Source organism: Lactuca virosa, chromosome 9, assembly GCF_052849685.1.
Source record: "Lactuca virosa cultivar CGN04683 chromosome 9, Lactuca_virosa_CGN04683_v6, whole genome shotgun sequence".
Classification (NCBI taxonomy): Eukaryota; Viridiplantae; Streptophyta; class Magnoliopsida; order Asterales; family Asteraceae; genus Lactuca; species Lactuca virosa.
This window is the reverse complement of record NC_136434.1, coordinates 55,442,420-55,514,508: the sequence shown is the minus strand read 5'-3', so window position 1 is coordinate 55,514,508 and position 72,089 is coordinate 55,442,420.

Sequence of the window (72,089 nt, the reverse complement as noted above, 5' to 3'; positions counted from 1 at the left end):
ATAAATAGATATTTATAAAAACGTTTTACCGGTTACCGGTTAAAACTCAATCTTTTGTTGAAAATAGTTTTATTGTAAAACTTATAAATACCTAACTTTAAAATATTTGAAATGTTTAAAAGATGTTTAAACTTTATATGAACTCCATGTCTTTATAATAAATAAGAAGTTTTTATTAAAAAGACTAAAATCAGTTTATATCGTTATAACGGCAAATAATAAAAGTGGTGATTATTTTTTGCGTCGAAACTTAATATATGATATTGGTGTTTTAAACATAACGCAACATGTTGATATTATGTTTTATGCATGCTAAATTAGATTTAAAACATAAGTATCATCACCCAAGTTTTGGTTTATCAAAATATGACTTTTATCATAAGATGCATAAAATTGAGTTTATAAAATAAAATGAGTTTATTCTATAAATTCATGGAGTCATAAATTTTTGATTGTTAAAAGGAGATTTAAAATAGTGATTTTATAACTCATCCAAAACTCCAAGTCTTAAGTATAAAATATAGTTTTATTAAGACTGTTACCGGTTCTTAAAACCGATCTACGACTAAACTTTAAAATACTGGATTTTAGTTTATAATTGATCGCGGTTAATGGCAAATAAAATAAAGTTTTATTTGGCACCTTAAGAACCTCATAACAAGTGATATGAATTTTACAAAAGGATACATGAATTGTTGGATGCATGCAATATTCATGAGACCATGTTTTTATAAACTATAATTGTAAAACATATATAAACCCTTATTTACAAAACTTCAAATCTATGCAATCCATTTAAAATTCACTTGGGATTTTTGTGTAGTTCATATGGATTTTTGGGTCACCATATTCATATGAGTTGTCAAAAATAGCCAATGTGTTTTTGTATTTTCTTATGGGAAAAAGGTCACCTAACCATTTGTGGAATAGCACTCACATGTTTTTTAAATGGATGATTTGATCAATTTCTTATGTGATAAAGGTCGCCTAAGCATAAGAGTTTTGAGGCATATATGGGATAAATATGCCAAGCTAAACAATAGTTGTTTAGGATCCCATAATCTAGGAGTTACATATCGTATGCAATTGGTAATCGCTACCTACCGAGTTTGATTAAGTTTATGGGATAAATGTCGCCTAACCATTTACTTGTTTCGTTACTTGGATCCTAGACTTTAATAAACTAATGTTTTAAGAAACACTATAAGGTATTAATTTTTAAAGACTAAATATTGAAAATACTAAATGAAACTTTGTTAATTTCTGTTGATAACTGTTAATAATTTTTACGCCCTGCAAAACCTCTCTCTTGTTGAGTTTCAAGAGACAGTAACATTTGATGGTTATAATTTCTATAACCGGTATAATATCTTGAGGTTCTACCTTTAAGATAAATAGAAATTATATATACTGAAAGATCTCATACCTGAGTAACCTCTGCAACTAGTTAGTCCGTGACATCCCCATTTTCACGGCCAGAAAAGACCGATTTTGTTTATGCTTTGTTTAAAAATCAGAGTAACATTTTAAATAAAAGTGTTGCAGAATTTGTTCCCAAAATAAAATATGATAAAGATTTATCAAAGCATTTCCGTAGAAATGTATTTTATTAAAAACCTCGGGATGTCATGTTCGATACAGATCAAAAGCATAAACAGTACAATATAAGCCTTACTACATTTATTCATATCTACAGGCCTATATCCGTAATCTCTCATCCCAAACATCATATCTATGCTCGTGCACCACTACCTGTAATACAAGAAACTGAGTGGGTCAGGCTTGGGAGCCTGGTGAGCACATAGAGTTTTCAACCCACAATAAATAATTTTATTAATTTCATCAACCAACAATAACTCGATTACCTGTTCCCGTTATCCTCACTTTACGTCCCTAAACACCTATCATAAGGGACCTAGCCTAAGGATCATCATCGGGATGGACACTACTGCTAAGGGGGTTCCTCAGCAATAAATGTCCTAAAGGCAACCATGAGGGGGATGGAGTACACCGGTGAACACATCGTTCACAAACACCTACAGGTTGCGAACCTGCTAGCGTTCCACTGGACTGTCTAGAAGAGTCCGTGGTCGTCATCTATACTCCGCTAGATGACTGGATCACCAACAACATCGAGACCTCTCATCATTTATCACACATCGTCTATTACATCTACCCATGTTTTACCCCAACATTTTTGTAGATATAAAATACATATACAGTTTAAATCATTTAAAACATGTATAAAAATCTTTCATCATCATAGACAACAAGTATTCAGACAATATGCACACATAGCACGTAATTTATAATAAATACTTCATATTTATGTGTAAGCTGAAAGTAACTATGCACTCACCTGTTAAGGTGGTGACTCGGAGCTCGGACAACGCTTCGTTATCTCAAAATAAGTTTTCCATTGACAAAACCTAGTATCAATACCACTAGGGTTTAGTCTAACGTTAACCGCGACTAATTAATAGTCTAGCTATTATTATTATTATATAAGTGTTAAACAACACTCTATATAACTCATAATAATAGCCCAAATAACTATTTTAAGGACCTAATAACATTACTATAATTATTTAAAAGCTATATTAAAATTTCATAGGTGTAGCTCACTTACAGCGGATTTTAGAAAATCGGGCTTCGCTTGGAGTAGCGTTTCCGAACCGAAAGACCCTTTTTCTCGGGACTTTGGGAGCCTCGGGGCTTCCTTCGGGTGCTAGGGGGTTCCCTAGGGTTTAGGGGGTTTAAGATAGGCTAGAGAGAGAAGTGAGAAAGGTGTGAAAAACTCGGAACTCTCGTCCCCCTTTTATAGCCTGCGAGGCCTCGGATTACGCTGGGCATAATCCTTGGCTACGCTGGGCGTAGTGCTCGGATAAGGATGCCAGCTCGCATCCAGCTGTCTCGCACATGCCAGTCTCGGAAGTGGATAAGAGCCGAAGTACGCTGGGCGTACTTGGCCTCGGACGTGGGGCGTACCGAGGGGTGGCGTGTCACTCATCCGAAGCGAGACCGTGGGGAGCAAGGGAAGGCTGGGATCGTGCCACGTCATCGTATCTTGCATCAGATTTCGCAAATTGCACACTCGACTTTAAAAATTCGTAACTTTCACATACGAGCTCCGTTTTCGACGTTCTTTATATCCACGCGTAGGCAGGAACGTACTCTACAACTTTCGTTTAGACTTTGTCGGCTAATTTTGACTTTATTTTGAAAGTTATATTTTTAACAGGCCGGGACAGGATTGGTCTGTTAAAAATTCATAACTTCTTCATCCGACGTCCGTTTTCGTCTGTCTTTTTATCGTCATATTACTATTAACGAGATCTTCGATTCTCATTTAGGTTGTGTCGGCTAAAAACCGCTCGATCTAATATTCGAACTTCGGGCTGTACACTGTTAAGATGAAGCTTCGAAAAATCATAACTTCCTCATACAAAGTCAGATTTGGGCGTTCTTTTTATGGACGCTCTCGGTTTAACGTATTCTACGACTTTCGTTTAGATCGCTAAGGCTAAAACTCGCTCTATCGTAAATTCACTATTTACGCTTCCCGGTATCGTGCCGGTTCCATCGTAAAACTTCGACGGGTCATAACTTCTTCGTTATAACTCGGATTTCGGCGTTCTTTATATCCCCGTAATCCTTGTTTCGACCACTACAACTTTATGTAAAGATAGCGGGCTTACCTCATACTTTAATTTTGACGCTTATTTTTATTCTTTATTTATTATACATTTATAAATAAGTAATAAGCACACAAATACACATAATTCACATAATACTCAAATATTTCATCTTTATTACTTCAAAAAGAGTTACAATAGTTGACCTAGACTATTACATCATCTAAAATGCTTAGCCCCGAAACCCGGGCGTTACAATTCTCTCCCCCGTAGGATGATTCCGTCCCGGAATCATGCATCAGCAAACAAATGTGGGTAGCGACTCATCATGTCACTTTCTGTTTCCCAAGTGAGATTCGGCCCATTCGAATGTTTCCATCGGACTAGCAGTAGGTCGACCATCTTGCGTCGTAACTTCTTAGTCTTACGGTCAACAATTGCCTCGGGCTCTTCGATCAGCATCTTATTCTCATCCATCCTTAACTCTGAGATTGGAATTATGTCGGAAATTTCTCCCGTGAATTTCCTCAGATAACACACATGGAAGGTGTTATGAATACCATCTAGTTCTTCGGGCAATTCCAGCTTGTAAGCTTGGTTCCCAATCTTCTGAAGAACTTTGAACGGTCCAATAAATCTTGGACTCAACTTTCCTCATTTTCTGAATCTTATAAGTCACTTCCATGGTGAGACTTTAAGCAAGAACGAATCCCTAACTTCGAAGGTCATTGGTCGTCTTTTCTTGTCAGCATAGCTTTTCTGACGATCCTGAGCTGCTAACATTCTTTCCCTAATCACCTTCAGCTTCTCAGCAGTTTCATGGACTATCTCGGGGCCCATAAACTGCTTTTCTCCAGCCTCAAGCCAACAAGATGGCGTACGACACTTCTGTCCGTACAAAGCTTGATAAGGTGCCATCTTGATGCTCGAGTGGAAATTGTTGTTGTAGGAAAATTCTACTAGAGGTAAGTGCTCGTCCCAGTTCCCTTGGAACTCGAGGGTACATGCTCTCAGCATATCTTCCAGTGTCTGAATCGTTCTTTCGCTCTGACCATCGGTCTGCGGATGGTAAGCCGTACTCAGACACAACTTCGTACCCAGTTCCTCTTGTAGACTCCTCCAAAACCTCGACGTGAAACGACTATCACGATCGGATACAATCGTTAGAGGAACACCGTGAAGTCTCACAATTTCCTTCACGTAAGCATTTGCAAGCTTATCCATAGACCACCTCTCGTTGGCTGCTATGAAGTGTGCACTCTTAGTGAAACGATCCACGACCACCTAAATCATGTCATGTCCGTTCTTCGTCCTGGGCAGGTTAGTCACAAAATCCATGGTGATGTCTTCCCATTTACCCATGGGTACAGGTAAAGGTTCTAAACTCCCATACAGTTTCTGATGTTGTGCCTTAACTCTTGCACAAGTTACGCACTCGGCCACATATTTTGCAACATCAAGCTTCATCGTCGGCCACCAGTAGTAGGGTTTTAGGTCCCTATACATTTTAGTGCTACCGGGATGAATTGAGTACATGGTCTTGTGCGCTTCTTCCATCAGAAGATCTCTTATTCCTACCGTCTTAGGTACCCAAATCCGATCATGGAATACCTTCAGTCCTTGACGGTTTGTACCGAACACCAACGTCTTTCCCAAACGTTCTTCCTTTCGGTCATTCTTCTCTGAAGCTTCTTCTTGAGCTTTCCTGATACTTTCCACAATCGTCGAGACAACTTCAATTTTCAACGCTCTTGGCCTTTTTCTCTCAAGGTTGACTTTTCGACTGAGAGCATCAGTGACAACATTTGCTTTACCAGGGTGGTAAAGTATATCACAGTCATAGTCCTTGAGTAATTCCAGCCAGCGTCGTTGTCTCATGTTCGATTCTTTCTGATTAAAGAGATACTGGAGACTCTTATGATCAGTGAAAAGCTTGCACTTCGTGCCATAGAGGTAATGCCTCCATATCTTTAAGGCGAATACTACCGCTGCCAACTCCAGATCATGAGTGGGGTAGTTCTTTTCGTGCTCTTTCAATTGTCGAGAGGCATATGCTATCACTTTTTCTCTTTGGGTCAGAACACAACCCAACCCGACTCCAGATGCGTCACTATATATTGCGAAGTCTTCAACTCCATCGGGTAGAGAAAGAATTGGTGCTTCACATAATTTCTTCTTTAGCTTCTCGAACGCTTCTTCGTGCTTCTCGCTCCATGTATGAGTAGCTCCTTTATGGGTCAAAGCTGTTAATGGAGCAGCTATCGAAGAAAAGCCTTGGATAAATCGTCGGTAATATCCAGCTAATCCAAGGAAGCTTCGAATTTCCGTGGGACTTTTTGGTAGTTCCCACTTCATCACAGCTTCGATCTTTGCTGGGTTAACCATTATCCCCTCCTGGTTAACCACATGACCCAAGAATTGGACTTCTCGGATCCAAAAATCACACTTGGAGAAATTTGCATACAACTTCTCCTTCTTCAAGACTTCCAACACTTCTCGTAGATGCTTGCCATGCTCCTATTGGCTTTTCGAGTAGATCAGAATGTCGTCGATGAACACTATCACAGATTTATCGAGGAATGGTTTACAAACCCTGTTCATCAAATCCATGAATGCTGCTGGAGCATTGGTTAGTCCAAACGACATAACCAAGAACTCGTAGTGTCCATATCTCGTTCTGAATGCAGTCTTCTCAATATCCTGATCTATCACTTTCAGCTGATGATACCCTGACCTAAGATCGATCTTTGATAAGTAGCTCAAACCTTGTAGCTGATCGAATAGGTCATCAATCCTTGGAAATGGGTACTTGTTCTTTACCGTTGCCTTGTTCAGCTCTCTGTAGTCTATGCACATTCGCATGCTTCCGTCTTTTTTCTTTACGAATAGCACCGGAGCTCCCCAGGGTGATGAACTAGGCCGAATGAAACCGTTGTCCAATTGCTCCTGAAGTTGCGCCATGAGCTCCTTCATCTCCGTCGGTGCCAATCGGTAATGTGCCTTTGCTATCGGTGTTGTACCTGGTAACAAGTCTATCCGAAACTCCACTTGTCTATCAGGTGGTAATCCGGGAAGATCTTCAGGAAAGACTTCCGGATAATCACACACAACCGGTATATTCTGTACCTCTTTCTTTTCCTTCTTAGCATCGATTACGAATGCCAAGTATGATGCACATCCCTTGGACAAACATTTTTTGGCTTTCATCAGGGAGATGATTCCATAATTTACTCGGCGTTTGTCCCCGTACACCATAAAGGACTCTTTTCCGGGTGGGTTTACCCTTACTATCTTCTTTCGGCATTGAATCTCAGCATCGTTGGCGCTAAGCCAATCCATACCCAAAACGATATCGAAACCGTTCAACTCTATGGGTAATAGCTCTTCATGGAATTCGTTTCTGTTTAGGTCGATGACGATGTTCCTAATACGGTTACTAACAGGTACGGACTTGCCACTGGCAACTTCCACAATTAGGGCATTATTAAGTTTTTCTACAGGCAATGCTAGTTTCCCACCAAACTTATGTGACACAAAGGAGTAGTTTGCTCCGGAATCAAACAGTATATTGGCAGGCAAACCATTTACAAGAAAGGTACCTGAAGCGACATCTGATGCCTCCTTCGCAGCCTCAAGCTTCATCTGGAAGGCTCTTGCCTTCGGCTTCGGTGGAATGTTGGGTCTTTCTGCCTCCTTCTTCTTCGGGCAGTCCCTCGATATGTGCCCTTCCTCGTTGCACTCATAACAGACCTTTTTAGTGAAAATTCACTCGTTGGCATAGTGTCCGGGCTTTCCACACTTGAAACAGGTGATTCCTCCGTCACATTTCCCCTGGTGCTTCTTCTTGAACTTGTCGCACCATTTGGCTTCACCTCCTCCAGACTTCTGTGTACCTGACCTTGAGAACTTGTTTTTCTTGCTGAATTTCGACGACCCATCAAATTTACTTTTCTCTCCCACCTCCGCTCTCTCCAGACCCTTCTCTCGTATCTGGGTCTCCACATTCTTAGCAGCCCAGATGGCGGCTTTCAGAGTGGTTGTTTTCTTGACCATTGGACCGAAGTCCGCTGGTAATCCGAGGGCAAACTTGTTAACCTTGGAGAGTTCAGTTGGGACGAGGTGAGGAACAAGTTTCATTTTCTCTGTAAAGCTTGCAGCGTATTCAGTAACGCTTATTCTTCCCTTCTTCAGATTTTGGAACTCATTGTTGATCTCCAGAAGATCCTGCTCAGAGCAGTATTGCATCTTCAGCTGCACCAGAAAATCATCCCAAGACATCTTACTAGCTTCCCCCCTAGGCATCGAATCAGCTAGTAGCTTCCACCAACTTAGTACTCCAGATTTCAACAGAGGAACCGCAAGAGCGGTCTTCTGCCTGTTGCTGCACTCGCAACTCTCAAACATTGTCTCCATCTTGGAGATCTAGTTCATGACTTCCACCGGTGTCGGGTTTCTAGATAGACACAGTGGTTTGGATGCCATGAAATCCTTGTACTTGCATCTACGTCCGTCATTTCCTCCATCCTGGTTGTTTCGTCTAACTATCGGTGGGTTGGCTTGACCAACAGTCCCACTATAGTTCCCTCCTTCTAACGACCCATCATTCAGCTCGGGCTGTTCGACCAGTATTGTAGCTTCCTCTCGATTCTGTTGAAGTAAACGTATGGTCTCCTCCATCTGACGATCCAACATCATCTGGATCATCGCTTGTACTCCGGCCATCGTGATTGGCTCAGGAGCGGCTGCTACAACAGGTATTTGCTCAATCACTGGGGGTTGATTCCTATCCCCATTCGCATTCCTAGCTCCACTGCGGGTTCTTTCCATTTTGATCTATACACCGAATAGGGTGAATTTAGATCTTTATTTAGGATAGACGTTTAAATCATCCTTATCTCTCCGAAACGTTTACATGCTAGTTCTAATATCATAATCGTACGTTTAGAATCCTGAACACATAAGGTTTCCAGATCCGATCGGCAACAGACCATAGATCCGAACAAATAAAGCATATAAGGCATAAATCTTTTAGCACATAAAGCATATTAGGCATACTTTCCTAAATAAGCTAGTGCTCACATCTCACAATCATCTCTTAGCATTCTAAGTTTAAGTCTAGAAATCCTACAAATTCCTAGTTCGCTTAAACTAATGCTCTGATACCAACTGTGACATCCCCATTTTCACGGCCAGAAAAGACCGATTTTGTTTATGGTTTGTTCAAAAATCAGAGTAACATTTTAAATAAAAGTGTTGCGGAATTTGTTCCCAAAATAAAATATGATAAAGATTTATCAAAGCATTTCCGTAGAAATGTATTTCATTAAAAACCTCGGGATGTCATGTTCGATACAGATCAAAAGCATAAACTGTACAATATAAGCCTTACTCCATTTATTCATATCTACAGGCCTATATCCGTAATCTCTCATCCCAAACATCATATCTATGCTCGTGCACCACTACCTATAATACAAGAAACTGAGTGGGTCAGGCTTGGGAGCCTGGTGAGCACATAGGGTTTTCAACCCACAATAAATAAGTTTATTAATTTCATCAACCAACAATAACCTGATTACCTGTTCCCGTTATCCTCACTTTACGTCCCTAAACACCTATCATAAGGGACCTAGTCTAAGGATCATCATCGGGATGGACACTACTGCTAAGGGGGTTCCTCAGCAATAAATGTACTAAAGGCAACCATGAGGGGATGGAGTACACCGGTGAACACATCGTTCACAAACACCTACAGGTTGCGAACCTGCTAGCGTTCCACTGGACTGTCTAGAAGAGTCCGTGGTCGTCATCTATACTCCGCTAGATGACTGGATCACCAACAACATCGAGGCCTCTCATCATTTATCACACATCGTCTATTACATCTACCCATGTTTTACCCCAACATTTTTGTAGATATAAAATACATATACAGTTTAAATCATTTAAAACATGTATAAAAATCTTTCATCATCATAGACAGCAAGTATTCAGACAATATGCACACATAGCACGTAATTTATAATAAATACTTCATATCTATGTGTAAGCTGAAAGTAACTATGCACTCACCTGTTAAGGTGGTGACTCGGAACTCGGACAACGCTTCGTTATCTCAAAATAAGTTTTCCATTGACAAAACCTAGTATCAATACCACTAGGGTTTAGTCTAACGTTAACCGCGACTAATTAATAGTCTAGCTATTATTATTATTATATAAGTGTTAAACAACACTCTATATAACTCATAATAATAGCCCAAATAATTATTTTAAGGACCTAATAACATTACTATAATTATTTAAAATCTATATTAAAATTTCGTAGGCGTAGCTCACTTACAGCGGATTTTAAGGAAAATCGGGCTTCGCTTGGAGTAGCGTTTCCGAACCGAAAGACCCTTTTTCTCGGGACTCTGGGAGCCTCGGGGCTTCCTTCGGGTGCTAGGGGGTTCCCTAGGGTTTAGGGGGTTTAAGATAGGCTAGAGAGAGAAAGAAACTAGAGAGAGAAGTGAGAAAGGTGTGAAAAACTCGGAACTCTCGTCCCCCTTTTATAGCCTGCGAGGCCGCGGATTACGCTGGGCATAATCCTTGGCTACGCTGGGCGTAGTGCTCGGATAAGGATGCCAGCTCGCATCCAGCTGTCTCGCACATGCCAGTCTCGGAAGTGGATAAGAGCCGAAGTACGCTGGGCGTACTTGGCCTCGGACGTGGGGCGTACCGAGGGGTGGCGTGTCACTCATCCGAAGCGAGACCGTGGGGAGCAAGGGAAGGCTGGGATCGTGCCACGTCATCGTATCTTGCATCAGATTTCGCAAATTGCACACTCGACTTTAAAAATTCGTAACTTTCACATACGAGCTCCGTTTTCGACGTTCTTTATATCCACGCGTAGGCGGGAACGTACTCTACAACGTTCGTTTAGACTTTGTCGGCTAATTTTGACTTTATTTGGAAAGTTATATTTTTAACAGGCCGGGACAGGATTGGTCTGTTAAAAATTCATAACTTCTTCATCCGACGTCCGTTTTTGTCTGTCTTTTTATCGTCATATTACTATTAACGAGATCTTCGATTCTCATTTAGGTTGTGTCGGCTAAAAATCGCTCGATCTAATATTCGAACTTCGGGCTGTACACTGCTAAGCTGAAACTTCGAAAAATCATAACTTCCTCATACGAAGTCAGATTTGGGCGTTCTTTTTATGGACGCTCTCGGTTTAACGTATTCTACGACTTTCGTTTAGATCGCTAAGGCTAAAACTTGCTCTATCGTAAATTCACTATTTACGCTTCCCGGTATCGTGCCGGTTCCGTCGCAAAACTTCGACGAGTCATAACTTCTTCGTTATAACTCGGATTTCGGCGTTCTTTATATCCCCGTAATCCTTGTTTCGACCACTACAACTTTATGTAAAGATAGCGGGCTTACCTCATACTTTAATTTTGACGCTTATTTTTATTCTTTATTTATTATACATTTATAAATAAGTAATAAGCACACAAATACACATAATTCACATAATACTCAAATATTTCATCTTTATTACTTCAAAAAGAGTTAAAATAGTTGACCTAGACTATTACATCATCTAAAATGCTTAGCCCCGAAACCCGGGCGTTACATAGTCTGATCATGATACTTTGATGGAAGTATTATTGTGATGATATTGATGTGTCTCACATCATACTGAAGAAATTAACCATGACTTGCCGAAAGTCTTGGATAATTATGAAACATATCAGATGTCTCATCAAGTAAAACAGATATTCAATCAGAACACCAGAAATAGTTTCAAGTCTGTTCAAGCATTGAATAAAAGGAAGTCTAAGAGATTGTGAGCTCATATAGACTTATAGTTCAGTTAAGGGAAATACAACATAAACCAGAAATCAAGAAAGGACCGAATGATTGGTGTTGTTTCTATTATGGAAGAAACTAGAAACTAAAGGAGGAATTGCTCCTCTCATCTCATCAAGCTGAAGAAGTTTGACTTGGACAAAACTTCATACATCTATATGATAGAACTATTTATTTTTCCATCATTCACTTGAGTATGTTATACTTTAGGTGACACTAATAATTGATATTATGTGCTGATGATTGGAAGAAATAATCAACTGATTACAAACGAAGGATATTTCGTGTGGAGGATATAACAAGTGTTGTTATAGTCTTTTATTTAAACAATATATGTTTTGGACCTATTCTTATAGGGACATGTAACAGTTGTAACTTTATGAATAAATCTAGATTTACTTATCGTTTAGTGGATGTTCACATTCATGTTCTGAAACGATGTATTCTGTGTTAAAGAATATTTTCTCATAATGTTATTTATGAAGTAAATCTATAATCTTTCATTAAATTAATAGTTCTGATCATAACACCTATATAATCAAATGATATTTGATTGAAACTTATCTATGTCATAATCATCATGACAATATAAATAAGAAATACATATACCAACTTCAAAATGATGGAATTTTTGAAGGTAAATGAGCTTGATTCATTTGATATATGTGAATCCTATTTATATGGGAAGATGATTCACAAGTATCTTTATCTATTAGTAGTTAAAGAACAAAAGGCTTGACAAAGAGTTATACATAAGTGATATATGTAATATTTTTTAATCCATGGATAGATTTGGTGATAGATACTTAATCAATTTCACTGACGACTTTTATTCGTCGTTGATGAAACCTTTGATTTTCTCAAATTGTTTCATAGTGAAGATTGAAATACAACTTAATGAGATCATCATTAACCTTTCGTTGTGATAAAGAAAATGCGTTTTGTAAACCGAGTCCTCTTGGAACATCTTAGGAGTTGTGCAATTGATTCACAACTCATTCCGACAAAGACACTCACTTGTCGTTAGTATGTTTCTTGTGGCACAGGATCACCTGGTCACTTGAATCTATCTTTTGATATTTAAGGTAGCCTTCGTATTCTCTAGTGGGATAGGGTCACTTAGCCACTAGCTGAATGTCGATAGTACAAGTTTTTAAAGAGGATAAAACATAGACCTTACAGTCTATTGTATGATGTTTTAAAAGAACTATTTACTTTATCTAATTTTTGGAATTATGCTCACTGCAACAAATATATATTAAATATATATTTCCAACCAAACAAGTGGATTAGATACTTATATTAGACTAAGGATGGAATGGTTTATCCTTATCTAAAAGATATGGAGTCATTGAGTTCATGTTAGGCAATAAACTCAACCACTCTGGTATCTACTAATTGCATCTATGTAGAATATCCTAAATGATTGTTTAGGATGAAGTTTCTACTAATCCCACTAATTGTCATTCCATAAGACAAGTGATTAGAAAGTTCTTTTTCTAAGTGGGAGCTATATGGAACTTTAAGAGCTTAAGAACCATAAAATAAATGCATCATAGTTTGGAACTAGCAAATTTCAATTGTTGTTGAATCTGCTCAATGGTTGACCAGAAACTAATAAACACATAGAGATGCATTCATGTATGATTATCAAGTATGGGCTTGATTAATCTTCCTCGATATAGTTTGACTATAAAGAGTAAATGAGTTCTCAAGGGAGAAAACATACATGATTGAAAATCTTCCAAGATTTAAGCTAACATCTCAAAGTAAGAATCTTCTTTCTTATAGGATAATTAGGTAGAGTGATTTAATTATAAATCAGGATAACTCTTGTTTTTTCCACAAAGCTAGTGGGAGCACAGTAACATTCCTAATGTTATATGTAGTCGACATATTAATTCATGGAATAAGGATCTATATAGATAGATCATGGCAACTTAAAGGATTAAGTAAAATTGCATTAATTGTCAAGGATCTTAAAGGAGCTTAAGATAAAGGACTCTGAGAGAGTCATCTTGTCAAATACCATATGACATGATTTTGAGCAAAATCCTAGTGAAAATGTTTTTGAACTAGATAATATGATTGTATTCCATATGCTGATGCAATTGGATTAATCATATATGTCATGATTATGCATAAAGGCCAAATAAGTTGTGTGCTTAGGCATGACGAATGATACCAGTATAATCCGAGAACAAGTCATTGTGTGACTTATAGGAATATTCCAAAGTACTTGCGAGAGCTAGAGAAATATTCCTAGTCTACGGAGTATTTGAAAGAAAACTATGTTTAAAGTTGCTACACATGTGCTAACTTTTCAAATAGATTGAGATGACTCTCAGTCACAATCGGGCGTGTCCTCATTATGAATGAAGAGATAGTTACATGGATAGTGGTTCCATGTAGATTTTAATTATAGTTACACATCAGAGTTAGAGTACCTCATGGTTTGGAGAACCACATACAAAGATGCTTAATGTATAGTTCATTATGACTATGAGTAATCCCATTACGCAAGTATTGATATCTAATTCATATTCAAGCATCTAATTCACTATCAATAGTTTTTTTTATATATATAAGTTATATATAAAACTGAAAATTATTGTATTCACAAAGTTTATACAAATCAAAATTTTCAAATCTACTTAACAAATCTGCTTCATTAGCTAAAGCATGAAAGTCAAGCTGGTGTTGTAGGGCATTGTTGATACAAGTAAATGTATTTGATTGAAAGTTAGTATTTCGATATTGGAACAATAAAGCAACATATATTGTAATGAATGATATATTGGATATGAGTCTTCCATTAAATAATTGTTGTCTTCTATATTAGCATGTTTAAATCCTTAAATAACTAGGTTATTCTAAATGTCCATAGTCGTTCATAGTTGTGGGAGCATCTATGAGGTAAGACTAATATGAGTGGATTGGTGGATTCTCATGGAGATGAGAATGGCAAAGAGCTGCTACCAACTTCATAGATACTTGATTAGGAGAATAAGTATTGGACTTGACCCGCATCAAAACCACTTTATGGATCGTAGTCAAGAGTGATGTTTTGATCAAGGTTGTATCTTTTAATCTTAGACCCAAGATACATATTTAGGACTTGAGGTGTAGGGATTGTTGCACTTAGACATGGTTCAACGCTGTTTCATAAAAGGTAGTCATAAAGGCCATCGTTGGGTATAACATGAACTACATTAATGGGTGTATGTAGTCGAGATGGGATTTGTCCCTCTTATTTGTTGAGAGCATGACATCTAAGGCCTTAGTTAAAGTTGAACACTAAATGAGATTGATCACGATCCATATCTCATATTCGACATGATGTATAAGAAAAAGGAATAATAGATACCTCACCTTTAGTAACAATTGAAACTTAGAGCTCCTGGAATTGGCTGTTGATGAGATGGAACCCTTCATATGTTGTTAGGGCAGTAGCCCGTTGCTAGACGTCAGCTACTGTCTATGTCAATCTATAATGAACCTTGTGCAAGTGGGAGATTATTGGATCTATATTCCCAAGAATCTTTATGGAGTGCTATTGCTAATAATATATGATCATATAGGGTCACACCTTTATCAAGTTGGCACATTTTGTATATATATTATTAATATGATTATTAATAAATAATATCAATTATTGTATTTTAATTAGGGAATAATTATTGTTTTATGAAAATAATAATTATAAGAGAGTATAACTAGTTATTATTTCATATGGTATGAATTAATAAGTCATGCACAATATTTTGGACTAGTTGGATTCTTTTGTCTTTTACCTAAAGACAAATTTTATATTTTATAAACTTGGGGTTTATAAAAAATAAAGAATCTTACTTTTTAAAAGGCATAATGATGGTGTAAGAGGTTGCTTTTTCAACCTTCCACCTTTTGTCTCCCATGCTTCTAAAGGCTACCATTACTTTAGATTATTTTAATGGTTAGACCTTACTTTTCATGGGCTATATAAGAGATGCATGAGGCTTGCATTTTTGCAAGAGTGAAGCTCTTCTTCTTCCCTTCTTCTTCTCTCTAAAACCATGACTATGAAGAAGCACCAAACCTTTGAAGTTTGGTGCTTTACTTTGGTGTTTAGAAGACCTCTTGAGTTGTTCTCCTCTAGTGCTTATTTGATTTAAGCACTTAAAGGCTTTAGACACTCAAGAATACAAGAAAGAACTAGCATTCTAAGTGTCTTACTCTTGATGGTGGATACTTGTAGAGAAATTATACACTTTGATTTTTTTTCTATCTTCATCAACACCCCAAAACCAAGTGGGTTCAAAGGCTTCAAAGGTTATCTCTAAAAAATCCTATGGTTGTGTTTTATTTCATTCTAACCTCTATAAATGGATCCATGATGGTTCGGTTTTGTTATGAACTAAAAATAAACTTGTTATTTTTAAAGTCTTCCGTTGCCGGTTTTTATGAAAAACAAACTTTTATTTCGTATCAAAACCCAACATTTTTATTCACAAAAACTAAACACTTTACCAGTTACCTTTACTCTGGTTGAGCACACCTATATTTGACCATCCCATTCACCATGATTCCTAAACTCCTACCGGATATGAATGGTATCATGTTATCAACTTAATTGGGGAATTTCTTCAAACACTTGAAGAACTCCTCAACTTTCTTGTATGTAATCATTTAATGTTGATTAGATTTGTAAATTCTTATAGATTTACCTTGCAACCACCACACTGTGTTGAAATCCTTACAACAGTAACACAATCCTCAAAGCTCATTGGAAGATTTGGAGTGCAGATAAAGAATTCATTAAATTATATGTATTTTTGAATTGTAAATAAGTATATATTCTTCACTTCTTCTAAGCTTATTGATGCTTTTACATTGAAATTTGAAATTCATTGACTGTTCTCCTTTAATATTTCCTATTTTGGCTTTAATCCACATCAACTCTTGAATTTGTGTTTACCTTCAACTTAACCTTTGTTAGGGGCAAGCTCCTCAATCCCATCCGGGATCCCAGATCTCAAGGAAATCTTAGGATCCCGAAACATATGTCAGGATAATGATTATTATTATCATTGTTTCCTAACAAGATTAATGGTTATATTTCTTATTTGTTTTCACTTATTTAGAAATAGTTGACTAAAGGATCCTTAATCCGAAGATCCATTTCAATCAGGCTTAAGACCCGAAAATACCAAGTCAAACAACGTGTGAATACTTATTCAAAGAGGATCCTATAAATATCAGACTTTTAGTTACTTGAATTAGACTATAAACACACATGTATTCTTCACGCTGCACACAACTAGAGCTACTGAAACATTCGTACTTGTATTCTTGTCATCATTTCTGTAACTTTCGTTCTAATTAATAAAATCAAACAAGGCATGTGATCATTATCATCTCCCAAGGTTTTATGTCGGAGATCCGATCAAGGATCAAAGGCATTCCTTGTAAACCACTCTTGTCATTTTAATCTCAATTTGATTCTTGTAATAGCTACGACACCATAACCTCTCATACAACTTGGTTGATTTTCATTTGATTGATTTTTGACAACAATTTGGCACCCACCGTTGGACCGTGGTGTTCATAGTTCTCGAAAATCATGTCTACACAACCAACCCTATCTTCTTCCTCTATTCCTCCTATTTCTTTGAAAAGTATTCCACCATATATAAGCAGAACCCATGGTCAAAGGAAAACTTCCGATGCATCGAAGAATAGAGCTTCTCCAATCACTATCCATGGGGCCCCATGATCCCTAGGATCTCAGGATCCTCCTGCGTCGATCTCTAACAATGAACTCTTATCCATGACAAATTTGCTAACGCATCAGATGGCTCAGCAACAGGAAGACAATAGAACGATGCTCAAGAAGGTGGAAAAGATAAGGGAAGAGATCCGTAAACCCCAGGAGGTGACACCGTCAATATTGCAACCAAGGATCTTGAATTTCGACAACACATGATCCCTAGGGAAACGTCCCGAAACTACAGCTCCAACATCTGTTGCTACCCCAACGGGGGGCGCAATCCCAAACAACCAAACTCTTGTGATCCAGGATCTTGACAAAACCTTCGATACCCATAATAACAGAAATATTGGTAACTTCTTTGAAAGTAACACTTTTATTACTAACTTAGTGAATCTTGATGTAGGAATAAGTCCAGTTATGGAAAATAATTCCAATAACTAAGACAGATGATCTCGAGGGTACCAGGGTGGTCCAACCCATACCAGAACTATTCCCCACCAGTAACAGGATCTCAAGATTTATACCCACGATAGCCGACGCTAAAGTCCCAAAGCGCTTCCAAACTTACAGCATGAAGCCTTACGATGGAACCACCTATCCTGAGGAACACATAGCACAATATACAGAGAGAATGAAAATCATTCCCATTCCATCACACGTAAAGGAAGTCTATTTATGCAAGGGTTCTGGCTCGAATCTTACAAGATCAACCTTAATAAATGGCTTCTCAATGTTCCTCCTTACTCTATTACATATTTTGCTCACTTAGTTAGTCACTTCAATAACCAGTTTTCATGTAGCAGTACATTCGAAAGGATCACTAGTGATCTTTATCTAGTGGTCCAGGATCCCAAAAAATCCCTAAGGGACTTTGTAAGTAGGTTTGGCAGGGAAGCATTGAACATACCGAACATCGACGTGGCCATTGCCATGAAGGCCTTTAAGATGGGCCTAAAGAAGGATTCTCCATTTTACGAAGACCTTGTGATGACTCCATGCAAACGAATGGATGAAGTCAGAAGCAGAGCACTGGGATTCATCAGATTGGAAGAAGACAAAGAAATAAAAAAGAGGGCCATCACACCAAATTCCTATGAAAACTCTAACAGGAAGGCCGAATCCTCGGCCCAAAGATCCTATAAGTCGAAACCATATTCTAAACCTGATCATCATAGGGTTAATTCCCTTGATGATGAAGGAGTGGAAGACGAATTTCCCAAGATTATTGATTATTGCTTTTCTGTGGATGTTTCAGGTCTGATATTCGCTATGTAGGATCTTGGTGACAAATCGAGATGGCCAAGAAAATAAGAGAAATCAAACGGATGGAAGGACAAATCCAAGTGGTGTGCATATCACGAGGATTTTGGCCACAACATTGAGGACTGCATAGCCCTAAGGAAGGAAATTAGTTACCTCCTAAGAAAGGGATATATCAAATAGATTCTAGGAAGAAGAAAAGAATGATACAAAGAAAAAGAGCAAGACCCTACGAAGAACCTGGAAAAACCAGGATCCCCTCCCTCGGAAGCCAAAGCAATCAATGTTATTTCCAGAGGATCTGAAATCTGTGGAACTTCTTATTCTACAGCTAAAAGGCACGCCAAAGTATCCAAGACGGAAAGGGAAGAAAGACCCTGAAAGAACACGTCGATAAAAAATAGCAAGGAGGTCATCTTTGATGAACATGATAGAGAAAACATCCCGGATCCTCACTATGATGAATTGGTGATTACTCTATACATCGCCAATCACTTCGTTAAAAGGATCCTGGTAGATGAAGGATCCTCTGTGAACATCATACTCTTAGATGCTCTAACCAGGATGAACATCCCAGAATCCGAAATAATCAAAAGATTCTTGGTCCTAATAGGATTCAATGGTGAAACGAAGCACACCATCGGAGAAATCAAGTTGCCTATTTACATCTAAGGGGATAATTCTATGCAACAATTTTGTGTTATTGATGACCTGTCTTCCTATAATTTCATATTAGGTAGGCCTTGGTGTCTGTAACGTCTGCAGATTTGGGCTAGTCAATTTAGAGACAATAAGCGTCAAAAATGACTTTTTTATGGAAGATTATTTAGAGTAAATAATCTTAAACAAATTATAGTATATGTCTCAAGGGTTTCGTACATATAAATAACGCCGAAATCCGAGTTATAACGAAGAAGTTATGAGCCGTCGAAGATTTACGGCAAAACCGACACGACACTGGGTAATGTAAAAAGCGAATTTTTGATAAATTACTTTTTAGCCTTAGCGATCTAAACGAAAGTCATAGTATAAGTTAAACAGAGAACGTGCATAAAAATAACGTCCAAATCTGACTTCGTATGAGGAAGTTATGATTTTTCCAAGATTTAGCATAGCAGTGCACAACTAGGAATTCGAATTTTAGATCGATCGATTTTTAGCCGACACAACCTAAATGAGAAATGAAGATCTCATTAATAGGATCTCAACGATAAAAAGTCGAAAATGGAGTCTGTATGTAGAGGTTATTAATTTTACACGGTCGTTAACAATGTAACCTTCTAATACTGTTAAATTTAAAATCAATCGAGAATTAGTTGATGGAGTCAATGAGAGTTGTAGATCTTGTCAATACCTACGCGTGGATATAAAGAACATCGAAAACGGAGCTTGTATGCGAAAGTTACGGAATTTAGAAGTCGAGAGTGCTGTTGCGAAGAGGGTGACGTGGCTGAATCTGGGCCATTGTTTTCTCCCCACGCCTTGCCACCAGATGGTGACATGTGGCACCAACTAGATGATTTGGAGGCTCAAACTCGACGATTTGGGCCATTTCCCAGCCTATAAATAGAGGCCCAAATCTTCCATTTCATTCACACCTCTCCCAATCTTTCTCTCTCAATTACTTCTCTAAACCCCTCCCAATCCCTAGTAACTCCTAAGTGCTAGAGGAAACTACCAAAGCGCTAGAAGGCTCCGAGAAGAAGAGCTTTTGGCTCGAAAGTTCTGCCCCCGTAGAGCCCGGTTCTTAGCCAAACCTCACGGTAAGTGAGTTATGCTTACCCTACTTCAAGTATAGCTTATGTTTAAGTTCAATATCGTTATTATGAATTTATAAACAGTAAATATATTATAAAGTATAATATACAAAGTGTTATTATAATGTCTTTTAACTACTCGCGGTACGGGGGATCTGGTTTGAAGGGCCGCATAGGGTTGTTGGATTTCAGAAATGTTACAATGCCAAAATGGTCCTGCCCTCATGTGTTTCATGTCTGGACCCTGTCTGTACATAGTGGTTGAAAAGTATTGTTTAACACTTATAAATCGATATCGCTCGTAAATAGTTGCGATAAATATTAGACTAAAATCTAGCGGTAATTATACTAGGTTTCGTCGAAGGAAACTATAATTGTTAGAAGCGAAGCGCTGCCCGAGTTTGGAATCATCACTTTAACAAGTGAGTGCATAGTCCCTTTCATGAACATGATTTTAATACAAGTATTGATTAAACTATTAAATATATATTTGTGTGTGAAATATTTGTTATTTCCTGAAATACGTGTTAAGAGCATATATGATAATATATAATAATTTAGGGTACAAAACAAACCTAAATTAATTGACATGGATATCGGGTAGTATCTGTTGGATTTAGTGTCTAATCCCATAACTATAATTGGTATGCACTTGACTCGAGAGTAGCATGGTCCATTTGGGTTGCATGACACCAGAACAATTTGAAGGATGGACAATTGAGAAGAGGTTATTATGATTTATTAATATATTATAAGTTCTAATATATTAATATGAAATCATATTATTTAATTAGTATTGATCAAGAATTAGTTTGGAATTAATTTTGTGATCAAAAGAGACTAATTAAATATAAGGGGTTGATTTGGTAAATCATTCATTCTTATGGTGTGGGCCAATGATCCATGATTCCTTAGGTTGGGCTAAACCCATGTGACAACCCATGGATGATTCATGGAGGTTTAAACCCATGGAGCCTAAGGAACATGGAAGGTCATGCCCATTAGGGTTTACATGGTGTAACCCTAGTTTTTCCACACTATATAAGAAACCCCTTGGCTACCAAAATCGGCACCTAAGTGAGCTTAAAAGAGTGCTAGCCGAATTTGTGAAGCAAGTAATCCTCTCTCAAAGTCCTCCATTGTTGGTGGTGTTGTGTGAAGCATTTGAGGAATCACATTTGGGGTGCTAGGCTCTTAAAGGTCCAAGGAATCAAGCTCCAAGAAAAGGTATGTATTCTAACTAGATTTTTGTTATACAAGTACCCATGATTGTATGCTAGTTACGGAAATTCTTTGGAAAATCATTTTGCATGTATAATTAGAGAAAACATAGATCCAAAGCATTTAGGGTTGTATATGCACCTTAAGGTTGTTAGGATGCTCAAAACCCTTCAGTATCTACTTATGAGTGTGGGTGAGATATACACAGAGAGTCGAACTTTAAGATTTTTCATTGATCCGAGAGCATGGATTAGACATAGTCAATTGTCCTTAGTCCAAGAGTATGGAGAGGAAATAGCTATTTTTCATTAATCCGGGAGCGTGGTTTAGACATAGTCAGTTGTCCTTAGTCCAAGAGTATGGAGAGGGCATAGTTATTTGTCATTAATCCGGGAGCATGGATTAGACATAGTCATTTGTCCTTAGTCCGAGAGTATGGAGAGGACATAGTTATTTGTCATTAATCCGAGAGCATGGATTAGACATAGTCATTTGTCCCTAGTCTGAGAGTATGGAATGGGCATAGTTATTGTTCTGAAAGCATGGATTAGACATACGAAATCCGGGAGAATGGATTAGGTAAAGAGGTTAATTTTAGATCGAAGAGTATAGATCGTGTCGTTGTGAGGATCAACGGGGTGGGGTAAAATGGTTTATATGAGGTGAAATTGTGTATATTGTGAGTTCTAAACATATATATGATATAACATTGTGGGATTGAAATCCCTATGTACTCACCAGGTTTCCCGACCTGACCCACTAAGTTTATTTGTATCATAGACGTCGATACGAAGCTACATTACACTGAGAGATTAAAGGAGATATATATCACTAGTGTAAATGAATGTAAGGTTTGTTTATGCTTATGTTTCTGTATTGACGATGACATCCCAAAGTTTTAATATAAACAAAATACATTTCTTCGGAAATGATTTTATAATATATTTATCATGTTTTTCTAGGAACAAATTCCGCATGAAAAATTAAAATTCCAGATATAGACATGGGTTTCGCGGAGAACCCTCTGCGGACCTCCGCAGAACCATGAATCCTCCATGGAGAGGGGTAGTTTTGTAATTTCACCCTCATATTTTTGAAAAAAATGAGTCCTCCTCTTTGGTCCCCCGATTCCGCTTTGGCAAAAACCTTCCTCCGCATCGACTGTTGATATCGAGGATTCCGGCGACGACTTGAAGTCCGGCGACAACGACATCAGACGACGCCATTTTCCGGTGATTCGAGTATATTCGACTTAAAATTCGGCACCGATGGAGGGCAATTTCCCCGATATTTTAGCCGATGGATTCGGCTCCCGGGTATTTCTCACATTCCCCTTTTTTGATTAATGTCATATATGATTCAATTGTTACGAAAACCCAAATTATTACATGGAAATATATATACAGATTTAGATTTGTGATGTAAAGATTCACATGATTCGATTTTGGGAAGATCCATTCCGCGGAGAGATACGTCATTCCGCAGAGGATCCTCCAGGGAGTGATGTATTCCCTCCGCGGAATGATCTAAGTGACCAAAATTGGGTGTCCGCGGAGGTGTAGGTCACTCCGCAGAGGGTTCTCCGCGGAATGACCTCTAGCCTCCACGGAATGACCTGAAAATGCTTTTTCCCAAATTTTTTTCCTGCCCTTTTATATCCCTTTATATATATATATATATATATATATATATATATATATATATATATATATATATATATATATATGAGGTATTTAGTTATATATAAAAAGTATGTTGCTATTTATTTTCAATTACTAACGTTTTATATAAAATTAAATGTTATGTTTTGTAGCACGATGATCTCAATCAAAAAGCGGATTTAACTTTAAAAGGCGTGGTGGGTACTATTATTACAGACTATTTTCCGCGCCTAACAAAATCACAACGACTATTATTCGAAGCTTCACCATTTGGAATATTCTTAGCAACGCATATTCCACATGGTGATCCCTTACTTGTGCATTTGATGATGTTGCACGAAGTAAGGTCTCAACAAGTATTTGAAATGGGGAGGTTTCTTTTTGATATACAGGGGATGCAGTTGGATTTTGGTGAAACTGAATATATTCTCATTTGTGGTTTAAAAGTTGGTCCTTATGTGGATTTACTCTATGACGAAAAAGGTCGGTCAAATTCAAATCTTCGTGCTCGGTTGTTCCCAGAAATTTATGATGCACGTTTGTGGCTGAAAGATTTAGAAGACTATATTATGTCTCCGAATTATTTGTCACTTCAGGATGAAGATGCTGTAATGCTTATCCAACTTGTTTTTATGTTGAAAGGTCTCCATGAACGGGACGTTAAAACAGGCATTCTCGCGGTAGTATACAAGCTTGCTGATAATATAGATGATTGGAACATCTATTACATTTAAAGATTGTGTATAAATACAATAATAATTATTATAAAAAATAAATTGTAATTTGTAGGTTTGCATGGGGTACATATTTCTGGACCTATACTTCACGGTTGATGCGTGGAATGTTTAAGAAAATAGAAGAATTAAGACTATTCAAGCAGGCTAATCCCGAATCCAAGAAAGTACACAAGTATACCGTTCCCGGTTTTATGCTTCCGTTTAAGGTTAGTTTCTAATGCATTTAAATAGTTATCATAGTTTCGTTTATGCTTACATTTTTTTCCATAGATATGGATTTTGGAGACGTTCCCCGTGGCAACCCAGTTTTATATACACACGCCGACAGAATTGCCATGGATGAGGTCGTGGAGAAGTAAAACGCCGTTAACTTGGGTTCAATGTCGTCGAATAATCAACGTGTCCGTGGTATGCTTTTAATATTAAGGATTATATATATTTACAAATTCCAATGTTTTTCATGTTAAACTAACAATCTGATTTTTGCAGCCTAACAACCAACCTATTTCTGTCGTGGCAAACCCGACAGAGCTGATGTTGTCATTTTATGTTCGCTATGTGAACTGGATCTTAACCATGAAAAGTCTCCCCCACGACAACATACTCCGGTCCGAAATAGTCCAGAGTCTCCCCCACCGCAAGATAGTCAGGTCCGAAATAGTCCACCTGTTGTTGCCTCGCCTCCTCGAAGAAAGAAGTACAAGTCGGAAAATCTTAGACTGAATCTAGCACAAATGCTTCTTCCTCGCAACATGTTGAAATAGAAAGAACTTATATGTGAAGCGACACATCAACAAGGTTGGTAAAGAAGAAGAAGACGAGCACAAAGGCATTAGTGAAGCGTCTAATAGGCGTTGTGGTTGACATATCTTCTAAAGTAGATCATGTATTAAAAAAAATGATGAGCCAGACACATGGTTTGGGGAGGAGGAGCAGGAGGAGGAGATGGTAAATGAAGAGGAGGAAGAAACATATTACCATGGTACATAGTTGAACTATGATGATATAGGTAGTCATGGTTTGGAGGGGGAAGTTGGGCGTACACCTACGCATGTTGAGCCGTCACTGGACGTGGGTGAACATCACACAAAAACAATGACTCCTATTGGTAGGCCGCAACAAAAGATGGGTGTTCCTTGGTATCAGCGGACTCCGTTCACAGTGTACAAAACTCATATTTTAAATTTGGTTTATTTATAAAATATTATGTTATTGATAACTATTTAACATGTTAATTTTTTAGATGCAATCCACACCAAAAGTGAAGAAAGTCACCAAAACAAGGAAAAAAAAGTAGTGGAGAGTCCTGAAAAAGCAAATGAAGACATTGTGAATGAAGAGAGTAATGATGTTTCAAATCATCTCTTGTTAGACAGTGTTCATGCTGCTAGTACGCTGAGTTTTTGGAAAGAATGGAGTATGATCTCTTCCAACCTCAACACCAAACATAGGCTGCATATACCCCCACTGGATGTAGAGTTTTGGTCGAGGTTACTTGCAGTTACTGACTCTGGGTGGTTACTTTCTTCGGTAACATTCGTTAAATTTAAATTTTAACTACTTTTTTAGACGATAATTTATATAAATAATTGTAACATTTTTATCTTAAAATGTACATCATATTGCGATATGGAATGCCTTGCTCATGGAAAGACGGCCGACGAACGCAAGGTGGACGATATATCCTCAAGAAATCAATTTGCAACCCGGAAAATCATTTTCTTTTAGGCATGTAGAAAATGGTGTTGGAGGCTGTCCTAAATGGAAGGATGTGGATATGGTTAGTTAAGTTTAATAATTATTTATTTATATATTAAATATTACTCAATTTACGACTATTTAATTTATTTTTGTTTGCACGTTCTATTCCCCATAAATGTTATTGTAGGAATAATATTCCGGTAATGTACGAAAACAAACAAGAAAATAGAAAAACTGAGGCATGTGTTTAACACATTGTCCTTAAAATAAATTCGCCCGCTACTAGGTGTTTGTTTCCCAGGATACAACAGTTTGAAGTGGTTCTTCTAGACCACCCGAACCCTCAATAGGCCTGGATTATATCCTTAAGATAGCTAGAAAAAGAAGAAGATGAAGTGGGGAAGAAAAGAGTTTCCTTACATTCTTTTGGTGTACTCAAATGGTTGTAGAGTAGTGGTATTTATAATACACATTCTATAACCTCCCATTAAAACACCTCTATTAATAACAAAGATTAATGTGTGTTAATATGTAATTAAATTGTAATATTAATTACAATTTCAGTTACAAAAGAAAGAAATATTTGCAAGAAAGATCCCTGAACTTTTCTTTTCTTTCTCCCATACATTAAACTCTTTTATTTACTTCTTCCAACACCCTTACTTTAAGGATTAATTTCTCATCCATATTAAATCCATTTTGGACGTGTTAAAAAATGGGGAAAACCCATTTTTATAAATTGGTTAACACCAATTTTCCAACAATCCCCCACATGAATGAAAATTGATCAAGCATTTTCAAGCTACCTAGATAAAATCCAACAGTTGAATCATGCACAGGATAGGTAGGTGTTACCCTTTGAACCTTCCCTTAAGATACATATTTATTTTACTAGCAGACTAGTAGACTTGATGTCCTTGAACTGTTCTGCCGTTTGTGTAAATAATCAATATGTGTCTCACATGATTCTCCCTGACCTAGTTAGGTTCTTATTGATGTGTCCGTTATGGTCATGGACACTTTCCTGGTTCTGTAAGAGCTCTTAGGAATGTGCCCATACAATTCCTTTTGAAGCGACCCCACTTCTCTCTCACATAGGTGATTCTATAATAATCATTAAAAGCTAATTCGTGATGATTTCCAATTTATCATCCACGACTATAAGCTTACCCTTCATCGCTGTTTGTTTTAGGAATGGGTTGGGGTTAACCCCCACAGTGATTCAGAAATGTTATATGCAAGCAGGTTGTCCCATTGAACCTAGATATTGGGATCTCCAGTCAAATAGGTGGGTTTTCCTTCGCAATAACTTATTAATCTATGGGTTTTAGTCCCATTCCTCATAACAACCTCTCATTCCAAGCATTTCGTTAACGGATCCACAATCTTATTTTGACTTTATGTATTCATTAAAGATAAGTCATCTTGAGAGTCATTGTTGAATGGTGTTATGTCTTTGAAAAATATGTCTAGACTTACCATGTGCACATATATGAGATATTGGCTTATCATGGGATGTCTCCCAAGAACTTACAAAGCCCTTTAGTTTCATTACCGTTCCTTGGATAAACTTGCAAATTTTTTCTCCTATATTTTGCAACAAATGTTGACCATTATCAATATGGTTACTCTTACACCATAGTTACAACTATTGAATATGCATAATTGTGTCAACATAATACGATAAGCATATATACCACATGTATTTTTTGAATTCACAAAAACATTGGCCAAATGTAATTATGAATATTTTATACATGAGTTTCCTTGCAAATATCGCATTTTTCCATGCAATTTCTTGCTTTAACCATCTACATGTAAAATTCTTTAGGCATCCTCTCTCAAGGATCCTACTATGTCATCAAATAGAATAACACTTTAAAGTGTCAGTTATATGGATCTATTTCAACCAAAACTGAGCATCCATGATTAATTTATTATTTTTCAAATATTGAGACAGATTAGAGCATTTCACAACAACACGTAAATTGTGTTTTTAAGTTAAGCTAGCTTCTTAACCCATTAGGTACTTAATAGAATCAGTACCAAAGCTGGAAAATTCGATACTTAAAAACAAATACATGTCTTGATGACTTAATGACCAAAGATGCTTCAAAAACAAAAAAAAAATCAATTTTTTTTCTTATGAAAATTGTACAATATAAAAAAAAATGCAAGTAAATTGTTTCCGATTTCTAGTTCGTTTCGTACAAACGAATTTGTTTTAAGATTGTAGGAATAATACTCCGGTAATATACAAAAACAAACAAGAAAATAGAAAAACCGAGGAATGTGTTTAACACATTGTCTTTAAAACAAATTCGCCCGCTACCGGGTGTTTGTTTCCCATGATACAATAGTTTGAAGTGGTTCTTCTAGACCACCCGGAATAGGCCTGTATTATATCCTTAAGATAGCTAGAAAAAGAAGAAGATGAAGTGGGGAAGAAAAGAGTTTCCTTACATTCTTTTGGTGTACTCAAATGGTTGTAGAGTAGTGGTATTTATACTACATATTCTATAACCTCCCATTAAAACACCTCTATTAATAACAAAGATTAATGTGTGTTAATATGTAATTAAATTTTAATATTAATTACAATTTCAGTTACAAAAGAAAGAAATATTTGCAAGGAAGGTCCCTGAACTTTTATTTTCTTTCTCCCACACATTAAACTCTTTTATTTACTTCTTCCAACACCCTTACTTTAAGGATTAATTTCTCATTCATATTAAATCCATTTTGGACGTGTTAAAAAATGGGGAAAACCCATTTTTATAAATTGGTTAACACCAATTTTCCAACAGTTATTGCTACCCATTGGTTTATGGTAGCGCTACATTTAGATACCTGGAAAGTAGATATTTATGATTCAGCACGATCCACAAATTTCTTCTCAAAGTACCTTACTGGTGGAGAATTCAAAAGTTTTGGAGATAGTATTATCTCAGAGTTAGATGCCATTGAGTCTGGAACGATTTCCCCGTTGGACACAAAGACAAAGCAAGTGTGGAGTTTATTGATATTGTAGACGTGCCACAACATGAATATACTATTGATAGAGGGGATTATGGAGTATTGTATGCATGTTTATGGAAATGATTGTTTCGGGGGTACCGGTGAAGATTGATAAGCCACGTAGAGATGCGGGATTTCTCTACAGAAATAGGATGACAAATATTATTTGGGATACTATATAACTTGATTTTAGGAACTTTGTATATATATTAATATGAAATACTTGTTTTTAGTAATTTTGTTTAATACAAATATGTGTCGTACGCTCTTCATTTGGAAATCATGCACTTGATATTGCGTCTAAAACACCAGAAACGGACCATCCTGTCGTATGCTCTTCATTTTTCCTAACTACTTTTTCAGCCAACTCCGTTAGCACTGTTGAACGTTGCCCTCTAAAGAACATATATATATATATATATATATATATATATATATATATATATATATATATATATATATATATAATGAACTTATTATTCGACATAATTAAAGTCTAAATTAAAGTCATACCTCCATCGATGCGACGCTTGTTACACCATTCCTGTGAAGACGACGGAAGGATTCAAGAAGGGGTACTATAGGCATCTTCCTTGCATCTACAGATAAAGCATTCATGGACTCTGCACTGTTCGAGGTCATGTAATTGTACCGTTTCGACGGGGAATATGCTCTAATCCATTTAGCACGTGGAATTTCACTTAGATACGCCATTACTTGCGGCCTAGTAGTACTAAATCTATACCACAAATCTTCAAAAACATTTCTTTGTAAGCGCTCACAAGCCTCCAAAACAACACTTTTGTTTTATCATTTTTCCCAAACTGTGTACTATGTTTCCTAGTAGATGAAAAGCACATACATCATGATAAGCATGTGGGAAAACATTTTCAATACTAACCCGAATTGCATCGGCCCTATCAGTTACAAACGTCAAATCTTGACAATCACCAACGCATTCATACAACTTTTCAAGAAACCATGTCCAAGTAAGACCAGTCTCTTTTTTGCATATTCCATGTGCAAGGGGCACTATCTAGTTGTCCCCATCCATAGCGATTGCATGCAATATGGTTCCCTAAAAATCACCCTTCAAATGGGCACCATCCATAATTATAACTTTACAACAAAAACGTTTGAACGCTCGTATCTGCAATATATTAAAATGAAACGCATAAACACTAATTTTTTTTACAAATAATTATATATTAAATAACAAGTTTTTTGTATTTACCGTGCTCCCAATGGCATAAAAACAACACTCGAAACAATCTTTTGAATCTGTTTGTATATAGGCCACTGTATCGGGATTATGCATCTTCAAATTGTGAAAATAAATAGGAAGTTTGGAAAAACATTCTTTAGAGGATCCCAACAACAGTTCCATAGCATATTGTTTTGAAAACCAAGCTTGTTTGTAATTTACATTGATTTCCAGCAAAACATTCAAATCCCTTAATATTTCATTAGGCCTCCAAACCTTGGAACGCGTTTTTCCCATAATCTCATGCAATATAGTACCCATAACTTTTTTATTTGCGTGCTTATGATTTGGGTGTATCTGTAATGACGATCATGTGTGCACGCTGTTGAAAGTCCTCATTTCAAATTCATCAGTGGGATCAATGCGTTTTGCATATAAACGCCAAGTACAGTTTTCAATTTCACAATATACCTCATAACGGTTTTTGTTAGAATGTTTTGTCTTAAACTGAAACTTTTCTCTGATTGCTTTAAGACTCAAAGCAAATATTAGTTGTTGTTTGTTATCATACGTTTGACGAACAAACATATCATCATTTGGACTTAAACTGTGAAATGGTCCAGGTTCAACAATAGGATCAGGACAATCAGGTATGGGAGGCATACCGTAAAAGATGTCTGAAGCTTTTTTTCCGTGTGTGAACTCATCTTCTGACAAGCCTTGATTTGACTCTTCATCATCTGACAAAGTTTTGTCACACAGTCTTCCAAACTCATATAAATTTTCTTCTTCCACTGTATTCACTGCCACAGTTTCTTCTTGTGGACAGTCTTCAACATTATCAGATACAATGTTTTCAACATTTTATGGTACAATCTTGTCAATAACTTCTTTCTGTTCGATCCTTCCCTCAAACACCTCCAAATACAAATGCACAATCTCATTCGTTTCAGAAATTACATTTCTGAGTTGATGAACATCTGCTTCGTCTACAATATTCATAACATACCCATGAACCGGGTGTTGAAATGACAATGATATATTACTATTGAACGCATTAGCTTTACTTTTGACCAAATCAAACAATATTCGACGGTCAAAATTTGGCGGAAGCATTATACCTAAGTTGGACAACTTTGGTGTAACGTAGGTGTTAATCCCATTACTGATCTGCCAAAAACCCTTCGTACATAAAATAACAAAACTCATATTTTCTTTGAAAACAAATTTCTAACACTAAAACCGATCTAATATTACAAATGGATCTAAAAAATGAAAAAAACTGTTTATATCACAAACAACCGTCGCTAAAAGCCTTGCAACCACCCATTCTGCGGAGACTTTAAGGCCTCCGCGGAGCACCGCGTCACCTCCTCTGCGGAGGCTTTAATCACCATCCAAACAAATCCCTCCACGGAGGACTTAAAGTCTCCGCGGAGATATCTATGTGGACCACTATTACTTTAATAAAAAATTACAGAATTTCCCCTCTCCGCGGAGGATTCATGGTTCCGCGGAGGTCCGCAGAGGGTCCTCCGCAGAACGCATATCTATATCCGGAATTTTAATTTTTCATGTCTAAATTTTGAATTTACCCCCCATTTTATGCCTATAGCCGGTATTTTCCCGTCAAAACATATATATATTATTATATATTTAGAAAGTACACGTCTTCCCGATCCCGAAAATATAAATTTCGTAGAAATCCGACTCCGTATGAATTAGATATGATTTGTATAAGTCAGCCGCGCACAACGAATGTATGACGAAAAAAGCTACAAAGAGAATTGTTGACTTTTAGCTAAAGCCACCAAAACGAAAATCGTAGTACTCCTTAAAATATGAATTTTGAGAAAAAGAATCCCAAAAACGGAGTCTGTATGAGAGAGTTATGATTTTAGAAAAATCATTTAATTTTATAAAAATATGGACAAAAAATAAAGTAAAAAATTAGCCGACGGAGTCTAAACGAAAGTTGTAGATCTCATCGATAGCTACGCGTGGATATAAAGAACGTCAAAAACAGAGTTCGTATGAACAAGTTATAATTTATAATAGCATATTTACATATTAAAATAAAGTATAAATGATATATACGTGTGTGTATATATATATATAAATATATATAGGGTTAGGTTATAATGTGGATGACATCTATTGTGTGGATGTAGGGATGAATATAAACTAATGGTTTTGGTTATTTTAAAAAATTGATTTACCAAAATTATTAATTTAAAGAAAATAGAATATATATGTCATTTAATTAAAAAAAAAGGTAATATTGTACATTTGCATTATCTTCAAATTAAGAAACATAAGCTTAATTAATAAAATTTTCGGAATTTAAGGGATATTTGATTCTTTTTATTTTGAATTCTGATTTTTTTTAATTAATTCAATTTGAATTCTAACGTTATTTTTAATTTACCCAATTTTTTATTCTGTCAGAATGACATTCTAAGAGAATGATATTCTATAAGAATGCTAGAATACAAATTTTGCAGAATAACATTGCATTTGAATAACATATCATTTGAAAGGTAAAAATGTTAATATAAAAGATATATATTCTTGTCGAATCTGTTTACACTTTTATACGAATGAAATTAAAAAATACAATTATAAAGTGAAATACATCAAATGAATAAAAAATCTTTAAAAAAAAAACATTCTTCAAATTCTTGAAGAATCCTCATCTGCTCTTGGTTTGTTTCCAGTATTTATGTAATGTAACGCGTAAAAAAGATTCATTTTTTAAATAATACCATGTCATTGACCTGCAAACAGAATAATAGGAATTCTGTGAGAATTTGAGTATTATATAAAATACGTGTATCATATTTTGTCAGAATATAATGATCAATAGTGCATTCTTTTTAGAAGATTGATGATCATTGTTCATCTCCATCTCATGCACCAGAATCGTTAAAAAAAACACACACACAAATTTGCAGGTATTCAAAGAAATGAAGACTAAAATTCATATCCAAATAGGAAGAACATGCAGTAACCTACTGCTCAAAAAAAAATCTATTCTAAAGACATTATCTCATAATCAATTTGTATATAATAAAATGAAAAGAAAAATAATTCATTTGCTTTGGGTATCCGTAATTAGTTTCATTCTTTGAAGATTGTTATAGGCTTTCTTAATTAACCCATCTTTGCTTAATTTAAAAAAACTTCATCAAAATGTATTCTTGCAGTGAGATGACAATAATTTCGCTTTTTTTAATCATGAAAATTATTATATGCTTTCTTAATTAAATTTGATAAACTCTTTTACGTTAAGTAAATATACATTTAGATATAATGAAATTTAGGGAAAGTGTGGGGAATAAAGGTGTAAACCCTAGAAAACCTCAAGAAACATCCATTATTAGGCACAATAACGATGCAGAAAAATTATGCATACCTTTAATGATATTTCGTTCTTCTCCATTTGATACATGATCCTTCTCCCTTTAGACCAGCTAGCAACACATTTTTAAGTTACAAAACATCTTCCGAACCTCGTGTCTTCTGTACAGATATGAACGTGGGGAGGTTTATTGCAGAACAAAGAGCCGAGATGGGACAGAAGAGAGACAAGTACATGTGGAGGAGAGGACGTCTTATTCGGAGGTGTGACTGGTGTGAAGTATGTGGCTGCCGCCGTCAAGGAAGCAAGGGAGAAACCAAAACGTTTTTTTTTGTGTAGATCGTGAATTCCTCAATACGATATTATAGCATCAATCAGTTACCATAATAATAGCATTTATTTTGAATTTAATTAATTGATTTGAAAATTATTTTACCAAATTACCCTTATATATTTATTTAATTAATAAATCTTAGTAATTAAAATGATTGGTCTGCATTTAACCCTACATCCACACAATAATTGTCCATGCCATATGAACCTACCTCTCTGTCTCTCTCTCTCTCTCTCTCTCTATATATATATATATATATATATATATATATATATATATATATATCATTAGAAAGGTATCGACAATGCGATCGTTATAAGACTAGTGTTGAGTACTTTCGACATTAGTTTAGTACAAATATTGTTAAATCTATTTAAAATAGTATTATAAAGGGGTGTTTAGTCGTTTAAATAACTATAAGGTCATTATGTAACTATAAAATGTAGTTTTTGAAAATTCAATTACTATAAATAAGAGCCTCTAGGCTCTCATATTTCTTGCACCATTCTCTTGATTCAAGAGTCTTTGTCTTCTTATCCCCCGAGCATTTCGGTCCCTCATGATTCGAATTCTCTTTTTGTAGTTTTAGTATAGTAAGGTGAGCGTTGAAGCGCTGCAAGAATCTTTCTTAGAAAAATTCTGCGACGAAGTTCTGCCCCTGCAGAGCCAGAATCCTAGCTAAAACCTCATTGTAAGTAAGTTATGCTTACCCTACTTCAAGTATAGTTTATGTTTAAACTTAGTATCGTTATTATGAACTTAGAATAAATATATGGGCTAGTATTATGACTTATATAAGTGTCGTTATAATATCTTTTTAACTACTCGCGGTACGAGGAATCTGGTTTGAAGGGCCACATAGGGTTGTTGGATTTCAGAACGGCTTAAATGCTAAAATGGTCATGCCCTCAGGTGTTTCATGTCTGGCCCCTGTCTGTACATAGTGGTTGAAAAGTATTGTCTAATGCTTATATAAATAATAATACTAAGACTAATAATTATTCACGAGAAACATTAGACTAAAATCTAGTGGTAATAATACTAGGTTTCGTCGAAGGAAATTATTTTTAAGAAGCGAAGCGCTGTCTGAGTTCGGAATCACCACCTTAACAAGTGAGTGCATAGTCCCTTTCATGAACATGATTTTAATACAAGTATTGATTGAAATATTAAATATATGTTTTTGTGTGAAATATTTGATGTTGCCTAAAATACGTGTTAAAGAGCATACCTGATAATATATGATGATTTAGGATAAAAAGTAAACCTAAATTAATTATGAGGAATATTGGGTAGTATCTTCTTATGAGTACGAGTGAGATATACATGGAGAATAGAACATTAAATTATGTCGGGTAAATTACATGAATGGTCCCTATGGTTTTAGGTAGTCTGCGTGCTTGGTCCCTATAAAGAATTTTTAACTTGCACCATCCTTATAATTTGTTTTTGTTTCGAGGTTGGTCCCTAGAAGACATAAAATGACATTTATACCCTTTCTTATTTTATTGTTTATTATTATCTTATTAGAAAAAAGATTTTAAATAAAAAAAATCTATGTGGGCCAACCCATTATGCTTTCTCTCTGGCTGATGTATACATCCCTCTTCTTCTTCTTCTTCTTCTTCTTCTTCTCTTCAATCACCGATATCCTCTCCCTCCACCACCACTAACCCTTCATCCCCCCTCCCTTTTAACAAACAATTGCATCTCCCTCTCCGTCGATTACAAGTCATAAGCATAAATAGAACTCTGTGTCGATTCAATCGAATCCATCGCTCAAAAATAACCTTCTCTTATCTCTATAGTTAATGTACATACCTTCGTCTTCTTCCCCTCTTCAATCGTCGGAGCTCCGTCAGTCGATTCAATCGAAGCCATCGCTCAAAAATAACCTTATCTTATCTCTATAGTCAATGTACAGACCTTCGTCTTCTTCCCCTCTTCAATCGTCGGAGCTCCGTCAGTCGATTCAATCGAAGCCATCGCTAAAAAATAACCTTCTCTTATCTCTATAGTAAATGTACAGACCTTCGTCTTCTTCCCCTCTTCAATCGTCGGAGCTCCGTCACCAAACAACCTGTGAAAACTCGTCACCACCTCCATATCTGTAACTTCAAACACAAGATCTTTCACACACAGAATGAACCCAGATGAAACAAAAATAGCCCCATACTTTTGAAGATTTTAGATGCAAAAAACAAAGATTTCAGATGTAACTTCGCTTGAATCACTATTTACAGTCAACGATGAAACCCACCATGACCAAACTTAGGCCCTTCATATTCCTTTGCTGTTAACACATCATCATGGGATAATATCACAGCGAGAGTTTCATCCACACCTTCGATTAAACAATTGACGATTTCTAGAAAATGTACAACAATTTCAATTCAAATATGTTAAAACGATTTCGTTTAAACATGTTAAACAAACCTAACAATCTTCTACCTGTTAAAACAAACCTAACGATCTCCCACCCATTGAACAAATCCCCAAAAAGTTCTAATTCGATGCAGGGGAAACCGAGACTGAAATTCAAAATTGATAAAAAAAGAAAGGGAAAGAGAGGCGGTGGGTCTGAAAATCATTGGAGATCGAGACTGTAAAAATCAAAATTGACAGATTATACATCAAATTCTCATTGATACTATTCAGGAAGGGGTGATTCCGTCTTTAGATATGGGTGAACCGGAGGTGGAGCAGCAGCATGTTTGTTGATTTTGTGTACCAATTGTTGGTGGTTCTCAGGGAATAGTTGTAGAAGGATCTGTCGGTGGGCGGAGAATCGAGTGATGAAGAACAGATGAGCATATCGATGTTTAGGAAGAAGATGGAGAAGAGAAGAAGACTAAGGGGTGGGAGTGGGCCATTTACATTATCTTTATTATAAAAATCAACACATAAGAAAAATAAAAGTAAAAATAAAATGAAAAGGGGTATAACTGTCTTTTTACATCGACTAGGGACCAAACGCGTAATAACAAAACGTTATAGGGATGGTTCGAGTTAAAAATTCTTTATAGGGATTAAACGCGCAGATTATCCAAAACCACATGGACGATTCGTGTAATTTACCCAATTATGTCATTGATCCGGGAGCATGGATTAGACATAGTCATTCATCCCTAGTCCGAGAGTATGGATTGGGCACAATCATTTGTCATTAATCCGAGAGCATGGATTAAGACATAGTCGGTTGTCCTTAGTCCGAGAGTATGGATAGGACATAGTTATTTGTCATTAATCCGGGAGTATGGATTTAGACATAGACAATTGTCCCTAGTGAGAGTATGGAATGGACACAGTTATTGATCCGAGAGAATGGATTAGATCCGGGAGTATGGATTAAGTAAAAAGGTAAATTTTTGATCCAAGAGTATAGACAGTGTTGTTGAGAGGATTGACGGGGTGGGGTAAGAGTTGTTTATACATGGTGAAATTGTATACTTGTGCGTTCTAATATATATATATATATATATATATATATATATATATATATATATATATATTATGGGATTGAAATCCCTATGTACTCACTAGGTTTCCCAACCTGACGCACGCAGTTTATTTGTATCACAGGTGTCGATATGAAGCTACATTACACTGAGAGATTAAGGAGATGTAGATAACTAGTGTAAATGAATGTAAGGTCTGTTTATGATTATGTTCTGTATTGACGATGACATCCCAACGTTTTAAAAGGAATAAAATATATTTCTTCGGAAATGATTTGATAACATATTTATCATGTTTTTCTGGGAACAAATTCTGCAACATATTTGTTTAAAAGATACTTTGATTTTCAAAATAAAGCATAAACAAATCCGTCTTTTTTGGCCGTAAAAATGGGGATGTCACACTTAAGCAAGGGGATTTAACTTCAACCTTTATTGATTACAGGTATTAGTCTAGTGTGCAATGACTACATAAGTTCTCCTGGATACATTTCTGGGACACGATGCTAAACATATTGTGGCCCTCAAACTAAGCAAGGTCGTGTTTTTGTACCATGATTTCACTAACATTAGGAGACCACAATTACATTATAACATATGTTGGTTCAACTAAATATTTAGGTTCGAATTGAATCATCAAACACAATACTAGCATTGAATCCTACTAATGAAAATTGCTTTTAATTTTACCTTAATTTCCTGAATTAACTAGAAAATTTTCAAGATAATGTAATTTAAAAAAAAAAATCATACTTGGATTCTAATAATGTAACCAACCCCCTACCCGACACTTAATTCATGCAATGTCCCCATTGCATGTTATGCAAAATAAAGAACAAGTAAAAAGGGAGAAAAAGGAACAGACTCCCCAGGTATAGAAGTGGCGAGGTTGATTTTCTTCTATTTGCTTTCTTCAGCTGACTTTGGCGTGGGAACAGCTCATCCACGCCTTGGTTGTCATACGTCTTGTATGGTTGACAGCTCGTAACACAACTGGAAAAATTACTCCTGGAATGCTCCTGGAATGGACTCAAGTATCCTGGAAAATTCCTGCCTTGAGTAGGTGTGAAGCAATGACTTGAAAATGCTGACTGAACCTTCAACACGTCGTGTTTAGGTGGAAACACGTCGTGGTCTTCTATTTCTCAAATGAAGAATCGTGTACTTTGATCTGAACACGCCGTGTTTAATTATTACCACAACGTGTTTTCTCCCCCATGACATAGGAAAGTGTCAACCATGTCGTGGCAGCCGGGATTATACTTCTGCTTCGCGTCGAAATAAAACTCCATGGTGTGGGAACAACTCTTCCATGCCATAGGAATCAATGTATAGTTAGAAACGCCACTCTTCGAAATATCAATCCCTCAAAATATCGACGCGCACCCCACACTTATTAAAATTCGTGACTCTCGATTGTCAACTTCAAATTCTCACACGAATTTTTCTCTCGTGACAAATCAACATTCGACCCCAATTGTTGAAATTTCTAAAAGCATCCGAAGGGCAAATATTCTGCAAAGATCTGAAACATCAAGAACATCAACATGGAAAACAAAATTTAAACAAACTAAAAATAAAAATAAAAACTCACTAAAATAACTAAAAAAATAGCAAACCAAAATAACTAAAAAGGATATCACGATCGCTCATCTTCATCGAAATCATGTTACAATTGTTGATTAAATCCTTTGCATGCAAGAGGTGGTTTGTGAAAAGAAAAACTTTTGGGACCTGTCAGACTATTTCCTTTGTTTTCTTTGCACCATTAACTAATAATTCGAACAAGAGTTGACCCAACCAGTCAAGAGTAGCAAGAGTTCAGTCTTCTACTTAACCCCCTCGATACGCTTTGCTATACTACCCCTCGTGGATTGAGTTGGACAAATCACCAAAGTAGTAAACTAAACAAGTCAAGAACTTCCTAATCGCTTGCAATCTCGAAACCCATGCAAAAAACTAAAACCAAGCAATGCGTATGATCACAAATTCCTACACATAACAATAAAAACCTTCCCGACAAGTGACATGATATCAACGAAAATAAAAATAAAAATAAAAATAAAACTAAAAATTAAAAACAAATAATGAATAATCAAACAAACTAAATTAGTTGAAAACCGTTCCCCGACAACGACGAAAAAACTTGATGTGTGATTTTTTATATATAAATATTTTAAATGCTCAAGTTTTAAATTTATAAAACTAAATTTATCGCAACCGGACTAACACACACACACTAGGCAGTGAACCTAATCGTGTAATAGTACAGATGTGGTAAGAACAAGTGTCAAACACAAGGGGAACGGTAGTGAATTAATTTGAAGTGTTTGATTATAGGTTACACACGAAAGCAGTATAAAAAGGTTTTATGGAATTATATCTCAAACAATCGACTAAACAATAAATCTCGATAAATTGACCGAAAACAAATCTCTTTAGGTACTTTGGTTTAGACTAATTACATCTTAAAGTTATAGATAATTGCACACACAGATTTATTTATTCATGTTCACCGATTTCTAAAATGATTAGGTTCATGTTCACTAAGGTGCTGTTTGTTTTTTTTATAAAAACCTCTTCAAACCACTTATTGTTGCGCGGCGCAGCACACACGCAACACTTTCCCTTTCGCAGCAGTTTGTTTTTTGGAAGACTTCAGACTACAAAACCTCTGCGCGTGTGCTGCGTGGCGCAACACTTGATTTGCCTCTTCTAACCTCTTCAGCTTTCATTTTTTCCAAGTGTTTTTTTAAGAATTTTTGTATAACTTATTTTTTTTAACTTTGATTTTCTTAAATTTTTATTTACGGATGTGATACAATTTATTTTTATAGTTTCCACGATTTTTTTTTAACTTGATTTTTTTAATTTTTTTACCGTTTCTATTAATAATATTTTCAATTTCAGTTGCATCTTTTTTAATGTGTGTAATTTTTTATGAACTTTGTAGACATCGTTTGCAATACTTTTTTAATTTTTTTATTATTTTATTTTTTAATGTTTTTTAAATTAGTTTTTTTTTTCTAGAATAAAACTATTAACTTCTTTTACATTTTTTAAGTTTTTTTTTTTAAAAAAGTTTTATATTTTTGTTTTTTTACATGTTCTTTTTATTATTATTTCAATGTTTTAAGACTAGAATTATTAAATTTCGGTGTTGAGAATTATTTTCAGTTTATAAAATTAGTTTATTTAAATTTCAGTTTACTGCAGCAGTCTGCAGATGTTAAAAAACAAACATGCTTCTTATTATAGGCTGCAACCGTTTGTTCCACCTCTTCTGCTACAGAGGATTGCAGAGGTGGTCCGCAGACTTCATGAATTTTCGCTTCGAAAACACAAACAACACCTAATACTAATCCTTTGATTTCAACACAACTATTAATTCATTGATCAAGTGAACAAATAATCATGCAAATATGTATTTTGATCATATTAAGCAAAATTTGATCTTCTTTAACCCTAGTGGTCATAGGAATTAAATCATGCAGAGAATGATCATTCTACTCTTGCACACACATTAAAGTTCATTACTTAATTCCAAACCCTAGGTTTTGATCAAAACTCTAGTGGACAGCTTTGATTCAAATTAACACAGTCAGACTGTCATCTAAACTCCATCAATTCAACAATAAGGAATAAGTAACAATCTTAACACATATGGATCTTGCAATCAAACTTGACAAAATAAATTAAACATGAATAAACAATCTAAATAACAATTAATCCATAAAATCAAGGGTTCATCTAATCATAAACACAAAGCAAAGGGTTTTAACACCCTAATCAAAAAGTAAATGCATATAGAATCATATTGGAATGCTAATTTTGGTTAGAACAACGAACCACATGATTACCAACATGAACTTTCTCTCCAATCCTTCAGATCTTCACTCCTGTCAGGTTAACGGCTTTCCGACCGCCTTCTGGACACTTAAAATGGCTTCTTGGGGGTTTATAATCGCAGGAATTGATCTAGGGTTCAAGATCTATCTTTAGGGCTAATTTTTGGCTCTAAATATAGGTTTCAGCGTCAACACGGCATGTTTGATAGCCAACACGACGTGTTCTTCATTAAAATACCGTATTCCCCAAGTCAGCGTCAAGAATCGCGAAGATTCCATTCACCACGGCGTGTTTGTGATAGACACGGCGTGTTCATTGGGAATGAACATTTTCTCAAAACATGAAAGTCGTCCGAAATTGTGTCTAGTTTTCAGAACATTTTGAATCTGGTCAATCGAAGTTACGAGTCATGCGATATGACCAAAACACCGACGAGGGGTCAATTTGTCCAACAACACCCTTCTTTGTCTTCTTTTTGCTTTATCTCCCATTTTCCTGCTTCCAGCTTCTCATATGCTTCCTTTTTGTCCCGAGCATGTCTTCGCTGCGACAAACATATTTCAAACATAATAAGTACCTTTTTTTTCTCTAGAAATAACACAAAATGTAGCATAAAATAATAATGATAATGTATGAAATATATAACTAAATAAGCTTACATCAAAATACCCCACACTTGACTTTTTCTTTCCTCCAAGCAAAACTGTATTTTAATATACCAATACCGCACAAGACAATACAAATTGAACCCAACCATTATGCCAAGACCGCAATGCATGTATTTATATCTAAACTTTCCTAAGAACCTCCCTAATCCTAAATACTCACAGTGTTCATAAACACTTGCCCACTTCTTTTGAACAACGCTCTTTTTATGCATCCCTCCGAATGCATCCCCAGATAACTTTTTTAACCTCAAGGTATTTTTGGTTAAACCCCCAAGCATACATATGGAAACATAACCTAGAAAATAAAAAATACAATAAATAACTTGGCAAATGTCTCTTTGAATCTTTGATGATGATATTTCTTCGTCTTCATAGCTTTGTAGATTCTTTAAACTTGGGAACTCTTTTTTTTTTCTTTTCAACTTTTTTTTCATAACTTTTTTCATTTTTTTATTATTTTGTTTTTATTATTATTTTTTTACTTTTTTTAACATACTCACTTTTTTCACTCAAAACTAAAAATCTTAGAAAAACATATGCTTAAACAAGGAGATTTAACTTCAACCTTTATTGATTAGAGGTATTAGTCTAGTGTGCAATGACTATATAAGCTCTCCTGGATACATTTATGGGACATGATGCTAAACATATTGCGGCCCTCAAACTAAGCAAGGTCGTGTTTTTGTTCCATGATTTCACTAAGATAAGGAGACCACAAATACATTATAACATATGTTGGCTCAACTAAGCATTTAGGTTCGCATTGAATCATCAAACACAATACTAGCATTGAATCCTAATAATGAAAATTGCTTTTAATTTTACTTTAATTTCCTGAATTAACTAGCAATTTTTCAAGATAATGTAATTTTTTTTTAAAAAAAAATGATACTTGGATTCTAATAATGTAACCAACCCCTACCTGACACTTAATTCATGCAATGTCCCCATTACATGTTATGCAAAATAAAGAAGAAGTACAAAAGGAGAAAAAGGAATAGAATCCCCTCGGATAGAAGTGACGAGGTTGATTTTCTTCTCTTTGCTTTTATTCATCTGACTTTGGCGTGGGAACAACTCATCCATGCCTTGGTTGTCATTCATCTCGTGTGGTTGACAGCTCGTAACACAACTGGAAAAATTACTTCTGGAATGCTCCTAGAATGGACTCAAGAATCCTGGAAAATTCCTGGCTTGAGTAGGTGTGAAACAATGACTTGAAAATGCTGACTGAATCTTCAACACTACGTGTTTACGTGGAAACACGTCGTGGTCTTCTATTTCTCAAACGAAGAATCGTGTACTTTGACCAGAACACGATATATTTAATTATTACCACGGCGTGTTTGCTCCCCCACGATATAGGAAAGTGTCAACCATGTCATGGCAGTCGGGATTATACTTCTGCTTCGTGTCGAAATAAAACTCCATGGTGTGGGAACAACTCTTCCATGCCATAGGAATCAATGTGTAGTTAGAAACACCACTCTTCGAAATAACAATCACTCAAAATATCGATGCGCACCCCACACTTATTAAAAGTCGTGACTCTCGATTGTCAACTTCAAATTCTCACACGGCTATTTCTCTCGTGACAAATCAACATTCGACCCCAATTGTTGAAATTTCTAAAAGCGCCCGAAGGGCAAATATTCTACAAACATCTGAAACATTCAAGAACATCAACATGGAAAACAAAATTTAAACAAACTAAAAATAAAAATAAAAACTCACTAAAATAACTAGAAAAATAGCAAACCAAAAGAACTAAAAAGGATATCACGATCGCTTATCTTCGTCGAAATCATGTTACAATTGCTGATTAAATCCTTTGCATGCAAGAGGTGGTTTGTAAAAACAAAAACTTTCGGGCCCTGCCAGACTATCCTTTGCTTTCTTTGCACCATTAACTAATAAATAGAAGAAGAGTTGACCCAACTAGTCAAGAGTAGCAAGAGTTCGGTCTTCCACTTAACCCTCTCGATACGCCTTGATATACTACGCCTTGTGGATTGAGTTGGACAATTCACCAAAGTAGTAGACTAAACAAGTCAAGAATTCCCTAATCGCTTGCAATCTTGAAACCCATGCTAAAAGTAAAACCAAGCAATGCGTATGATCACGAATTCCTGCACATAAATAAAAACCTTCCGATAAGTGACATGATATAAACGAAAAAAAAAAATAAAACTACAAATTAAAAGCAAATAACAAATAATCAAACAAACTAAATTAAATGAAAATCGTTCTCCAACAACGACGCCAAAAACTTGATGTGTGAGTTTTTATATATAAATATTTTAAATGCTCAAGTTTTAAATTTATAAAACTGAATTTATCGCAACCGGACTAACACACACACACTAGGTAGTGAACCTAATCGTGTAATAGTATAGCTGTGGTAAGAACAGGTGTCGAATACAAGGGGAACGATAGTGAATTAATTTGAAGTGTTAGATTATAGGTTACACACGAAAGCAGTAAAGAAAGGTTTTATGGAATTATATCTTAAACAATCGACTAAACAATAAATCTCGATAAACTGACCGAAGACAAATCTCTTTAGGTACTTTGGTTTAGACAAATTACATCTTAAAGTCATAGATAATTGCAAACACAGATTTTATTATTCATGTTCACTGATTTCTAAAATGATTAGGTTCACGTTCACTAATACTAATCCTGACACAGCTATTAATTCATTGATTAGGTGAACAAATAATCATGCAAATCAGTATTTAATTCATATTAAGCAAGATTTGATCTTTCTTAGCCCTAGTGGTCATAGGAATGAAATCATGCAGAGAATGTTCATTCTACTCATTCACACACACTAAAGTACATTACTTAATTCCAAACCCTAGGTTTTGGTCAAAACTCTAGCGGACAACTTTAATTCCAATTAACACACTCATAATGTCATCTAAACTCTATCAATTCAACAATAACGAATAACTAACAATCTAAACATATATGGATCTTGCAGTCAAACTTGACAAAATAACTTAAACACGAATAAACAATCCAAATAGCAATTAATCCATAAAATCAAGGGTTCATCTAATCATAAACACAAAGCAAAGGGTTTAACACCCAATCAGAAAGTAAATGCATATAGAATCATATTGAAACACTAATCTTGGTCGGAACAACGAACCACATGATTACCGACATGAATCTGCTCTCCAATCCTTCAGATCTTCGCTCCTTTCAGCTTAACGGCCTTGCGGCCGCCTTCTAGACCCTCAAAACGGCTTCTTGGGGGTTCATAATTGCAGGAATTGATCTAGGGTTCAAGATCTATCTTTAGGGCTCATTTCCGGCTATAAATATAGGTTTCAGCATCAACACGACGTGTTTGATAGCCAATATGGCGTGTTCTTCATTAAAATCCCGTATTCTCCAAGTCAGCGTCAAGAATCGCGAAGATTCCATTCACCACGGCGTGTTCGTTGGGAATCAACATTTTCTCAAAACAAGAAAGTCGTCCGAAATTGTGTCTAGTTTTCAGAACATTTTGAATCTGGTCAATCGGAGTTACGAGTCATGAGATATGGCCAAAACACTGACGAGGGGTCAAGCTATCCCACAACATTCTTCTTTGTCTTCTTTTTTGCTTTATCTCCCATTTTCCTGCTTCTAGCTTCTCGTATGCTTCCTTTTTTCCCGAGCATGTCTTAGCTACTACAAACATATTTTAAACATAATAAGTACCTTTTGTTCTAGATCTAACACAAAATTTAGCATAAAATAATAATGATAATCTATGAAATATATAACGTAATAAGCTCACATCAACATTCAGCCTTGAAGTGTCCGAGCTGGTTACAGTTGAAACAAACACATATGTTTTTCTTGCAGTCCTTGGCATAATGCCCTTCCTTGCCACACTTATGGCATCATGGTCATATTTTACAAGGACCATCGTGGAACTTCCTGCACTTACTGCAAGTGTGTCCCTTCTGCCCTCCATACCTTGAACTAGTGGATTTGAACTTTTTGGCTGCCCTTTATGATGGAGTTGGAGTCTGCCTCTTCTCCTTTCTCTAAATCTCCAACTCTATTTCTCTTCTCCTAGCATAATCCTGCTGTAACGCCCCGATTCTCAGGTATTGATTTAATATAATAATTTTCTTGTTTTCAAGGTCTACTCGACGAGTTGGTTGCCCTACTCGTCGAGTAGTAGCGGGTTGATCCGCGTGTTTTAGTGACCTACTCGCCGAGTCCAATAAGGGACTCGACGAGTAGGAGCTGGCAGATGAAACCCAAAATTTCGTGGTTTTTCACCCTATTTAAGGATCACTTATCCCCCTTAACCTCTCTTACTGCTCCCCTCAAATTCAGAAACCCTAATTCATGTTGTTCTCTATATTGGTGTGCTTCTTAGCTTGAAAAAGGGATTTTGGTGAGGAAAGGTTTGAAGACCAAGAAGCTTTGAACAAGGATCAGTTGGGGATCTGAAGTCTACCTCAGTTTATCACCATTTGGAGGTATCAAGTCATCACCTTGAGCTTCTTCTAGTTAAACCCCCTTTCTATTTTGCGTTTTGGGACCATTTTGGGCATTTGGTGTTGTATTTCGAGTGATGAGCCAAGATATGAAGTTGCAACTTCAGATCTAGGCTCATCTTGGCCCTTATCATCATAAAGTCTCAGTCTTTAGCATATTGGTGAAGCTATTTTGCCTAGAACCCCTTCTTTAGCTTGTTTTAGGTCATTATCACCTTGCATGCATGTAAAGTTTGCAACTTTACGTGATAAACATGCCTTGGGATGCTGAATCTACAATATGGAGCCTTAGCATGGCTTAAAAAGCATATGTATGGATGAAGGATTGAAGGGACTCGACAATTCGCAAGGGCGACTCGGCGAGTCATATGAAGATGGTCATGAACTCGACGAGTTGATGAACAACTCGGCGAGTCCGATGAAGATTGCCTTGGGCTCGGCGAGTCAGTCTAATAACTCAGCGAGTCGGATAGTGTTTTCCCAACTTTTGGACACACATGAACTCGGCGAGTTATAGGGAAACTCGACGGGTCAACCAAGGATTTCACGACTTCTCGAGTTCAGGAAGGACTCGACGAGTCGGTGAACTACACTCGACGAGTCGGGTCAACATGGACTGTTGACTTTGACTGTGGACTTTGACTTTGACCAAGGGTTGACCAGTTGACCTCTGGGGGAATTTTGGTAATTTGGAAATTTATGGAAAAAGGGTTTTATGGTAACTATAGATGGCGTAGTTCGTGTTGGTGATTCGAGAGTTTGAGCCTATCATTTTCAGTGCGACATTGTGAGGTGAGTTATCCTCACTATACTCAAGGGTCCAAGGCACCAAGGCCGGCCCTTTGAATTGTTATTTGGTTATGTTATGCTAGTATGATCCGTTAGATCGGTATCCTAGAGGGTAGGATGATATTATGTGATATGTGGTATGACCTGTTAGTTCGGTATCCTAGAGGGTAGGATAATATTATGTGGTATGTGGTATGATCCGTTAGATCAGTTGTTGTCTATAGACTGTTATGTGATTATCTGTTATATGTGAACATGTTTGTTTGGCGGTTGAGGCTTATCTGCTTTGTGCGAAAGCCAATAGACCTGGGCATTCCAACCTGTTGGTTGTGGGCTGTGAGTACTCCATCCGGAGGATGACTGGACTCATAGTATGTAGGCATTCCAACCTGTTGGTTGTGGGCCCGGCTTATTCCATCCCGAGGATGATTGGACCCATAGTATGTTGGCATTCCAACCGGATGGTTGAGGGCCTGGGGTATTCCAACCTGATGGTTGACTGGACCCATAGTATGCTGTTTATGGTTATATGTGTATTGTTGCGGGTATGGGTATTTTGGGGGAACTCACTAAGCTTTCGGGCTTACGGTTTCAGCTTATTATTTCAGGTACATCAGGGGATCGCGGCAAGGCGAAGGCATGATCGTATAAATCCTCATGATTTGTTTATGTTTCTGGGAAACTCTGATATTATACATTTTGAAAACAAAGTTGTAATGATTTTTAATGGTTAGAAATGCTTTTAAAAGTTTAAATTTGGCATGTTTTTTTATGGGTGTTACAAGTTGGTATCAGAGCCTTGGTATGAGTGAGTTGGAGGAACACTCGTGTGACTCCAGTCTCAAATCAAGGAAAAGATTTTCAAAATGGTTTTCAAAATAAGTAACAGAGGATGTAGGGTGTACGATCAACCGGAGCCAGTAAGTGACCCCAAAATACCATACAGTTATTTGATTATGTGATATGTTAGAATAGCATGCTAGTGCTAGGCTAGGGAACTTCAGGAATTGCATGATAGAATTGCCTGATTACATGATGCCTGGTAGCCTAGGGTTTCCCTTATATGAAATTGACATCATTACTGTAGTTGCTTAGTGTATGCATCACGATCGTACATAACTAAGATCTTATAGCCTGAGAATGTTTGGTTTGGCCTTATTTCCTGTTCTTTTTTAATGAAGGGCTTAGGGTAGGATCAGGTATCGAAAGTCTATAGGGTCCAGCGTTATGTATGATTAGCATACACTAGTGCTGCAGGGCTGGTGGAAGTTTCATGGATGGGTGGGTTGTGCGAGGTCGGTAGGTCAGTTATGAGAAAATTAGCCTTCTTCTAGGAGTGAGGTTGAGCGACCACCAGATGTATGTATAGTGCTAGGGTGTTGTGGTGATACTTGAGACAAATATGGGTAGGTGTGGAAGGTAGTAGGGGCACATACTACTGAAAGCACAGGACCCATACGTGTAGAAATGAAGTCACAACCCCTAGGGTTTAGTCGAACTACGGGAGACGGAGACAGGTGGTTAGGCGAGATTCTAACTTCTGGCTCATCGCAATTCCATTTCTTAAAGTGCAAGTCCAGTTTTCTCTTTTTATGAAAGTGAAAGTCAGGTTAGCCCCTTCTTTCAATTCCAAAGATGCTCTCAAATTGCTGTTCAAGATTATTTTACCCTAAGGCTTCTCGCAGTCAGGCAAGCGTGGCAGAGCGTAGGATACAGTCATTTATGCCGATTTGCTGATATCCTCCTATTATATTTTCAGTATGGTGGTTACGAGGCGTTTCGTGACAGGGTCCGGATCAGGATCAGGATAGGGTGATCAGGAGGCCCCAGCAGCACCTGAGATTATCGGCCAGGAGGGGCCATTGTTGACAGAGGATCGAGTCAGGGAGATCATCCGCGAGGAGGTGGTCGGGATTGTCCGGGGTCAGATTCCGGAGTTTTTTGGGACTATCAAGTCCGCTATGATGGAGTACTTTGATGATAGATATGCAACCCTCACTGAGACAGCTGCCGCTGCAGCCACCGCGGCTGTAACAGCGGCAGGAGGGGGAGTGGGCCGAGTTTTTCAGTATCGGGACTTCGATAACACGAAGCCCCCACTTTTGATGGTACTCAGGATCCCATTGTAGCCATGAGGTGGCTGTCGGATATGGAGGGGTGTTTCTTTACATGTTCATGTCCTACCGACCAGAAGGTCAGATGTGCCCTGAACCTGCTGAGGTCCGGGGCAAAGGACTGGTCGAGATTGATGACGTGGTCGTATACAGATGACCAGAGAGCCGCTGTTACTTGGGAGCAGTTCAGGGACATGTTTCGTGCTCGCTACATTCCGAGGGTCGAGCGTGAGCGGTTATCTCAGGAGTTTTTGGAGCTGAGACAGGGTACTGAGACGGTGACGGAAATCACCCGTATGTTTACTGAGAGGGCGATGTTTTTCCCGGAGTTTGCCTCGGAGCAGGCTCAGATGACACGCTATCTGAGCATGCTCAAGACTGACATCCGTCAGTTTGTTGCCACTCAGAGATGCGATACTCTATTGGAGTTACAGGAGGCCGCCAGGCGGCGTGAGTTAGAGCTTGAGCTGCAGTTGAGGGAGCAGCGGCAGGCCCCAACACAGTCGCATCCGGCGCCGAAGCGGTCCAAGACCGCTGATACCAGGACTGGGGGACAGCCAGGCTGCACTTGTGGGAAGTGCGGGAAGGCTCATTCAGGGACGTGCCGAGCAGGGAGTGGGTGCCACCGATGTGGCAAGCAGGGCCATCTGGCAAGGGATTGCAGGCAGCCGACTCCGACTTCCGGAGTCAGGCTTTGCTATCATTGTGAGCAGGTGGGCCATATAAAGGCCCAATGTCCTCTACTAGCCGCCAAGTCGGCGCAGGCTCCAGCACCGACTACTTTAAGGATCACAGATGGGAGACCGGTCAGGGCAGAGCCTCCGAAGGCTCAGGGTCGTGCCTTCCAGCTTACAACCGAGGAGGCCAGGGCAACACCAGATGTGGTTGTTGGTATGTTTCTATCCTTACTCTCATTTGTTATATCCGTTATATGCTTATTTGTTGTACCTCTGATTAGGTACGTTTTTAGTAAACTCCTTACCCGCATTGGTGTTATTTGACTCGGGGGCGAGTCGGTCGTCTGTATCTCAGACTTTTAGTAGTGAGTTTAGTATGCTAGTAGGTGAGCTAGAGTGTCCGTTGCGAGTCTCCATCGCCAACGAACACGGGATTTCTGCTTCTTCGGTCTACCGAGGATGTGAGTTGGAGATTTTCGGAGTGTCCTTTCCGATAGACTTGATACTGATTCCCATGGGGGAGGTGTGCGTGATTGTAGGGATGGATTTGCTTAGTCGGTTCGGTGCCATGATAGATTGTGAGGGCCAGCGGGTAGTAGTTCGTACCCCAAGTGGGGGAGAACTGATTGTATATGGCTAGGGCACCAGAGTGGGATCAGGGTTCTGTTCAGCTGCCAGGGCTCGGCAGTACATTCAGCACGGGTGTGCGGGTTATCTAGCGTATGTAGTGGATACACGGGCTAGGGATCTGACTCCAGTGTCAGAGATTCCAGTGGTTAGAGAGTTTGCTGATGTGTTCCCGGAGGAGTTGCCAGGAGTACCTCCGGAGAGGCAGGTCGAGTTCCGGATCGGCCTGATGCCGGGTGCGGCGCCTATCACCAAGGCGTCGTACCGACTGGCGCCACCCGAGATGCAGGAGCTGTCATCACAGCTGCAGGAACTGTTGGGCAAGCAGTTCGTCCGACCTAGTAGTTCTCTATGGGGAGAACCGATCCTCTTCGTCAGGAAGAAGGACAGCTCGCATCGGATGTGCATTGATTATAGGGAGTTGAACAAGTTGACAGTGAAGAACCGTTGTCCACTCCCGAGGATAGATGATCTCTTTGATCAGTTACAGGGGGCATCTTGGTTCTCCAAGATAGATTTGAGGTCGAGATATCATCAGGTCCGGGTCAGAGAGGAGGACGTGGAGAAGACCGCGTTTCAGACTAGTTATGGTCATTACGAGTTCGTGGTGATGCCGTTTGGGTTCGCCAACGCGCCAACATTATTTATGGACCTGATCAATCGGGTCTGCAGACCGATGCTGGATCGCTCGGTCATCGTGTTTATAGATGATATCTTGGTGTATTCCAAGACTCGAGAGCAGCACGAGGAGCATCTCAGGGATATGTTGGGAGTTCTAAGACGAGAGCGACTATATGCCAAGTTCTCAAAGTGCGAGTTTTGGTTACGAGAGGTCCACTTCCTCGGGCACCTCGTTAACCAGGATGAGATTTTGGTCGACCCGACTAAAATCGAGGCAGTCATGCAGTGGGAGGTTCCGAAATCTCCCTCAGATATCAGGAGTTTTCTGGGATTGGCAGGGTACTACCAGAGATTCATACTGGATTTCTCCAAGATTGCAGTACCCATCACTCATCTGACGAGGAAGGGGGTGGATTTCCGGTGGGGCCCTGAGCAGCACAGGACGTTTGAGACCCTCCATCAGCAGTTGTGTGAGGCTCCACTTTTGACACTCCCGGAGGGAGTTGAGGATTTCGTGGTGTTATGTGATGCATCCATCACAGGTTTAGGGGAAGTCGTCATGCAGAGGGGACGGTGATAACTTATGCATCACGACAGTTGAAGCCGCATGAGACGAGATACCCTACGCATGATTTAGAGCTGGGGGCGGTGGTGTTCGCTCTCAAGATATGGAGACATTACCTTTATGGGGTCCGTTGTACCATTTACACGGATCACAATAGCTTGAGACATATCATGGATCAGCCGAACCTGAACATGAGGCAGCGCAGGTGGCTGGAAGTAGTCAAGGACTACGATTGCGAGATCCTTTACCACCCCGTTAAAGCGAATGTGGTGGCGGACGCTCTGAGCAGCAAGTCAGCTGGGACTCCCACCCCAGCGATATGTATGAGGATAGCAGTGGATTCCCCGCTTGTGAGTTTGATCAGAGATGCTCAGCTGGAGGGTATGCGACCATAGAATTGGAAACTGGGGAGGATCAGGGGCGAGAACGCCTGGTTTGTGCAGGATAGCCGGGGGTTGTTGACCCGATGTGGTCGGGTATGGGTTCTGATGACTGGTGGGGTCAGACAGACTCATAAGTCTCACTTCTCTATTCACCCGGGGGCCACCAAGATGTATCGGGATTTGAGTTTGAGCTACTGGTGGCCGTGCGTGAAGCGAGAAATTTCTTGGTACGTCGAGAGATGCTTGACCTGTAGGATGGTCAAGGCTGAGCATCAGAGGCCGCATGGCAAACTGCACCCCCTGGAGATTCCCATGTGGAAATGGGAATAGATCACGATGGATTTTATTACCAAGTTACCGAGAACGGCGAAGGGGTTTGATGCTATATGGGTCATCGTGGATCGATTGACCAAGAGTACCCATTTCTTGGCAATACGGGAGAGTTCGTCGGTCGAGAAGTTGGCCGACATATATGTCCGCGAGATCGTTGCTCGTCATGGGGTTCCGGTCTCCATTGTCTTCGGCCGGGATGTTAGATTTGTTGGATTTGTGTCTAAGTCCATAACTATAATTGGTACATACTTGACCCGACCCGACATGGTCCATTTAGGTTGCATGGCATCAGAACAATTTGGATAGACTTTTTTGAGAAAAGGATATTTATGATTTGTTAATATATTATAAGTTCTAATATATTAAATCAAATTAGTTAATTAGTATTGATCAAGAATTAATTTGGAATGAATATTGTGATCAAAAGGAGACTAATTAAATACATGGGGATTGATTGTGTAAATCATTCATTCTTATATATGTGGGCTTATGATCCATAGTTCTTCATGTTGGGCTAAACCCATGGAGTAACCCATGGATACTCCATGGAGGTTTTAACCCATGGAGCATGAAGGATATGGAAAGACATGGGTTACATGGAGTAACCCTAATAGCCACCATATATAAGGACCCCATGGCTCAAGAAATTGGCACTAGTGTGTGTACACATGAGGGCTAGCCGATTTGAGCATAGAAACCTTTTCTATCAAGTTATTCCAAGTTGTTGGTGATGTTGTGTGAACCATTTGAGGTGTCACACTTGAGGCACTAGGCTCTTAAGCTCCATGGAATCAAGCTACAACAAAGAGGTATATATTCTATCTAGTTTTGTTATTACAGTACATATGATTGTATGCTAGTTAGGGTAATACCTTGGAAAATTGATATTTGCATGTATAATAGAGGAAACATAGATCCAAGGTATTTAGGGTTGCATGTATACCATAGGAGTGTTAGAATGCTCAAAACCCAACAGTGGTATCAGAGACTAGGCTTGTTTTCAATTATACTTGATGCAAATTGCTGAAAAAAGCTGAAAAAATCGATTTTCTGGCTGTCTGGGCACTGGACTCGCCGAGTCCACTGATGGACTCACCGAGTCCATGAAGAAATTCATCCTACTCGTCGAGTAGGTTCATACACTCGACGAGTAGAAGCCCCTGACAACATATTTTCGACTTTTAAGGCTGGAATTGGACTAGGAACATTACGCTAAGCTGTTTTTGAACTTATAAACCTGTTTTTGATGTGGTAATGTTCATGCTAATATAATTTCAAAGATAATTGTCATAATTTCAAGATTTGTATTAGTTTCTTGTTCATGTTAATTTCTTGAAGATTGATGATTTGAATTATCTTGTTCTTATGAGTTAGATTAGATTAATAGAAAAGTTATGAGATAATGTGTTTTCAATCCATATTGATATAAAAGTTATTCATAAAATGTGTTTTTGTAACTTGTCCTCAAGTTATATGAAAAGTCACATTTATGATTTTTTAAACACTCATAAGATTTCCATAGGTTATGAAAGTGAAGAGTCTCATTTTTAAATGCTTTAAAGTCTTCCATAACTTGTCCTCAAGTTAAGGAACTTGAAGACTTTTTTCATTAAAAACTACTTTAAACACATAAGTTATGGAATTGAAAAGTTTTGTAGTGTTCAAAACTTGCCCTCAATTTTTGGAATTTGTAAAGTTTTCCCATGAATACTTTAATTCCAAGTTAAGCCCTTAGAGTTTTAAAAGTTAAAATTCAACCCTTATACTATTATTATAATTTTAATTATATAGATATGTATAAGATAAAGTCAATCTTACCGTTAGTAGGCCTCATTCACGAAGCTGGTCTATAAGGGGGGTATAAGGTTACTGCCAATAAAATGGCAGTTTAATGGGTGTCCACTCTCACCCACCGCTTCCTTGACTGGTGGAGGGTCGTTAGCCGAACGGGTAGGATAAGGACTATAATTCTCCCTTCATTAAAAGTATAATGATAAATACTAAGTAACTAAACACTTATAAATTCCCTATATTTGTTACTTAAGAAAATGTTAATTTTGTGCTAACCCATGAAATTACACTTTTCACCTTTGTTAAGTCGTTAGTGGAGCGTGTGTGGTTAACCGGAAAATTAACATGGGACTGACAATGTGTGGAGAAGGGTAACTTAAGTTTATCATAGATTGGTGGAACGTGTGTGGTTAACCGACACATCAATTAGGTGATAAAGTTGAGGGTACCAAGTCAATTTGCATGGTTATTCACACCTTGTTTGTGATCCTCGGCATCCCAGTCACAAACTTGAGAGGGCACAATCGAGATTCAAACATGCCATTGAAAGTTCAATGTATCTCAAAAGATCTAGGAGTTTCAAATCCAATTAAAACTTAATTATATTTCGTTTTCATAGTGGAAATTGGTAAATCGTCATTTACCTACCTTTAACTATTTTATACCTTGGATTACGACATCCCTCTTCCAGTTATAAATAGGTTGTTGGGTCCCAGCCTTAATATTTCATATTGGGTGTTATGTTAAGGACTTTAAATCAACTAAACTTGAATTTATCCCATTATAGATGTCTAGTTAAGACAACTATGGTCTTCCCAAATCTTTAGGAAAAAGCTTTCCTGATGAAGATGATATCCCACATGGCAATCAAGGTGAAAGATTAATCCCTTTGTTGTGCATTAATGGAATTGGAAGTCATGCTTCACTTCCTCCACCTCCTCCAATAATTCTCCCTATCCCACAAGTTTCAAGACTTGAAAAGTTCTAAGTCACGCAATCCCTATTGGCAAGCAAAGACTATATGTTCTTACATCTTGGAGGTTAAGTCACATATTAGCAAGCCGGGAGAGTCGGGTGTCGAAGTCTCGAGGTAGATGGTTGTTGAATTGGTTCTTCAGTTACACCCTGATGACAGATCACGACATGACCCTTAGTAATCTTACCTATTTTCTTGATGCTGCTAAATCAGCAATGATTTGGAGCATTGGTAAAGCAAATTAGATTGGAAGATCTACTTCCCAAGCCTATTTGGACATTGAAAATGGTGACATTGGAAGTCCAGAAAAGCTTTCTCCTCCCAATGGAAAGGGATTGGCCATGGTCAAGTCGTTTGACTCAATGGTAAAGAGAAAGGCTAAGTCTGGACAATCAAGTGTACCATTTCCAAAGAGTCCATATGTTTCTTTTGCTAAAAGAAGGGGCATTGGTTGCGAAGCTGCCGAATTTACCTGAAAGTTCATAAGGATGGTAAAAGTAAAAAAGGTTTGACTTTGCTTCAGGTTAAGGTCCATTATATAACTCTATGAAGTCTCTTTTGGAGATTCTTAATAAATGATGTAATGTAATTACATTTTGATGTTTTGAAGAATAAAAGGAAACCTAAAGAAAGAGTATGCTGATTCTGATCGCGAAGATGGATTTCGATCGCAAGGTTTGGTGATCAGAATTTTGAGCTGCTACTTAAGAGTTATGATATTTTGCTTAGGAATAGACAACAACATGTTTTTCATATGTATTTGCATTGTAAGGATAAGATTTTTCCACAAGTTTTAAAATAAAAAAAAGGTTTTGATTTTATTTATTTGAAGTATCCTTACAATGACATTTGTGAAAAAAATTGTTGTTTATATGTTTCCATTGATAAGCAATATTGGAAAATGGATTTGATTCTTTCATTTGTCGTAGTGTCATAATTTACCAAATAAGGAAAGATTCTCATCACCCAAGTTTCAGTTGGATAGAAACTTGGAATCATGCAAGTTGTATTGTATGATGAGTGAGAATTTTCATTTTTTTTTGGGAAATTAAGACTAATTCCTAGTTCACATGTATGTGTGATTCAAGTGATGGACTGAAGGATTGGGTACACTAGGTTGTGCGCTGGTCAGGTCCACCACAAAGGTCGATAATATTATTCGTCATGATTTGCTAAAGTTTAGTAAATATGGTTATACTTACAAGTTTAAGTGTAATTCTGAAACATTGGAAAAGTTTCAATGTATGGCAGGACGAATGAGAAGAATCAAATTAGGCATAAAGATAAAAGTTTCTCCAATCTGAAAAGGTGGGATAGTGCTTAAGTATCTTGATTTATGGTTATCTTTGTGATTATGAAACCATATCACAATTGATCCTCTAAGGACACCTTAGTGCATTTGTTTGGCTAAGGAGAGGAATCGTGAATTATTGAAATGGTTAAATCAAAAGATAAATCATACTTGGTTCCAAAATCAAATCTTAGAGTCATACTCTAAGATTGTAACTTGAGTGACATAATCTTAAGAAAGGTTTAAAACACTTGTCAAATGTAGAGTAAAATGTTTTCTTACTCTTGTACATTTGAGATTGGTAAGTTGTGATGTTTTGGATAAGACAAAGACCAACTAAGACCAATTGTGAGAAGTGCTTAACTTGATAGGAATCTGCACCAACTCTTGAATATTTGTTTTGTCGAGAAATGACTCTTGATAAAGGGAATCTTATATGTCAAGAGGTTAGTGGGAGTCTTAAAAGATATTGAGATAGTTTCAAGAACTAATCAAGAGTATTGTTAATCTCTAGCCCACGACTTGAGGTTTGTAACCTATCGTGTTGACATATTCTTATTTTTGTGTCTATTCCAGTTAAAATTTGACCTTGCATATTAGTTCTATGAGTTCTCAATTGGTTGCATAACAACCTGGAAGCGATGGTAGGCCCTTGTGCTGCCGGGTGGCAAGAAAAATGAGATTGGGCAAGTTCAATCCATATAAGTTTGGATTTGTCACTAACCTTGTCTTGTGATTATGGCTATGAAAAATTCACATGGATAGGAACACATGCACCATAAAAATCTAAGTGTCCTAAGGTTTTTCTCCGATTCATGAAAATGATGGCGAGGAAACGCTTTCACTAAGTAGATAGCAATTGTGATATTTGCATTCTCATGTCGTTAGTGGAGCGTGTGTGGCTAACCGACACACTAAGTAGTGAGAATGGCAAAAGGTCTAGACAAACATGTGAGCTATCTAAGGAAAGGTGTATGCTTTTGATAAAGTCTTATCAAAACAACCTTGTATCAGAAATCTGAACTTTGGCAAGAAAGTCAATAAAATATTCATTTCTAGAAGTCTAGTTGATTTCTGAGTACATGTCAAAGCTAGTGGGAGCATAAGTGTTATGCTAATAATCATCATGCAAGTGGGAGTATGATAATTATAATAAGTGTTGCAAGTTAGCAATGTTAATTATAGAAAACAAAAGGTTCAATTCGCTTTGAAAAGTTATTTTGCTATAATTAAGGGAGAGGATTTATACTTCATTCCAACTCTAAAAGCTTAGATTGAGATTTTAATCAACTTTAGTCAAGGATATATATGAATGTTATGTTGGAATGGTTCAACATAAGGAAATTCTATATATGTTGCATTCTCAAAATTCAATTATGATTACGACATCCCTCTTCATAGTTAGAATTTTGAGAACATGGAAAATAAAAATTTTATAGCATGAATCGGGTTCCATATGCTTCGGGTATAGGATCGATTACATGTGCTATAATATTTATCCATTCTAAAATTTTCAAATGCCTGGGGCATTAAGAGGGAAAAGGATTAGAAGTGGATATGACTAAAATGATTAAGCAATTGTCGAGGACAATCTAAGGTTTACCAAAGATTGGTTGCTCAGGGACAGTTGGAAGTGTAGTGTTTAACTTTGGAAAGGACCATATTGACATACTCTAAAAAGAGGCAACTCTTGTTCACAAGTAATAGTCAAAATGGGCATATGGAAATGTTTCCATAGGTGGAAGTTATTCTTTAAATATGTGTAAGGTTAGAAAACTTAATGCAAAGAAGGATGTTCAAAGGAATGTACTTTGAATGTGATACTTCGTTTCCATGGAATTGATGTCCATTGGAATACTTTGTAATGTTTGTTGCCAAGTCTTTGTGACTTGGGCATAGTCATTACAAGGGGACCATTTCATATAAGTTTAGAATCTAACAGATTATAGTAAATGGCAAGAGTTTGGTATTCTTACATTTACAATAAGGATTGGGATTGTGAAATGAGCATCATTGAAATATTGTCAATTGATCTGTTCACAAAGTAAGGATCATAAGACAAACATAGTGTGCATACTTGGAGTATGGCATAGCTATTGTTTGGACAAACATAGTGTGCATGCTTGGAGCATGGCATGACTATTGTTTTAATTCAAGTATTAAGTTGATAATTCGAAACATTATACAATGAATAATGAGTAATCAATATGGTGCTTAGATAAAAGGTGTTTTTATTTACACTCAAAGAGTTTTGGGGCCATATAGGATTAGTATTATTATTGTGTTTCACTTTGCATGTTTTGACTTCCAGAATAACTAGGTCATTCTTTCCGAATGAATAAGTTATTCAAACCATCCACAGTCGATCATACTTTGGAAGTAGGTATTGAGGCAAGACTGTCATGAATGGGTCTGTATGCCTAGGTGGCCTAGGCATAGCTGTAGTATTCATGAGTACTCCTGGAATAAGATTCGAGTATTGGATTCAACCCACGCTCATTTGAATCACTTCATGCATTTTATCACGAGTGAATCATGAGACGATAATATCTTATATTCTTCAAACCTAGAGATATGAGTTGTTGACTATGAGTTGGTTATACATTGATTGCACGAAAACGCATTGGTAACTCGATGTTATAAAACGTGCCTTTGTGTATGATTCAACAAGTAGTTAGTACAAGCATATGAGTGAAAGTTTATCCATTCCTTTTACCCTTAAAGGGATAAAAGTGATATATGTGGGCCCCTAGATGATTTAGTGATGACACCCCTAAGTGCTTGGCCAAGCCTGGACTGATTTGATTTGTTCAATTAGTCAGTCATCATAAATCGGAAATCAGGAAACAACAAATGGACAGAGAGAATGATTATAATCCATGTCTCAGTCCATATGATATCTAGAATGGAGGAATATGTGATCACTTATCTAAGGGCGCATCATTGATTTGTTCAGAGTTCGACAACGGCTTTTAAGAGCTACGATTGCTAGTCGGGTTATGAAGTCATACTTGCAATAATAGCTATTAGACTTATCCAAGTGGGTGACTGTTGGATTAGTGTCTAAGTCCATAACTATAATTGGTACATACTTGACCCGACCCTGCATGGTCCATTTGGGTTGCATGGCATTAGAACAATTTGGATAGACTTTTGTGAGAAAAGGATATTTATGATTTGTTAATATATTATAAGTTCTAATATATTAAATCATATTAGTTAATTAGTATTGATCAAGAATTAATTTGGAATTAATATTGTGATCAAAAGGGGACTAATTAAATATATGGGGATTGATTGCGTAAATCATTCATTCTTATATATGTGGGCTTATGATCCATAGTTCTTCATGTTGGGCTAAACCCATGGAGTAACCCATGGATACTCCATGGAGGTTTTAACCCATGGAGCATGAAGGATATGGAAATACATGGGTTACATGGAGTAACCCTAATAGCCACCATATATAAGGACCTCATGGCTCTAGAAATTGGCACTAGTGTGTGTACACATGAGGGCTAGCCAATTTGAGCATATGAACCTTTTCTCTCAAGTTATTAGCCATTTGAGGTGTCACACTTGAGGCACTAGGCTCTTAAGCTCCATGGAATCAAGCTACAACAAAGAGGTATGTATTCTATCTAGTTTTGTTATCCTAGTACATATGATTGTATGCTAGTTAGGGTAATACCTTGGAAAAATATTTGCATGTATAATAGAGGAAACATAGATCCAAGGTATTTAGGGTTGCATGTACACCATAGGAGTGTTAGAATGCTCAAAACCCAACAAGATTTACCTCCCGCTTCTGGCAGAAGTTCCATGAGGAACTGGGCACGTGGTTACGCTTCAGCACAACATTTCACCCCCAGACAGATGGTCAGAGCGAGCAGACTATTCAGACCCTCGAGGACATGTTGAGAGCGTGTGTCATTGACTTCGATGGGATCTGGGATTCCCACCTACCACTTCCGGAGTTCGCCTACAACAACAGCTATCATTCCAGCATTGGCGCCCTACCTTTCAAGCTGTTGTATGGACGGATATGTCGCACCCCAGTTTGTTGGGGTGAGGTCGGACACAGGGTGATGGGACGGACAGAGGTAGTCTTGCAGACTACCGAGAAGATTCAGCAGATTAGGCAGAGACTGCAGACCGCCCAGAGTCGACAAAAGAGTTACGCTGACAGACGCCGATCTTAGTTGGAGTTTCTGGTAGGCGATATGGTACTCCGGAATGTCTCACCCTGGAAGGGTGTGATCCGCTTAAGGAAGATGGGGAAATTGGGTCCTCGTTACATCGGGTCGTTCAGGATCATTGCCAGGGTTGGCAAGGTGGCTTACAGGCTAGAGCTACCGGAGGAGCTTAGTCGGATCCACCATACTTTTCACGTTTCGCAATTGAGAAAATGCATTATGGATCAGGAGGCGGTAGTGTCGTTGGATGATATTCAGGTCAATGAGCGCCTGAATTATGTGGAGAGGCACATGGCCATTCTGGAGAGGAAGAGGAAGGTTCTATGGAATAAGGAGGTACCTTTGGTAAAGGTACAGTGGGAGCATCAGAGAGGATCCGAGTGGACTTGGGAGCCAGAGGCAGAGATGCGGGAGCACTATCCAGAGCTGTTCGCCGCGGCAGACTTCGAGGACGAAGTCTAGTTTAAGTTGGGGAGAATTATAACGCCCCGATTCTCAGGTATTGAATTAATATAATAATTTTCTTATTTTCAAGGTCTACTCGACGAGTTGGATGCCCTACTCGTCGAGTAGCAGCGGGTTGGTCCGCGTGTTTTAGTGACCTACTCGCTGAGTCCAATAAGGGACTCGACGAGTAGGAGCTGGCAGATGAAACCCTAAATTTCGGGGTTTTGCACCCTCTTTAAGGATCACTTATCCCCCTTAGCCTCTCTTACTGCTCCCCTCGAATTCAGAAACCCTAATTCGTGTTGTTCTCTATATTGGCGTGCTTCTTAGCTTCAAAGAGAGATTTTGGTGAGGAAAGGTTTGAAGACTAATAAGCTTTGAACAAGGATCAGCTGGGGATCTGAAGTCTACCTCAGTTTATCACCATTTGGAGGTATCAAGTCATCACCTTAAGTTTCTTCTACTTAAACCCCCTTTCTATTTTGAGTTTTGGGACCATTTTGGGCATTTGGTGTTGTATTTCGAGCGATGAACCAAGATCTGAAGTTGCAACTTCAGATCTAGGCTCATCTTGGCCCTTATCATCATAAAGTCTCAGTCTTTAGCATATTGGTGAAGCTCTTTTGCCTAGAACCCCTTCTTTTGCTTGTTTTAGGTCATTATCACCTTGCATGCACGTAAAGTTTGCATCTTTACGTGATAAATAGGCCTTGGGATGATGGATCTACAATATGGAGCCTTAGCATGGCTTAAAAAGCATCTGTATGGATGAAGGATTGAAGGGACTCGGCGAGTCGCAAGGTCGACTCGGCGAGTCATATGAAGATGGTCATGAACTCGATGAGTTGATGAACAACTCGGCGAGTCCGATGAAGATTGCCTTGGGCTCGGCGAATCAGTCTAATGACTCGGCAAGTCGGCTAGGTTTTTCCCAACTTTTGGACACGCATGAACTCGGCGAGTTATACGGAAACTCGACGGGTCAACCAAGGATTTCATGACTTCTCGAGTTCAGGAAGGACTCGACGAGTCGGGTCAACATAGACTGTTGACTTTGACTGTGGACTTTGACTTTGACCAAGGGTTGACCATTTGACCTCTGGGGGCATTTTGGTAATTTGGAAATTTATGGAAAAAGGGTTTTATGGTAACTATAGATGGCGAAGTTCGTATTGGTGATTCGAGAGTTAGAGCCTATCATTTTCAGTGCGACACTGTGAGGTGAGTTATCCTCACTATACTCAAGGGTCTAAGGCACCAAGGCCGGCCCTTTGAATTGTTATTTGGTTATGTTATGCTAGTATGATTTGTTAGATCGGTATCCTAGAGGGTAGGATGATATTATGTGATATGTGGTATGACCTGTTAGTTCGGTATCCTAGAGGGTAGGATAATATTATGTGGTATGTGGTATGATCCGTTAGATCAGTTGTTGTCTATAGACTGTTATGTGATTATCTGTTATATGTGCACATGTTTGTTTGGCGGTTGAGGCTTATCTGCTTTGTGCGAAAGCCAATAGACCTGGGCATTCCAACCTGTTGGTTGTGGGCCGTGAGTATTCCATCCCGAGGATGACTGGACTCATAGTATGTAGGCATTCCAACCTGTTGGTTGTGGGCCTGGGGTATTCCATCCTGAGGATGATTGGACCCATAGTATGTTGGCATTCCAACCGGATGGTTGAGGGCCTGGGGTATTCGAACCCGATGGTTGACTGGACCCATAGTATGCTGTTTATGATTATATGTGTATTGTTGCGGGTATGGGTATTTTGGGGGAACTCACTAAGCTTTCGGGCTTACGGTTTCAGTTTATTGTTTCAGGTACATCAGGGGATCGCGGCAAGGCGAAGGCATGATCGTACAGCTCCTCATGATTTGTTTATGTTTCTGGGAAACTCTGATATTATACATTTTGAAAACAAAGTTGTAATGATTTTTAATGGTTAGAAATGTTTTTTAAAAGTTTAAATTTGGCATGTTTTTTATGGGTGTTACACCTGCATCTCTGCCAATGTATTGTAGCAATTTTTTACTACGAAATCTCTAATGTCAGTCTTGAGTATACTCAGATACCGAGCCATCTTTACTTGTTCTGAGGATGCATACTCGGGGAAAAACAATGCTCTCTCTGTAAATATTTTGGTGATTGCCATCACCGTTTCATTTGTCTGCTTGAGCGACAAAAACTACTGAGCTAGTCGCTCCCTTTCTACTAGGGGTACAACTCATCCCTGAACTTTTCTACAAACTATTCCCATGTCACTGCATCCTTTTTTGCAGGCGAGTAATCCTTTGTGACAAAGTTCCACCAGTCCTTCGATCCATGATGGAGGAGATTTTGCTCATACCTAAACTTCAGGTTAGCCGGACAAGCTCAAGTGTAGAAGCATCCTTCTACATCAGAGATCCACCTTATGGCAGCAATTAGGTCTCTTACACTGTCAAACTCTGGGGGATTAGTGTTATTGAACTCTCGATAAGGCATGTCCTTATCTCCAGACGAGGCTACAACATCAACAACAGCAGTGGTGGCGGAAACAGACATACTGGCAATGGCAACATACCGATCTTCAAACAGAGCGATTAGTTCGGTTTTTAATAGTTCTGAACAATTCTGGGATCATCTCTCTATAATTCCTGAAAAGATCCCTTGCCTACATACTAGCTTGTATTTCTAACAGATCATATATCAACATATATAACAATATGAATATTTTGGGAATCACTTTTCCTTTTCTAAGCTCCGCTTGGCTGTACGGATCACATCCTTTTCCTCTTTATATCATGTCTTTTATAAAAGTTTTGTTTAAGATATTCAGATCCTTAGTTTGAGTCTGGAATCTCACGAGTGTTCGTCCAATTCGCTCAAACCAAGACTCTGATACCAACTTGATACGTCCCCAATTTGAAAGGCAAAATTTTCATTTTTATTTATTACAAATACAAGTCTTACAAACCATTACAATTCTTTATTATTATATAAAAGATTATCTTAGCGTAAGTCGATACAACTTTATTGATGCTTAGATGCCAATACAATCATTTGTGAGCCTTTCCACGGTCAGATGAACAACCTGTTAAAGCATTTATTCAACAATTGTAAGTCTAGGCTTAGTTAATTCCCTCAAAATATTCCATACCACAACACATATACAATGCATACATACAATGACCTTCAACATATAGGTGGTCCACCCATTTGGCCTTCAGCATAAAGTTGGTCCACCCCATTTTGCCTACAACATATAGTTGGTCCTTACCCGGGCTTTAGCATAAAGCTATTCCGCCCGAGGATTAGCCTATATTACTATAGTTTATTAGTTATTATGGTAAAGTAGGCTATACTTATCACTAATCCCAATGAATACTGATAGTTCTAACAAATAAGGATCAGCCAGGCAGGACAGTTGTGAGGCAGGATCATTTTGGCATATAGCTTTTCTGAAATCCAACAACTAAGCCAACATAACCATTATAGACACCTCTCCAATAAGTAGATCATTCAGTATAACAACTTGGACTTATTGATAAATCTAAATTATAGGTTCCTAGTAACGACTTATAACTATAATTATAAATTACGTAGAGGCGGAGTAAGTGTAGCTCACTTACATAGTACTATTGATGAGAACCAGGATCTAAGCGGCAAAATACTAACTCGGGATCTCTTACTCGAAGGCTACTACTTAACTGAGTACTCAGAGGTGTCACATGACTTTGTCGTAGGCCATAAATGAAGGAAAAGGGGCTAAAACAGGGTAGAACTCGATATATATATATATATATATATATATATATATATATATATATATATATATATATATATATATATATATATATATATATATATATATATATGAGGGTGTGAAGAACAAATGAAGTGCTGAAACCTAATTTTAGGGTATTTTCTTGGTATACGCACCGAGGTCATGTGCGCGCCGCGCACATGGGTGAGGTGGCTCCTCTGGTTCGTCGATACGTGTCCGAAAAAGGGTGGGGCAGCGTGGTTAGCTTCGAGCGCAAGCTATGCGTGACGTGCGCTTTTTGAGATCTTCAATTAACGAGATATTCAGTTCTTCTTTAGATTTTGTCGGCTACAAATCGACCAATCTAAAATTCGATTTTTGAGCTGTACACTGCTAAGCCGAATCTTAGAAAAATCACAACTTCCTCTAATAAAGTCAGATTTAGACATTCTCTATATGCACACTCTCGGTTTAACGACTACTATGACTTTTATTTAGATCACTTAGGCTAAAAATCAATTTACCAAAATTTAAATTTTTATGATACACTGAGTTGTGTCTGTTTAATCGTGACACTTCGAAGAAGTACAACTCCTTCTTAGGAAGTCGGATATACGTGTTCTTTATATCTACGGGAATCGTATCGACATTTCCAACGTTTCTATGATAGTTACTTTGGCTCAAGAGTGTTATATTTTTATTTCGTATTTTATTACAATCTACGGCTTTGGTAAAATGGGGTGTTACACTTGGTGGTTTTGTTTTGTAAAATACTCGAAAACAAAGTTGTTATTTTTACGCTTCCGTTGCTCGGTTTTTATGAAAAACACTCTTATATTTTGTGTCAAAACCCATCAACTTCTAGATACGTTTGAGAACTGAAGTGGTGCCTATGAGCAGTAACAAGTGTGTCAAAATCTCATTAAGTGATCCATTAAGTCATTTGTTAAGCACTTAATCCCAAAATGGAATTTTATTATTTCAAAGCCTTTCTTATGTTCATAAAAGAACACAGATGAAAGGATAAATAATTTTGGATATCGTATTCATAAGTTATGGATAAAACAAGAAAAACTTTGGATTATTATGATTAACTTTTACTTTCAATAATAACAACCTAAAATGGGATATGAATTCATAATAGAAACCCAGTTTCCAAATGATCACTAAATTACTCTCTAGTAACATCTAGTTCATTTCAAATGATTCCTCATGATTATTAATACTTAGACATTTCCTTTTTATCTTTCAAAAACATGATTTAACAACATAATAATCCTAATCTAACACACAAGTTATGATTCTTTTCTTCCAATGTGATTTATATATAACTAGGGAATTATGAGGTTTCCAATACTTCATAGAGGTTTTGAATTCCTTTAATAAAATTAATCTTTAAATCCTTCAAACCTTTCTAGTTTTAAATCACTTGTATCATTAATTTGAAAGTTTAACCAACATTTTGAATTTTAGCTTGATTAAAAAAACATCGCATTCCATTCTAATGGTGAATCACCATTGGAATCCTTAATTCCTCTCACAAATCTCATTAGAAAACATGGAATCACATCTAGAATCAATTTATGATACAACATCTACATTACTTAACTTAGATTTCATGATTCAAACATCATTAATACATCTATAGGCAATTATACAAGTCATTAAATTTATATACAACTCAATCATAAGGTTAGGACTTCAAGTTACCTAATTCTAATGTCCTTAAATTAACCAATCACTTCTAATCACTTGAAATCTAATGAACTCACTTTCAACTTTAGTGTGAGTTTCAAAAATGAACCGAATCATAACATTCCTTCCATTTCATGCATCAAACTCCCAAAGCTCAATCATAATTCAAGGTTTATGAACTTTAGAAGCTCGTAACCTCAATATCAAACATATGAATGGATATTGGAGTCTAGAATAATGTTCTAATACTTAGACAGAGCCAGAAATACAACTTTATTACACTAATCAACTTGAGATTCAAATTTTGCCCTAGGGAACAAACCTTATATCGAATTCTAGATGTGAATTAGAAGGATATGCTACCTCACAATGCTTTTCAGTTGTTGGAGTTTATTTTCTTATTCAATTCCTCTTGGTGATCTACTTCCAGAGTCCAAATCAAGCACAAATCACCAATAGTTCTTCACCACAACTTCACATATCGTTTTAGAGAAAAATGGGAGGGGAGAGAGTGTTCTCCAAACAAGTTCTAGTTCTTAATTTGGCCACCAAAATTCTGAAATTCATACTTAGGAAACCATTATCCCATATGACTATATAACAGTTTCCTAATTTGTACCTTAGGTCCTTCCCTATCATATTTTTAACAAATGAAATCCTACGCTTTAAATAATTGGTTAAATATCAAGTTAGCACTATCTTTCATTATTTGTACACTTTCGATCTCTAAATTACTAACTCTAAATAAGTCTTCTTATTTTTAGACTTTTGCTTCTAGCAAGTTAGTCTAAAACATTGTCAATTTTATCTCTTAAGTTTGACGAACGAGTCAAATTTAGTCCCTCCTTATTTATTTCTTATTTTATGTCCAAACTAACTATTTTCTTTAGATTTTAATCTAATCCTTTTATTGATTCATTTATTTATCAATTATTTTTCATTTATTAATTATTATATTTTATTTAGAAAAAATATTTTCACGAAAGATGGCAAATACTCCACACCATAATTAAGGATGTTATTAGTCATGCGATGGAGAATTCAGCTAGTGCAGTTAGACATGTAGTTGTTTTTATTAAGTAGTTGAATAAAAGAAGTCCAGGTAGTCCTTAAAGTAAAATATAGAAAAAAAAAATAATACAACGTACCAACCAAAAATTAAAGTATACTTCATATAATATCTATCAAACGAAGTTGCATACTTTTCTATCATCTCCAACCTTAAAAATATATAATTTCATCTTGTATCAAAACCTAGGCTTGGTTTTACTTTGACAATAGATCTCTGAACTCTCTCAAGACAATCCTTTGACAATCGATCTCCATTTCTCCAATAAACTATAAACTAATGTCCCGATAGTCTCATCCCCAGGGGTTTGCAATTTGACAAAAATGAGAATTTTCTTTGTCAAAACCCATGGATCATCAACCCAATATAATATAAGAAACATATAGATAACATTTTTCATGGGCATCCACATGTCGGTGGAAAATTACACAATTCGATTTTTCAAAAGATTCTTGAGATTTAATGTCTGTTCTTTGTATAACTTCAAACAATTTCTTGCAACAATCCACATCGATGGGATTTTAAATAGTGGTTTCAAATCCTATGAGTATTATTTAAACCCTTCGTTTTCAAATACACATATGCGCTAAGGATTTCCTACACTTTGCATGACTAAAGTTATGAGATTCTTAAAAAGTAGTCCTTAATTCCCTAGCTTTTTAAAACTCAAATGTGGCTTTTATTTTAGAAACAATTACACTAGAAAAGAAAAACGATTACACTTTAAGCAATATTCAAATTCAGAAAACTCACCAAAAAAGGAGACTTGAACAATTGAACGACTGAGACCAAGTAATGAGAGAACACTGCATAGAAACGACTATTTGCACAATCATCGACGAGGAGAATGGAACTCAGATAAGAAAGCCGATTGCCGATTGAGGATTTGTTTGAGGTGCATATACGTTTGATTGTTTGAGGTGCATATATGTTTGATTGGTGAAGCTTTCTTGAGTTATAGATGTCAATGAGACTTGAATAAATCCTCCTTTGGGATTGGAACTATAAAAAACCACAAGGGGTGTGAAATCAATGACTCTAATACTTAAATGGGGCGGATTATAAAAATAAGTGAATCAATAATGATTCATACCCAACCCGTTTAATAAGAAAGTTAAGTATTGTTCGTAAATGAATCAAAAAGTTAGATCCAAACTCCCATAATTATTATGTGTTTCTACTTTGATGTATATTATTTTACTAGTTTATAACCCGTGGGAACCACGGTTATAAAATTAATTATTTTTTCATAGTAAAAAATCAAAATTATTAATCATTTATTTTAAAGTATAGTTCGTAAATGAATCAAAAAGTTAGATCCAAACTCACGTAATTATTATGTGTTTCTACTGTGATGTATATTATTTTACTATTTTATAACCCGTGGGAACCACAGTTATAAAAATAATTAAATTTTCATAGTAAAAAAATCAAAATTATTAATCAATTATTTTAAATAAATTGTTAATGAAGAGATAATTTTTTAGTTATATAAAATTATAATCGTTGATTTAAATAAATACGTGGCCTTATAATTTGTATTAATGTTATTTTAATTTTTATTATAATGTTATTAATTTCATGTAATTAGAGTATTGGAGTGAAAAATTTTAAAATTTGAAATTTGAAATGAAGAATCAATAGGTTGACAAGTGGCATGACATTAACTAGGTGGTCTAAGAGGGTGACACATGACAAAAGAAGAATAAACCTACTCTTTTATTCGAATTGGGAGAATATTTTTGGAAAAACTTGTAAAATAATACTATATAAGATTACCATAATTGCCTTTGTATTATAAAATACCCAAAATGCCCTTTCTAAGGTAATAACATTCACGATTTTGCAGTGAAGTCATACGTAGGTATTGTCCCTTTCATTTCCGGTACTTTTACTAGGACAATAAAGTTGAATTAAAGTATAAGAAACCTTCCTAAAATAGAGTATTATCTTCATAATACTTATTGAAGGAATCACAACAAAAGTAAATAAATATGTATTGTCATAGAGGGAGCTATGCATGTGAGATTCCATATCGGGTTTGAAAGTACGAAAATAAGTTTAGCAACATACATTAGTTTTAAATAGAGTGTAACTAGAAAATATTCTCCATGGAGGTTTGTTAATGATGTGGTCCATTCGTTGTTTAATGTTCATAGTTGTTCATAGTATCGAGATTGAGTTTACAGTGTAAATTTCAAGTTTTAGACTTTGAGGCATGATTTCTCTTTTTTATTTTGTGGTGTAGGTAACTCTTTCATGCAATGGTGGTGGGACTTATAACAAAGTAGTATATAAATAGTCCACGTAGTAGCTTTATTTCCACTTTTGTTCCTTTCATTTGGTTTTTATTGTCTTTGGGGCTCTTTGGTATTATCTGTCTAATTAAGATCTCAACCAGGTAGAGGTCTGATTGAGGATCTGAAAAATTTATCAATGAGTCTCTCTAACTGAAAGCATGTTGTTTTGTTAGGTATCTGAATGACTGACTGTACTAAATAATAAAAATGACAAAAATACTCATGTAACATAAAATACATACAGGGAAAAAGAAGAAAACGGTGTAAAACGTTTCATTTAGATACCATCTCTAGTGTGCCGAATAAGATATAAAATTAAAAGTCCACCAAATCCTTTAAACCGACTCAAAGCCTATCTTTTAATTGCCGGCTCAAAGCCTATCTTTTAATTGAATCATTAAAAGACTACCATACAACCTCTTACTTTTGTATCCCTTTTACTTTCAACTTGTTTTATTACATGCTTGTTGTGTTATTGCTAATATCTATTATTTTTGGGAAATTGAGTAATCTAACCCTTATAAATGACATTTTTAATATAAATTACCATTTTTTTATGAAAAATAACCACATTCTCTGGAACACATTGTTCCGGAGAGATCTCCGGAATTCCGGAGTACGGTTCGGACCATGGTTCCGAAATACAGTTTACTATTTTTTTTGCATGTAACATGTGGTTTTTCTTTTAGAGTAAGTTTTGGTTTTATATAATATAAAAGTTTTTCTTTTATAAAATGTATACCTTTTCGTTTTATAAAATAAAATGCAATTAAAATCAACAAAAAACTAATAAATACATAAACCAATTAAAAGATGTGTCTGTAGGTCATATTACAAATACGGTGTTTAAATTATCTTTGTCCTTGTACCCCAAAAAATTTCCGCTAGTCGTTTTTGATAACCCAGAGCCCATGGACCGGTTTTACCCTCTACAAAAATCGATTTTCCAGTGATCAACGTCTCCAGGAACGAACACAAAAACAACCCACATCGTTTCTTTATGAGTCGTTAGTGGAGCGTTTGTGGTTAACCGGAACACTAATGCGGGACTATAAAGATGACATGATGAAACAACTTGTGTTTATCATTGTTGATGGAGCGTGTATGGTTATCCGACACATCAATGGGAGATTATAAATCGATTAAGGGTGTTTGAGCGGGTTTGCATGGTTATTCATATCTTAATTGTGATCCTCAGCATCCCAATCACAATTACTAAGAGCATAATCCAAGATTAAACATGTCATTAATGTTTCAATGAAGATCTCAACAGATCTAGGGTTTTCATGTGATTGAAATTGGTGAGATGGTTCTACCTACCTAACAAAGTTTCGTGATATGACTACGAAATCCTTCTTCATATTATAAAATGACAATATAGATCTTAGCCTTAATTTAAATTTTGGGTTAAATATTAAGGATTAAAATCAACTAAACTGAATTCTTTCTTTTTCCATTTTAGATGTTTGGTCAAGATAGAAATGGTCTTCCTCATTTCTTTGAAAATATTTTTCCTCGTTCTTCTAGTGATGGTCTTCCACATTTTGATCAAGGTGAAAATGTCTTCCCCTTTTTGGGAAATAGTGGAAATGGACATTATCTTAATTCAGCTCTTCCACCACCTCCTCCCGTGACTCTCCCATCGTCACGTTTTCGTGAAGTTGAAAGATATGAAACTACTCAAGCCTTAATGACATGTACACCCAAATATGGAGACTCTGCGTGTGCACATATTCTGAAAATGAAATAATACATTAACAAACTGGGAATAATGGGTGTTGTATTCCCGAAGGAGCAAGCCAATGATTTGGCTCTTCTGTCGCTTGTAAATTCATATGGTCAGTTCGTTAAGAAATTTCATATGAGGAATCTCAATGTGACCCTAACTGATCTGACCTATATGTTGATAACCGTTGAAGCAGAAATGCTTGAGAGTACAACTAAACAAGAAATGCTTAAGAGATCTAATCCCAAGAGTTCCATGGAAATTAACAATGACAATATTCGTAATCTAGAAAATATTTCTCTTCCCAATCGAAAGGAATCAACTAAGATCATATTGTTTGATTGTATGCTAAATAGAAACGCTGATTCTAAGATATTTCCCATGTTGATCCCAATGAGTCCATTTGTTTCTACCGCCAATTGAAAGCACACTGGAAGAGAAGCTGGCCAAAATACCTAAAGGATCTTAAAGATGGTAAAGTCAAGTTGTGTGACTCTAATTCAGGTACATCCATTATCTAACTCGATTATTTTTATGAGTTCCTCTTCATAGAACCTTAATACATGATGTGATGATTGCATTTTGATGTTACTGCAGGATCTAAAAGAAATAAGGAAGCTTGAGTAAAGTGAGTTAAATCTGATCGTGGGGAATGGACTTTTGTCGCATGGTTCGATGGTCAGATTTTAGAGCTACTACTAAGGAGTTAGGATAATTTTAATAGATTATTGTTACTTTTCAAAGATGTCTAGAAA